We start from the raw sequence: 72,089 nt of genomic DNA, 5'->3' as shown, positions 1-72,089 counted from the left end.
TATTGGCAGGGTATTGCAGAGTATTGCAGAGTATTGGCACAGTATTGCAGAGTATTGATAGGGTATTGCAGAGTATTGGCAGGGTGTTGCAGAGTATTGGCAGGGTATGTATTGCAGAGTATTGGCAGGATATTGAAGAGTATTGGCAGAGTATTGAAGAGTATTGGCAGGGTATTGCAGAGTATTGGCAGGGTATGTATTGGCAGGGTATTGCAGAGTATTGGCAGGGTATTGCAGAGTATTGACAGAGTATTGCAGAGTATTGATAGGGTACTGCAGAGTATTGGCAGGGTATTGCAGAGTATTGGCAGGGTATGTATTGCAGAGTATTGGCGGGGTATTGCAGAGTATTGGCGGGGTATTGCAGAGTATTGGCGGGGTATTGCAGAGTATTGATAGGGTAGTGCAGAGTATTGATAGGGTATTGCAGAGTATTGGCAGGGTATTGCAGAGTATTGGCAGGGTATTGCAGAGTATTGATACTGATAGGGTATTGCAGAGTATTGGCAGGGTATTGCAGAGTATTGATAGGGTATTGCAGAGTATTGGCAGGGTATTGCAGAGTATTGATACTGATAGGGTATTGCAGAGTATTGATGAGTATTGGCAGGGTATTGCAGAGTATTGATGAGTATTGGCAGGGTATTGCAGAGTATTGATGAGTATTGGCAGGGTATTGCAGAATTCAACTAACTTACACACTAGTGACTGACCTCCTGGTATTCTCTTCCCTTCTGTTCTGGGGGAGAAGAAGTAAACTCGAAAAGTGCAGCGGCTGTGGCCCCAGGAGGCACTGGGTAGAGGGGAGCGGGAGGACAGTCCGGAACTCCGGAACCAAGCAGGCGCGCAGCGTGTGTCACACTGACTGACGGTCTCGTGCCAGTGCGTGCCCACGTGCACGGCCGAAGTCATGTGACCGGTTGCTAGATGCGGAGCGGCCCCTGCCTAGCAACCAGTCACTCGGGGGCTGAGGAGCGGCGCGGACTACGCGCTGCATAGCCTCAGCCCGGCTCAGACAGCTAATGGGAACGGCGTTCCCGCTGTGGGAATAGTACGGGAACGCCGTTCCCATGCGTTCCCGCAGCACTCGAGCCCTGATCTTATCCACGACCTCCCTGATAGGTGGAATATCTCCTCCTTCCCACCTGAGCTGTACCACATTCCTGGGTTTAATGGCGGAAGGTTCGTTAGGTGAAAGTCGGACAACTGGCTCCCTTCCACCACCAGCAGCATGACTTTGTCCCGACACAGCTTTAGCATAATTCCTGACTGGGACAGATGAAACATTAACTGGCTGCATAGGAACCTCTGAAATCTGGTTTGGTAAATTATCCACCACTTGATCTTCCCTCCTCCCCTCCAGCACAACAGCTCACCATAGTCCCAGAAGTACCACAGATACCAGCAGTCCCACCATCAAGTAAAGTCTTCTGTTTAGAAAAAACACCAGCGTTCAAACAGCCCTCCTGCTCTGCAGTTTCAATGTTCATGCAACATTCCTGCTCTGCACTGTTAGTGTCCATGTAGGGCTCCTCGCAGCCATCTCATCCTGCATTCCCTGCTGATTGCAAGGATCTGTTGGCAGGTGTAATCTCAGGAAAGTCCTCCACACATTAAGAGAGATTTTCAGCAAGCACTCCATTATCACAATCCTCATATGATGGGTTGGTGCTGCTCAAGGGAGATTTAATTTCTGTAATGGCCTGCAGCAATCCACCATTTTACTCCACCTCCTCCTGAGATGACCCAGGCTGCTGGGCAGGGAGGGGGGCAGATACTGACTCAGACGCAACAGATCCTGAGACAGGGGTAGTACTGGGACCACCATGTGAAGTCACTTCCTTACCCCCATCCATACTATCGTCGTTGCTGTGGTATCCACCCTCTGGTTGGCACAGGCACTTTCCTTCCTCTGTTGGAATCTCTCTTCATTCTCACATTTTTCTCTGAACACACCGCTGCTCTCCTTCAGAGAGGTGACCAACTTCTCCTGCTTTTTCAATGCCTCCTCCAGAGACTTCAGCTTAGAGACTTCCCTCTTACTGTTTCCAGACTTACTGTGCAGGGATTTCTTTTTCCTGATATCTGCTTTCATGACAGCAAGTTTCTGTTCCTCCTTAGCAATGTGGCGAAGTCTGTTCCCCACTTTATCCTGGAAGACTGGTAAAGTCTCCTCTTGAATAGGGACAGACCCAGGATCCATTGCAGCTTGAGCACATGGAGTAGGCCTCAGTGCCTCTGGAGAGCCTCCACCTTCGTTTCCCCCCACCCACTGCATGGTGGTTGGGGGAGAAGTCTGCAGGACAGGCCCAGGCTTGATGTTTCCTCCAACTGAGAGCAAAGCAGAGTGAGCCAACAGCACCTTGCAAAACAGCACCACCTAGCGGAGAAGCTCCTCTGATGCAAACACTGCTGCAAAGAGTTAAAGTGATTGTAAGGGTTTTTTTTTTTTTTTAAATAACAAAAACATATCATACTTTCCTCCACTGTGCAGTTTGTTCTGCACAGAGCGGCCCTGAACCTTGTCTTCTGGGGTCCCCCGGCGGCTCTCGTGGCTCCTCCCCACATCAGATAACCCCCAGGAGAAGCACTCTCCTGAGGGGGTTAGCTTGCAGGCGAGCTCCCAAGTCCAGCATTCGGCGTCCATAGCCGCCAAATGTATGACTCGGCCCCACCCCCCGGCACCCGCGTCATTGGATTTGATTATCAGCAGCGGGAGCCAATGGCTGTGCTGCTATCAATTTATCCAATCAAGAGCTGAGAACCCCGGGCAGAGAGACGGTGCATCCCCGCCGGGTCAAGTGGCTCAGGGCTCAGGTAAGTAAAACGGGGGGGGGGGGGGGGGGCGGACACTGCCAGGTGTTTTTTTACCTTAATGCATAGGATGTATGAAGGTTTACAACCCCTTTAAGTGTCCTCTGTACAGCACCGCGGTATATGTCAGAGCTTTCTGTACCTTTTCTCTTCTCAGAAGTAAAGCTGAATGAGAACAGCGCCACCTTCTGTTTGTCTCAGAAATGGCAGCATAGTGAGCAAACGTTCCCAGCCTATAGAAATTCTCTTCATACTGCGAATCGCTTTATATCTGGCAGATCTAACCAGCTAAAGGACCATCACTCTGTATTTCGCCTGTATCCTGACACTCTTTTATTGGATTGCTTTATTACTTAGCAAACATGAACAGAATCAGCCTGAAAGTGTATGTCTAGTCCACATGTTTTATTTCCTATTTGGAAAGGATTAGCCCCTCTGTCAGGTTTTTATTGCTGTCTGTGCCCCTGCTCTCTCTATGTGCCCTTGTGACCACTGGGCAATTATGAGGAATCCAAAATTTCACCAAAGCACAGACAGACGGGAAATCATCCAATGGGGACACTTTTCTTACTTTTGGTGAAATTTCCTCTCTTTCTATTGTATTTCCAGGGTAGGAAGTAAAGGGAATTTCCCCAACACAACCAGCACAAAAAAAACTGTCAGGGGCTCTAAACATACCTTACTCAATTCCAATTTTTTTTTAAACGGCTGTGAATACACTTTACCATTCATTAAATACTCTGTGTCTGTAGATGGTTAACTGCAACCAGACGGAAACTGTATAATTCACCAAACCTATAGTACAAGGACATTCCAACAGAGGCCCCTCCCATTCTAACAAAGGCCCCTCCCAATACAACAGAGGCCCCTCTCTATCCAACAGACACCCCTCCCGAACCAACAGAGACCCCTCCCAATCCAACAGAGGCCCCTCCCTATCCAACAGACACCCCTCCCAATCCAACATAGGCACCTCCCTATCTAACAGACACCCCTCCCAATCCAACAGAGGCCCCTCCCTATCTAACAGACACCCCTCCCAATCCAATAGAGGCCCCTCCCAATCCAACAGAGGCCCTTCCCTATCCAACAGACACCCCTCCTGAACCAACAGAGGCCCCTCCCAATCCAACAGAGGCCCCTCCCTATCCAACAGTCACCCCTCCCAATCATACAGAGGCCCCTCCCAATCCAACAGACACCCCTCCCAATCCAACAGAGGCCCCTCCCAATCCAACAGACACCCCTCTCTAACCAACAGAGGACACTCCCAATCCAATAGAGGCCCCTCCTAATCCAACAGAGGCCCCTCCCTATCCAACAGACACCCCTCCTGAACCAACAGAGGCCCCTCCCAATCCAACAGAGGCCCTTCCCTAGCCAACAGACACTCCTCCCAATCCAACATAGGCCCCTCCCAATCCAACAGACACCCCTCCTGAACCAACAGAGGCCCCTCCCAATCCAACAGAGGCCCTTCCCTAGCCAACAGAGGTCACACCCAATCCAATAGAGGCCCCTCCCAATCCAACAGAGGCCCCTCCCTATCCAACAGACACCCCTCCTGAACCAACAGAGGCCCCTCCCAATCCAACAGAGGCCCTTCCCTAGCCAACAGACACTCCTCCCAATCCAACATAGGCCCCTCCCAATCCAACAGACACCCCTCCCAATCCAACAGAGGCCCCTCCCAATCCAACAGACACCCCTCTCGAACCAACAGAGACCCCTCCCAATCCAATAGAGGCCCCTCCCAATCCAACAGACACCCCTCCTACATTTTAATAAGATGCTGATAGCTTTATAACTGTGAATTTTGAAGCTTTTACTACCATCTTCACATCATTAGACATTATATATGTTTTTGGTGTTTTATTTAATGCCGAGTTCTCCTTTAGGGTAAATAAGGACTTTGCCAAATTCCTTAGTTGTGGTCACGGACGGCTTCATCCCACACAAATATTTCCCGCACACAGAAAGGAGAAACGCTTATTGTTTTCTCCACTTCACTGGAAATTAACCCGTTCCTGACTCCATTCACACCTGCGCTTTTCCAAGTGACAAAACACATAGAAATGTACGATTTGCTGCGTGTTTCGAAACGCACTGCAATCGCAGGTCACGCTTGTGGCGCCTCATGCATCTCGCTGTGCGTTTTTCACGTGACAAAGTGCACTATAAACGCAGTGAAAAAAAATGCCTGATGCCCTATGATTGACAAGGTTCTAGAGCGACTTTGGGGGTTTTGTCATGTGTAGTGCATTCACGTGAGCAGGATGTCCTCGGTGCGACACACATTAACGCATGCAAAACGTGCTCAGGTGTGGGAGGGGCCTCAGAATAAGAACTGAGCAATGTTTGCAAAAACAAGAGATATGAATATTAAATACTTAAAGCGGAGCTACCCCCCAAAGTGGAAGTTCTGCTTTAAGGCCTCCTCCCCCACTCCTGTTCATGAAATGGCACTTTTGGCGAGGGGGGAGGAGGACATGTACCTGATTTCGACAGGTACCCGCTCCCACTTCCGTTCTGACCACTTAGGCAATCAGAACAGAAGTTCTCCTCCCTCCCGCACATCACAGGTCCCAGGAGACTGTGGGGCCATTCACAATGCACAATGGGCACCCGGCTGTAAAACTGCAAACTGTGGCACACAGCCTGGTGCCACAGTTAAGTTGTTGGCACCAGGGACAAAAGACAGAGATAAAAATGGCTGGACTGCCCTTCCTGCTGTCATATTGCTCCCCTGCTGTCATACTGCCCCCTACTGTCATACTGCCTCCCCTGCTGTCACACTTCCCAACCCCTGCTGTCATACTGCCTCCCCTACTATCACACTGCCCCCCCTGCTGTCATACTGCCCCCTGCTGTCATACTGCCTCCCCTGCTGTCACATTTCCCACCCCTGCTGTCATACTGACCCCTGCTGTCACACTGCCTCTCCTGCTTTCACACTTCTACCCCTGCTGTCATACTAACCCCTCAGCTGTCACGCTGCCCCCTCCACTGTCATACTGCTCCCTCTGCTGTCTTACTGCTCCCTTTGCTGTCACACTGCCCCCTGCTGTCACACTGCCCCCTTCTGTCACACTGCCCCCTTCTGTCACGCTGCCCTTTCTCCAGTCATACTGTCCCTCCTGTCACACTGCTCCCTCCTCCTGTCATACTGCCCCCTTTTGCTGTCACACTGCCCCCCTGCTGTCACACTGCCCCTCCTCCTGTCACACAATCCCCCTCCTGTCACACTTCCACCTTCACACTGCCCCCTCCTGTAACACTGTCCCATGTCCTCCTGTCACACAGAAGAACATTGGGATACATAGGAGAACATTGGGACACATAGGAGAACATTGGGATACATAGGAGAACATTGGGATACATAGGAGAACATTGGGGCACATAGGAGAACATTGGGATACATAGGAGAACATTGGGACACATAGGAGAACATTGGGATACATAGGAGAACATTGGGATACATAGGAGAACATTGGGATACATAGGAGAACATTGGGGCACATAGGAGAACATTGGGATACATAGGAGAACATTGGGACACATAGGAGAACATTGGGATACATAGGAGAACATTGGGATACATAGGAGAACATTGGGACTCATAGAAGAACATTGGGATACATAGAAGAGCATTGGGCTGCTTCTATAGGCAGAACACAAAACTCCTGCGTAGAAGAAATGTTTTTTGTGGCAGTGTGCATGGAGCCTAATAATTGGTAAGCTGCAATATAATTAATGTTTGCTTTTGGGTTTAATACTTTAAGTGGTTAGGTTTAGATATTTTTTAAACGTGATGAACTTGTGTCTTGTTTCTACTCCTCACTTATAGAAAAGTGTAGAACTGGCATGCAATAATGGATTCCAGACTCCTGCCATGTCTCTATACACCTTCCCTCTGGCACTGTCCTGACATGTGCCGACATCAATATTCTCCGGATCCAAGCAGTAGGAGCCGTGTTATCAATTACCATGAGAGCTGCTAATTCCTCGGAGGAGAAGAAGACGTGGGCACAGGAAACCTTTACTTAATGGAGGATTCAGATGGAAACCTCAGGTTCTCCAGGCTTTTGGGACACAATGGAGATTATTGTACCAGCTCCCTCCTCTGCACACAAACACCGGCTTATTTTTAGGGTATAATTTCATATTTGGCAGCGAGCGCGCATTGCGAGATGTCATTTGTGGCACTAAAATCACCACAATTGAGCAACAATAAATATTTAGCAAATTGCTCAAAGAGAGAGGGTCTGAGACACGAGCGGAGGCAGTTTACACAAAGTTATGGATGAGCGATTGGTCCTTGACACCTCGGTAAGACTTCACCACCGACAATCCAGCCCTGACAGTGCAGCGGTTTCATTGTTAACACACCAAAACTTACCGGCCAGGAACTCCGGCACCATAGACCAGAGACTTTACCTTGGAACACTCCCACATAATATGAGGGAAATTTGCCTGCCAATTGACATTTATGATAAATTGCAGAATCTCTCTTAAGCATACGAAATAGGCGTCCACTGTCTAGGTGTGTAGTACATCTGAAGTAAAAACCTCATCTGAATGATACTATTTGTTGAGGCGATAACAGTGGTGAGGTGAGGTGCTTGAGCACCTCCTTCCACATCTACTCTCCATGCAAAAACTACCCATCAGGGCCCTAGCTCATTCTATCAGGTTGGAGTCCCCGGGTCCCAAGGCCATATAATACCTGGAGATCCTCTTGGCAGGGTCGGGGGTCTAAAAAAACAACAAAGGTAAATTTAAGATCTACTAGAGCATTTTACATCACACATATACCCTCAACGATCAAAGGGTAGTAAGAATAGGGATTTTAATGTGCCCAAATTACATTACATTGCAAGTTTGTCCCAGGATCACCAGATTACCAACAAAAGACGGTGGGGTGGAAAGATACGTAGAGTAATCTGGATGAAGAAATGGAGCTCCAAGCAAGTGAGTTTAGCATCCTGTAGGCATCTGAAGGCTTAATTTTAGAAATTGTCCATAGCGTTTCTTCAAAGGCAACATGTTAGCATATAAATATGGGAACTTGCTCTGTCAACTTGTTTTGAAGGTACAGGATCTGCGACTGCCGTCCTTTCTTTATAACTTAAGGCCCATACACACGATTTGACTTTTTGAGAACAACGGTATCCATACCGTGTGTATGCTCCATGGGACTATTGTTTTCGGTTTTTCAAGGAACAAATGTGCATGCTCTCAAATTTCTGGCAAAAAATGTCCGATGGAGGGTAATCCAATCATGTGTACACAAGTCCATAGGACTGAAGTCCAAAGTACAAACACGCATGCTCAGAACCAATGCTAAGGATCAGACAACAATAGCAGAAGTTGCCTAAAGGGTGGCGGTAAAGAGCTGAAAAACCACGTGATTTGGTGAAAGTTGGCTGAAAATGTTCTGCCGTGTTTATGCAGAACAAGTTCACAGCCAACTCCCTTCGGACCAGAATCCAGAAGTCCGATGGAAGGCCGATCATGTGTATGAGGCTTTAGAGAGTCTTTCCTTCAACATGTACCAAAGTCGCTCATATTTTGATCTTGACTGGTCCCATTTATTGGGTTTTTGTGTAAAGTTAAAAAACTTCACTACAGAAATGTTACTGCTAGAATGTTCTAGAGCAGCTTTTCTGAACATGTTTACACCATTATTACACCAAATAATTTTCAGGTTTCAGGGTACCCTGCTAAGATCAGTTCCTTGGGGATTGTTAGAAAATGATCCCCCTTGATGATCGGTGAGAAGAATGCCCCCCACTTACAGTGGTGGTTAAACTGCCACCCTTACAGACAGCTAAAAAAGTTAATTAGGGTCATGCTACTGGCTCTTCCAAGGATTGATGAACCTGGAACTATGAAGGCACCATCAGATGGAAGATTAATCAGCCACAGCTCTAGGAACCCCTAGCAATCTCTGGAGGAACATTAGAGTTTTGCAGAAACATGGGTGAAAATGGCTGCTCTAGAGATATGAGAAACTGATGGGCAAATCCACTATTATGTCTCAACCCTATACTTGAATGTATCAGGGCTGGCTACCCTTTTTTCACTGATTATGGTATAACCTTTTGATTTCTTCTTCAGATATTCATAGCTTTATTATCTTGAATTTAGATATTAGAGCTGATTTGGGAAAATGCCAACTTTCTGTGTGACCAAGTATTTTTACCTGGCACAAGTGGGCACCAGTTCACCAAAAGGATATTTGGAACCAGAGAAAGTGCAGGGAAGGGCAACCAAACCGATAAGAGGTGTGGAGGAGCTCAGCTATGAGGAAATATTACCTATTGAGAAGAGGAGATTAAGGGGGGATATGATCACCATGTACAAATATATAAAGGGGGATAAGATCTCCATGTATAAATACATAAGGGGGATATGATCTCCATGTATAAATACATAAGTGATCCAAATAGTCAACTTGGTGTTGAGTTATTCACTTTAACTACTTAAAGTGGTTGTATACCCTTTTTTGTAACTTTTACCTACAGGAAAGCCTATAATAAGGCTTACCTGTAGGTAAAAAAAATATCTCCTAAACCTGTACGGTTTAGGAGATATTCCCCTCGGTATGCGCCGCTGACTGCAGCGGCGCATGCGCACGAGGGGATTCTCGGCCTGAAAAATCCATCAGTGGCCGGTGGCCGGAAAGAAATCTCCCGCGCGCATGCGCGGGAGTGACGATATCGCGGCTCCGGCCACTCACAGCGCCGGAGCCGCGATACCCGGAAGAAACGCCGAGGGAGCATGTCAGCTCCCTCGGAGTGGATCGTGCCAGATGTCGGGACCTCGTTCTAAGGTAAGTATTTCATAATGAGCTAGTATGCGGTGCATACTAGCTCATTATGCCTTTTGCTTTGCAGGTGTTAAAAAAAATAAAATAGCGGGTTTACTACCGCTTTAAGGACCAGATCTATTTTTCAAACTTGGTGTTTACAAGTTAAAATCAGTTTGTTTTTCTAGAAAATGACTTAGAACCCCCAAACATTTTATATATATATATATATATATATATATATATATATATATATATATATATATATATATATTTTTTTTTTTTTTCAGACACCCTCGTTGAAATACTTTATGTCACACTGTATTTGCGCAGCGGTTTTATAAGTGCTATTTTTTGGGAACAAATATAACTTTTTGAATGAAAAAAAGAAGACAACAGTAAAGTTAACCCATTTTTTTTATATTGTGAAAGATAATGTTACGCTTAGTAAACTGATACCCAACATGTCACGCTTCAAATTTGCACCCGCTCAAGGAATGGCAACAAATCTCCATAAGCAATTTTAAAAATTTCTACAGTTTATCAATTTTAAGTTACAGAGGAGATTTAGGGCTAGAATTATTGCTCTCGCTCTAATGACCATGAAGATACCACACATGTGTGGTTTTTTATATGCGGGCGCAACTTACGTACGCGTTTGGTTTTGGACGTGAGCTCAGCGGGACATAGCGCTTTAAGAAAAATAAAAATTCTTATTTATTTTACTTTTTATTTTTACACTGTCTTTTTACACTGTCTTTTAAAAAAAAAAATATGTGGATCACTTTTATTCCTATTACATTCCTATTACATGGAATGTAAACATCCCTTGTAATGGACAAAAAGACCTCAGATCTCACCTTTACACTTAAATGCAATAAAAATAAATAAATAAATGTCTTTTTTTTCCCAAAAAAATAAAAAATTCCCCTTTAAGATCATTGGGTAGAAGTGATGTTTGTCGTCGCTTCTGTCATCCAATGTTATGGAGCCGAGTGGGCGCGTCTTTCTCTCACTCGGCTCATTCAGGGGAGAGTACGTGATCATTTCCGCCACTACCGGCGGCTCCGGTAAGCAGCGGCACGGCGGGAGGGGGGCCTATCCCGCCCCGATAAAAGTGATCTCGCTGTGAATTTGCCACGGAGACCACTTTTATCAGAAAGAGGACTGTCCACCATGTAAGAATATACCTGGGTTATGGCAGCTATGGGTCCCCCCCCATGCAAATTGGATCCCGCTTTGCTTTGCTGGGGTTCTTTGCCTTCCTCTGGATCACCTGTGGGATTGTGTATTTTTGTTTTCTCCCTTTTTATTGGTTAAACTGGATGGACTTGTGTCTTTTTTGTGTTGTGTTGCCACTTTTTCATCGTGGTAGCCCACATTTTGATGCTCAGTTGGACTGGACTTAAAAATGTTGGATTTGTCATTATCTTGCTACCAATCAAATGAAATACGAATTCTGGGGACTGATGACCAATCCTGAAAGGTTACTTAGGATGCCAACCTGTTAGATGCCAACATTGGGTACCATGCCAAATGCGGAATATTCCATTGTTTTGTCTTTATTTTTTAATGCTATTTTTGTTTCTATTATTTGTAACAATCGTTCTTTCTTAAGTGACCGGAAAAATGCGCTTTCCTTTTACCCCCATAAACGAGACGTGTTAGCAGACAAATCTAGAAAAGCCCCCCCTACAATCTTGTTTGCCAGCTGCTGTTTGACTGCCCAAGACATCATATTTCTTTGACTGGCTGAGAAGAAACCCAAAAGTAGAATTTTATTGTAGGGTCATGTTGGTACAGACAATCAGTTGTAATACAGACATTGTTCAAAAGCCAAGAAAAGGGAAAAATGAGTGCGATTCTCTAATCCCAGTGAGCAGCGAGACAGTCAGAATCAGATGGATTCAACTAATCCTTGGTTGTTTATCAAGAATATTTGGAGCCATTCAAGGGTTGGAGATGTAAATATTTCATGAAATGTTTTGCTCTCGTGCCTCGAATGGATTCTGTTATCAGTACAACAAGCCTACAGCACCTCGCTCCGCAGCTCCATTCCGATACGTCTATCAATCTGCGTCATTGGCGGCCCAGGAAACATTATTACTTTCCAGTCTAGGAATCTTTTGAGTGCACAATGTATTCTTCAAAGGGATCATGAAAGCTCGAGAACATCTGAGTCAATCATCTGAAACGCAGAATCGCATGTTGTTTAAACATTTGTGAGTCTTTCGAATCTGAAAAACACGGAATGCGATTCATAGCGGCTGTTTGTGGAATGTTTGAACCTTTTATTATTTCGATTCGTGGTTCTGCGTCGGTTAGTCTGAAGAATTAAAATGTTCCTTTTTTTGGACCCGAGGGGTGCTCAACCATTTCTCAGATGTTCACTGATGAGGATATCAGGGGTCTCCAAACTTTTTAAACAAAGGGTCAGTTTGCTGTCCTTCAGACTTAAGGGGCAACTGGACTGTGGCCATTGGGAGTAGAAAAGGTCCTGGCATTAAACAATGCCCCTTCTTTGGTGTCAGTGGTGGAATTCTGCCCCTTCTTGGGTGTCAGTGGTAGAATTCTGCCCCTTCTTTGGTGTCAGTGGTGGAATTCTGCCCCTTCAGTGGTGTCATTGGGAGGAATTCTGCCCCTTCAGTGGTGTCAGTGGTGGAATTCTGCCCCTTCAGTGGTGTCAGTGGTGGAATTCTGCCCCTTCAGTGGTGTCAGTGGTGGAATTCTGCCCCTTTAGTGGTGTCAGTGGTGGAACTCTGCCCCTTCTTTGGTGTCATTGGGAGAAATTCTGCCCCTTCAGTGGTGGAATTCTGCCCCTTCATTGGTGTCAGTGGTGGAATTCTGCCCCTTCAGTGGTGTCAGTGGTGGAACTCTGCCCCTTCTTTGGTGTCATTGGGAGGAATTCTGCCCCTTCAGTGGTGTCAGTGGTGGAACACTGCCCCTTCAGTGGTGTCAGTGGTGGAACGCTGCCCCTTCAGTGGTGTCATTGGGAGGAATTCTGCCCCTTCAGTGGTGTCAGTGGTGGAATTCTGCCCCTTCTTTGGTGTCAGTGGTGGAATTCTGGCCCTTCAGTGGTGTCAGTGGTGGGATTCCGCCCCTTCTTTGGTGTCAGTGTGTGGGATTCTGCCCCTTCTTTGGTGTCAGTGGTGGAATTCTGCCCCTTCAGTGGTGTCAGTGGTGGGATTCTGCCCCTTCTTTGGTGTCAGTGGTGGAATTCTTTTTAAACAAAGGGTCAGTTTGCTGTCCTTCAGACTTAAGGGGCAACTGGACTGTGGCCATTGGGAGTAGAAAAGGTCCTGGCATTAAACAATGCCCCTTCTTTGGTGTCAGTGGTGGAATTCTGCCCCTTCTTGGGTGTCAGTGGTGGAATTCTGCCCCTTCTTGGGTGTCAGTGGTGGAATTCTGCCCCTTCAGTGGTGTCATTGGGAGGAATTCTGCCCCTTCAGTGGTGTCAGTGGTGGAATTCTGCCCCTTCAGTGGTGTCAGTGGTGGAATTCTGCCCCTTCAGTGGTGTCATTGGGAGGAATTCTGCCCCTTCAGTGGTGTCAGTGGTGGAATTCTGCCCCTTCAGTGGTGTCAGTGGTGGAATTATGCCCCTTTAGTGGTGTCAGTGGTGGAACTCTGCCCCTTCTTTGGTGTCATTGGGAGAAATTCTGCCCCTTCAGTGGTGTCAGTGGTGGAATTCTGCCCCTTCATTGGTGTCAGTGGTGGAATTCTGCCCCTTCAGTGGTGTCAGTGGTGGAACTCTGCCCCTTCTTTGGTGTCATTGGGAGGAATTCTGCCCCTTCAGTGGTGTCAGTGGTGGAACACTGCCCCTTCAGTGGTGTCAGTGGTGGAACGCTGCCCCTTCAGTGGTGTCATTGGGAGGAATTCTGCTCCTTCAGTGGTGTCAGTGGTGGAATTCTGCCCCTTCTTTGGTGTCAGTGGTGGAATTCTGGCCCTTCAGTGGTGTCAGTGGTGGGATTCCGCCCCTTCTTTGGTGTCAGTGTGTGGGATTCTGCCCCTTCTTTGGTGTCAGTGGTGGAATTCTGCCCCTTCAGTGGTGTCAGTGGTGGGATTCTGCCCCTTCTTTGGTGTCAGTGGTGGAATTCTGCCCCTTCTTTGGTGTCAGTGGTGGGATTCTGCCCTTTCTTTGGTGTCAGTGGTGGAATTCTGCCCCTTCAGTGGTGTCAGTGGTGGAATTCTGTCCCTTCAGTGGTGTCAGTGGTGGGATTCTACCCCTTCTTTGGTGTCAGTGGTGGAATTCTACCCCTTCAGTGGTGTCAGTGGTGGGATTCTACCCCTTCAGTGGTGTCAGTGGTGGGATTCTGCCCCTTCTTTGGTGTCAGTGGTGGGATTCTGGCCCTTCTTTGGTGTCAGTGGTGGGATTCTGCCCCTTCTTTGGTGTCAGTGGTGGAATTCTGCCCCTTCTTTGGTGTCAGTGGTGGGATTCTGCCCTTTCTTTGGTGTCAGTGGTGGAATTCTGCCCCTTCAGTGGTGTCAGTGGTGGAATTCTGTCCCTTCAGTGGTGTCAGTGGTGGGATTCTACCCCTTCTTTGGTGTCAGTGGTGGAATTCTACCCCTTCAGTGGTGTCAGTGGTGGGATTCTACCCCTTCAGTGGTGTCAGTGGTGGGATTCTGCCCCTTCTTTGGTGTCAGTGGTGGGATTCTGGCCCTTCTTTGGTGTCAGTGGTGGAATTCTGCCCCTTCTTTGGTGTCAGTGGTGGGATTCTGCCCCTTCTTTAGTGTCAGTGGTGGGATTCTGCCCTTTCAGTGGTGTCAGTGGGGGAATTCTGCCCCTTCAGTGGTGTCAGTGGTGGGATTCTGCCCCTTCTTTGGTGTCAGTGGTGGAATTCTGCCCCTTCTTTGGTGTCAGTGGTGGAATTCTGCCCCTTCAGTGGTGTCAGTGGTGAAATTCTGCCCCTTCAGTGGTGTCATTGGTGGAATTATGAAACATTGTTGGTATTAGTGGATGAAAATAGTGTTCCAAGGGACAGAAAAAAGCAAGCTAAGGGTTTGTAGACCACTGATATAGATAATTGAACAGTTTCTTTTGTTTTTTTTCTCACACAGATCTTCTTTTTGATGGGGGATCAATAAACTTGTTGGCCAAGGGAGGACTGCGTTGAGTAGTCATTTGCCCCATGGGATATTTCTCATATTGTGGGCTGGTGGTCAGGGCCATCTTTAACGCAAGGCAAACGGGGCATCTGCCCAGGGCCCTGCCATTGTTGGGGGCCCAAGGCAGCTGCCTCTGGAGCCCGTGCTGCCCGCTCCACCTCAATGATCACCCCTCAATTCTGCATGCCATACACAGATCACCCCGAAATCCTGCACTCCATACACAGATCACCCCGAAATCCTGCACTCCATACACAGATCACCCCTAAACCCTGCACTCCATACACAGATCACCCCTCAATTCTGCACGCCATACACAGATCACCCCTAAACCTTGCAATCCATACACAGGTCACCCCTAAACCTTGCACTCCATACACAGATCACCCCTAAATCCTGCACTCCATACAAAGATCACCCCTAAATCCTGCACTCCATGCACAGGTCACCCCTAAACCCTGCACTCCATACACAGATCACCCCTAAACCCTGCACTCCTTACACAGGTCACCCCTAAACCCTGCACTGCTTACACAGGTCACCCCTAAACCCTGCACTCCATACACAGATCACCCCTAAACCCTGCACTCCATACATAGATCACCCCTAAACCCTGCACTCCATACACAGATCACCCCTAAACCCTGCACTCCATACACAGATCACCCCTAAACACTTCACTCCATACATAGATCACCCCTAAACCCTGCACTCCATACACAGATCACCCCTAAACCCTGCACTGCATACACAGATCACCCCTCAATTCTGTACTCCATACACAGATCACCCCTAAACCCTGTACTCCATACACAGATCACCCCTAAACCCTGCACTCCATACACAGATCACCCCTAAACACTGCACTCCATACACAGATCACCCCTAAACCCTGCACTCCATACACAGCTCATCCCTAAACACTGCACTCCATACACAGATCACCCCTCAATCCTGCACTCCATACACAGATCACCCCTAAACCCTGCACTCCATACCAGATCACCCCTAAACCCTGCACTCCATACACAGATCAGCCCTAAACGCTGCACTCCATACACAGATCACCCCTAAACTCTGCACTCCATACACAGATCACCCCTAAACCCTGCACTCCTTACAAAGATCACCCCTAAACTCTGCACTCCATACACAGATCACCCCTAAACCCTGCACTCCATACACAGATCACCCCTAAACCCTGCACTCCATACATAGATCACCCCTAAACCCTGCACTCCATACACAGATCACCCCTAAACTCTGCACTCCATACACAGATCACCCCTAAACACTTCACTCCATACATAGATCACCCCTAAACCCTGCACTCCATACACAGATCACCCCTAAACCCTGCACTGCATACACAGATCACCCCTCAATTCTGTACTCCATACACAGATCACCCCTAAACCCTGCACTCCATACACAGATCACCCCTAAACCCTGCACTCCATACACAGCTCATCCCTAAACACTGCACTCCATACACAGATCACCCCTCAATCCTGCACTCCATACACAGATCACCCCTAAACCCTGCACTCCATACCAGATCACCCCTAAACCCTGCACTCCATACACAGCTCACCCCTAAACACTGCACTCCATACACAGATCACCCCTAAACCCTGCACTCTGTACGCAGCTCACCCCTAAACACTGCACTCCATACACAGCGCACCCCTAAACACAGAACTCCTACAACACAGCACCCCCTCGTCTCTTTCTCCCCTGGTCTCTGAATTCAGCAGACTCCAGCCCTCATCTGGTCCTCCTCCAGACCCTGCCCTTTCTCCTTCCCAGCGCCCTTCCAGCAGCTACACAAGGGGGGTGCACTGTGATGTAAGGGAGAGAGAGTTTCCCCCCATCCAATTTAGATAGCAGGATATTGTGACTGACTCTCTATGGAGCCGGTTCACATATCTCCGCAGCGGATCCGGTGGGATTTGCATAGGGGTCCTGTGCCTCTTTTGGTCCGTTTCAGGTCTGAATTTAGCCCAAAATTTGGGCTGAAATCAGACCTGAATCTGTGACTGGAGACACACCGGACTCCTGCTGTGAGCCTCTGTGTGTTATTGTATGAACCGGACCGTAAAGGTAGATGATAGAAACTCCAGTTATCTCCATTCTATTCATTGTGTTGTTTTTTTAGCATCTAATAACCCAACCAAGATGTCCAAACCGAATCATTCTCCTAGATTAGTGTTTATGAAAAGGTGTCTTGTCCATGGATGAAAAGCTTTGCACCTGCATTCAGATAACCCGTCCCAAGGTTTGAGGAACAGCAGAAATGTCTCTGATGCTTTTTGTAAGTAGAACAAGACTGGAGCAAATCCAAATCCTAAATGCTCCGCAGCGCAGAGCGCCGGTCATGCAGAACATTCACTCAAAAGAAATTCTGGATGACACAATTCTTACCCAACAAACATGAAATCACGGAAATGTAGTCTTCAATTTACATCCACTTAATTGTTTATATAAGATTGCACATTTTTTACTGAAAACAACACTTTTCTATATTTAAACTTTTTACAGTGTGGGAAATTGTTGTGCTTTGTCCAAATGAAATGAGTCTACCGCTGACTCTCTGGGGAAAGATATTTAGAAACACTAATAACATTTGACATAATTGGACCAGTTTGAAATTTATAGATTATACCAGAAGTATTGGGCAAGTGTTCGGCATGAGCAGCTTCCCCCCGCGGCCCTTTTTGATGACTATTATAATTAGTACAAGACGGCGTGTGAGTCGCAGTCTGTATTCCATCCCTTTTATTAGGGGGAGCGAAAACGTAACTATGAACACAATAATGCGTCTAAAGCTATTGAGATTGACTTACATGAGGTTGGAAGTTAATCATAGCTCCACTTTAAGTTGACTCCTAGTTTTGTATGGTTGCTGGTGAACTGGATCACATGTTGTCTCCTAATAACTTATATAGGAATATAGGGTTGTGGATTGCCGGGTCTCTTGATTAAATTAGGAGTCACAACTGGGAGTCTCGTCTAGTATAAGAGTTTTTAAACGCAGCTCAACAGAGAACAGGATATTGGTTTAGGACTTGACTCACTACAGCTAAATGTATGAGGAGAAGGTCCTACTAATTGTTATGGTCCAGATGCTTTATTATTGATATTCAATACAAAGCCAACAGTTCTATGTGAGACCTGAGTAGGTTCCAGACCTATGCTCCTAGGTTGGCTTTCCTCACCTATGACCCCTTGTAACCCCCATACCAACTGTATTATGCCTTTCTTTGATAGTATGATCCTGGGGAGACCCAGAGCTGGTGTTATAATTGGGGTTTGGGGAGATATAAACATCTTGTGATTCCAAGTATCTGGTTACCTATCTCTGCCATAGGCCTTATATGACTTGCTGTTGTTTTTTTTAAATAGTTTAAATAAAGATTTTACAAAAAAAAAAAAGCCAACACAGTTCAGGGTTTAAAGGGGTCCCACACAACTGGGAGTCTCGTCTAGTATAAGGGTTTTTAGGGAAACTCAACAGAGAACAGGATATTGGTTTAGCACTTATCCCATTCTCTATACAGTTAAGTGTGTGAGGAGAGGGTCCTACTAACTGTTAATGTCCATTATCATCCCAGCGTGACTCAGAGCTGGTGTTACAACTGGGGCGGGGGGGAAATACTGTAAATATCTTCTGATTCCATGTATCTGGTTACCTATCTCTCTTGTAGGTTTTTAGGTTGTAGGTGACTTGATGTTATTTTATGGAAAATTGTGTAAATAAAGATCTTGCAAAAAAAATAAAAAATACAAAGCCAACAACATTTAGGGATAAAAGGGGCCGTTAATTAGGGTTTAAGGAAGCCTGAAAGGATGTGATGTGGACAGTGTAGCTTAGATTGTCCTTTTGCTCCCAAACCAGTGGCTGGAGTAGGTGTTATGAGTATTCTACAAGCTATTGCATGTGACCCTCTAATCTCCTCCATCCAGATTATATCATTTCCAGCATCCTTACGCCCTCATGAAGGGAACCCCCTTAGGATCTCCAGAAGAAATGCGGCAACTAATCAATAACTAATTGTTTCTCCTACCTTTATTCTAATACATTTTATAGGTTCCACCCAACTGCTATAGCCATGATGAAATCAGATTATGTAGTCCCCTCCCCACTATGGATCCTCCATAATCTAGAATGTCTAAATGTCAGGAGAATTCAGATACAAAAGAGTGGCACCTTGAAAAAAGTCTGGAGGCACCGGTTACTGGGGGGAAGGTTTGTCTCTGATGTCTTCAGTGGTCAGGGATATGTTATTCAACATTCTTCCCCTTTCGCTTATGAGGCTGGCTTAGCTTACCATTCCCAACCACCAATGCAAACAGTTGGTGTGCCTAACTCCATCTGTCAGGGCCTGGACCTGAACCCATGACTTCTGCTGTGTCTGGCAGTAACTCTTCTCACTGAGCCCGATGAGATGCTGTGCAGTTCCCTGTCTGATTGCTTAGACAACCTTGCCTTATGTCTTGCCTCTCATGACCCTTGAACTCTTTGCTCCTCTCATGAACATCCTCTTTTAAGCCATGTCTCTGCACTTCCTGTTTGCCAGATTATTGTCTCACTCTTGTCACTCCTGCTGACATCCATATCTTTACTACCACTCGTAATCGACCTTTGGCCTGTTCCTCGACTATGCTTCTGCTTGATTCCAACCTGAAACCACTCTGTACTCCCCTTTGGCTTGTTGCTGACTATGTTTCTGCTTGATCGCTACCTGCTATATCTGCCACTGGATCATGACTTGCTCACCTCCTGGTGGAGCAATCCTGAGGATCAGGACCTGGTACTAACATGCAGCGAAACCAATCTCCATCATCAGGAGCTCTGGTGAACATCGGTTAATACTTCGACCCCACACCTCAGGTGAGTCCACGTCATCCGCCAGGGTAACCTACTTGTTCACTTATCCAACTAGTCGGGTGGAGGCTCTCTACTGCTATAGCTACTGATCTCCAAGACAGACCCCTGACCATGACTCCACCGACTTGGTTGAGATCTTGGTAATGTTGGTCGATCTCTTGCCAAAGATGCAGTAGGACACCGATGGCAAAGGTTTCTTTGATATTGTTGGCTTCATAGCTGCACTGTGTGATCAAAAGCCCAAATGTTTCATCCATAATTGTAGCTTTCTTATACAAGTTTGGCTTTGATTTCATCCAAAAGCAAAATTGCCTTCAACTGCTAGACCTGCTTTCACAGTGATGTAATTCTATTGGCTGTGTGATAAAATCATTATATTTGTTAAAAAATATGCCCAATTACATATTCTACTAAATGCCATTTGCAGCAATATGGACAGAAAAGAGAATTTTGGTCAGGGGGACTCTGAATGAGGCCAATCACTATATAGAATGAGCACATAGGATATAAAGCACAGTATTTCTTGCATGAGTTTATTATAATATCTGACAAAAAGGTTTTTTTTTTAGGACTTTGATTGAGAGAGATGTATACCAGAAAACAGTCATTGCAAAGAACATTTCACTGTACCTTGTGAGATCATATACAGCATACTCTATGACAAAAAATGCATACACAAAATCTCATAAATGCAAGGCATGCTAAAAACCACATATACATATTAATGCCATGGTGCTTGGACATATCATGGGATGAAGACAAGTCCTACACAACATAGGCCACTGGAAGGGCTGGATGGTATTTAAAATTCTTAATCTCTATGGACATCATGCATCTATGGAGGCCCAACGCATTTCATTGGGGTATACCAACTTTTCAGGGGCAAATGCAATGGTGATATCAACTGCATCGATGTGAATAGAGGATCGGAGCTGCTCGAGATGTCTGGCATGAGAGCTGAGGGAAAGACAAGTGGACAAGCAGGGAGCACTGTGGGTTCCCCAAAGAAAATGTGCAAGTATAGGTGACAGTGAGCCAACACTTCTGTGGAATAAAATCAGTAGTATATATTAAATGTATAATATTATGGATGAGAAATGTCTTTTTGTAGCAATATGGGACCTCCCAAGAAGTGATTACATAGAATACAGAGCAAAGCTCTGCCCACTGGAAAACTTCCAATCATCTGGGAAATGAAGCGATGTCACTTCTTCTGACCTCTGTGCTCTCTGGTACCTGGTTTCCTCAACAGTCAAAGTCTTGGGATTTCTTCTCCAGAATCAGAAAGGCTCAACTGAATTTACAGCTATTTTCCTAAAGCATAACTAGACCTCCCTATCCTTTTCAGCCAAGGAAGCCGCCATCTTGGTCTCTGTTTCATCTGCATGGTGCCGCACATGTGATCAGGCCATTTGATGGTTTGACGGTTTGGTTGAGGACACAAGCAATGTGACACTTAGCATGCCAGGAATGTTAGTTTTAGTTTGTAGTTCTTTTACATTGTTGGGTTTAGTTCCACTTTAACTGGTTGAAATTCTAAATTCAAAGCCTCTTTAGGCATTCTTCATCAATATTCCTAAAACTTCTGTCTTAACGGTCCTTCTGAGTAGCATTGTTGCAGACCACCCAAACATTTTGATTACAATACCATTCCAATAATTTTGTTTGTATACAACCAAAGATCATCTTCAGTGATGACACTTGAGAATGACCTAGACATGACTTTATTAAATGTTGATTATCTATTGGACCAACTGACTACATTCAGGCCCAATGCACAGAATTTTACTTTTTTTTGTTAGTTTCAGCATCATCTTTATTATTCGCTTCTAACTTGTTTGTGTTATTTGTGTTTATTATCTTCTATAAAACCAGACATATTTCCAAGTAAACTCATAAAAGTTCTAAGAATACATGGGACGTTAATAAAATTGTTATCATTGAATTGTATATGAAAAGATATTCTGACGTAGAAATGAAGACCCATCACGGCATTTTGTTAATATGTTAAGTCTGTGCTTCAGTTTAATGGGCGCAATCAGAAAAGACCTAAAAAATGTTCAACCGCGTGACTAAATCCTAAGGCTCAGGTTTATTCCATTTCATTCAGATGCAGATTTTCCTGCTTTCCCCTGTTTTCTGGAGATTTCCAGCATATAATAGGTGGGAGAGTCTAATAGCCACAATATTTATGCAGCCCCAGCCAATGCCTGGAAAGGTGTGTCCAGATGATGACTGAGGAGTGTATAAATAGTCTGGAACCCCAGAGGCCAGGGTTCTTCTTTCCCTGGAGACGAGGTTCCCATTCAAGGAGGATGACCTTCCTTCCTGGGCCATCCAACTTGGAGGTCCACCCTGCTCATCAGGATCCCATCACTATAAACCCTGTGCAGAATGCACAAGGCTTGCCTGGCCTAGGACATCGTTAAAGGTGCCCCATTGCTATCCTCATATTGTCCCATATTGTCCCATTGCTTAAGGGACTCTTCTGCACTACAAGGAAGAGTGTCCTCATTGTTCCTGGTAGTAATGTGGAGTATCCCACAGCTCCCTGAATCCAATCCAAGTTATTGCTGCAATAAACATTAAAAAGGCAACCCTTCTAGTCTATGTTTCCTGGATTTAGAGGTATCGAGTTACTGTTTGCCTGGGTGCTGCAATGGTGGGAATAGAACCTGGGACTTGAAAACTACGGCCCCAGTAAAGGGTAGTGCTACACTTGTTATATAAATTCTCTGAACTCTTCTTCAATGGTCTCCTTCCCTCGCAGTAAGAACTCCTTTCCACCCTAGTACTGAAGGAGTGACAATGCTGCCTTTACATGCACTGTGTGAAGCAGCAGCGTTGTCACCCTTCATTGCATGCTCCTCCTCCACTGAGCAAAAGCATTTTGGGAGTGTAGAGGATTTCTGACACTTTGAAAGATAAGGAGTCTTTTGGGGTTGGGGGAGTGGGGCATAGCAAATGCTTAGGTTGTTGGATGAGGGGTTTAGATTTAAACTAAATAAATACACATTTCATTGACATGCCTGCACTTGCCTTTTATTTATCACTAAACTAATAGTAGTGTCTATTACATCCAAAGGACGACTGTCCAGTTCACTCTGAAGCTGAGTAACAAAGGCCCCGCCAAGGGGAGCACACCTTCCAAAAGGGGCCACTGGCTCTCCAGCCCCATGGGAGCTCAAATTTAAGACCCCTGATGCTATTGAGACATTCCGTTTATGACAAGCACTATTGTCACAGTCAGGGGTCAGGCTCAGGGACCAGTAGATATAGCAATAGAGAGGCTCCCAACCGTCTAGCAGGATAGGTATATAAGCAGGTCACCCTGGCAGATGACAAGGGCCCACCTGAGGTGCGGGGTCTATGTACTAACCGGAAATCACTAGAGCTCCTGATGGTGGAGCAGATATAGCATGCAGGGATCATGCAGAAGCGTAGTCAGTAAACAAGCCAAAGGACAGTAACAAGTAGTTGCATTTTGGAATCAAGCACAAGCGTAGCCAAGGAACAAGCCAAAGGTCAGTAAAAAACAGTAGCAAAGATACAGATGGCAGCAGGAGTGACAAGAGCGTGATATTGGCTGGATAGAGCACAATAATCTGGCAAACAAGAAGTGCAAAGGCATGGTTTAAATAGGAAGTTCATGGGAGGAGCAAAGCGTCCAAAGTTTACAAGAAGCAAGACACAAAGCAAAGTTGTCTAAGGGATCAGGCAAGAAGCTGTCCAGCATTCAGCTTTCAGACACATCAGAAGCTGCGGGTTCAGATCTGGGTCCTCACAGCTATCCTACTAATGAAGATGAGTATCTGATCAGTGAAGTCACGTAGGGAATGCCCCGGGATAGGGTGGTCTTCCTGTCTGGGATGGCTTACTGCACATTCTTCAAGCCAGGTTTAGGATTTGCGTATCTATCAGCATTTCAGTCCTGGTCCAAGGGACATAGTTAACCCAGCCCCCTGTCCCACTCAGACCTGCCCAATGACAGGGCCCAGATCTCCCCCCTTTACTGTCCCAAACAATCCCTACTTCTAATAATGGTGGCACTGCCAACTCACTGCCCTGACCACCATAATGTATGCCTTACTGAGCTGATGTGCTTGTGCAATAAGGAAAAAAACGGTGACCCTGTGATCCCGAGACATTGCCCAGGACACGGCATCATCGGGACTGAGGTTCCTAAATGTGCCACCGGCCTGACAAATCCAGGATAGTTGGCCTCTATGTATTTAGTGCACACAGCGTTTGGGTTTTTTTTTTGTCTTTTTTCGGGGGGGGGGGGGGGTGTATTTTGGATAGCTTTATTTATTTAATATATTGTTCTTTGTACTTGAATGGGCTTTTAATTTTTTTTTCTGCATACACTGTATTTCCAAAAGTATTGGGACGCCTGCCTTTACACACACATGAACATTAATGACGTCCCAGTCTTAGTCCGGAGGGTTCAATATTGAGTTGGCCCTTTGCCGCTATAACAGCTTCACCTCTTCTGGGAAGGCCATCCACAAGGTTTAGGAGGGTGTCTATGGGAATGTTTGACCATTCTTCCAGAAGAGCATTTGTGAGGTCAGGCACTGATTTTGGACGAGAAGGCCTGGCTCACAGTCTCCATGCTAACTCATACCAAAGGTGTTCTATTGGGTTGAGGTCAGGACTGTGTGCAGGCCAGTCACATTCCTTCACCCCAAACTTGCTCATCCTTGTCTTTATGGACCTTGCTTTGTGCACTGGTCCAAATCTTTTGGTTGAGGGGGATTATGGTGTAGGGGGAGGGGGGATTATGGTGTAGGGGGGATTATGGTGTGGGGGGAGAGAACTCTTAAGGTGTCAGCATACCAAGACATTTTGGACAATTTCATGTTCCCAACTTTGTGGGAACAGTTTGGGGACGGCCCCTTCCTGTTCCAACATGACTGCCCACCAGTGCACAAAGCAAGGTCCATAAAGAAATGGATGAGCAAGTTTGGGGTGGAGGAACATAACTGGCCTGCACAGAGTCCTGACCTCAACTGACAGAACACCTTTGGGATGAATTAGAACACAGACTGCGAGCCAGGCCTTCTCATCCAACATCAGTGCCTGACCTCAGAAATGTTCTTCTGGAAAAATGGTCAAACATTCCCATAGACACCCTCCTAAACCTTGTGGACGGCCTTCCCAGAAGAGGTGAAGTTGTTATAGCTGCAAAGGGCCAACTCAGTATTGAACCCTCTGGACTAAGACTGGGAGGTCATTAAAGGTCAGGTGTGTAAAGGCAGGCGTCCCAATACTTTTGGGAATATAGTGTGTATATATTTACCTAGAAAAATGGTGACATGTTCAATACTTATTTTACCCGCAGTATACCAGATGAAGCAAAGGTGAACCTTGTACTTCTAATGGACATTTTTTTGGCAGTTCCTTGCGATCTCTGAGTCCGGAGCGTTTCTCGGTTCTCATACATCATATCGTTCCATCAGGTGTTTTCCGCGATCCCATAATACCGCCGGTCTCATTGTGCGATTTTACTTCAAATAGAAAAGGCCATTGTGTCTTCATATGTGATTTTCACTCGCTGCCAAGTGAGACAAGGAGGGGGAAGAAGCACTTTGTGAAACATCTGAATCACATAAATCTAGAAATGTTGGCGGAATCCCAATTTACTACACTATTTATCCACAGAACATTTCATTTTCTTCCGTGGCTCGTGTGTCTCGCAGCAAAAGACGCATTCTGCCAAAAGCCGCACACGTATTGACTAACCCTTGAAAAATGCTTTTTTAATTACATCATACATGAAATACTAAATATTTTTGTCTGGGTGAAAAAAAAAATCCAATACTAAATTTTTTCATAATTCTCTTTTACTTTTTTCTTTTTCTAACATCCCTGATTGGTCAGGAGGAAAGATACTAAACATGGAGATCATCACATTCCAGATGTGTCGTCTTCTCACAAGATGACAAGAGCTGCGACATTTCTCATGGATATTTAAATTGCACCGTCAGTAACAAGTCTGCCGGAATAAATTCCTGGCAGGTCACAAAACGCAGAAACAATATCATTTTCTGGAGAAGCTCCGCCCTTTATCATGAAAACTTTGTGCCAACAAGTCATGGATCCACTGTAGAGAAAAGGCAGAAACTCGGCGCTCCTCCTATTGATCTTTATTAGCTACATAGAATGGATACAATACACAAATGCTAACGTGTTTCGGCTAGACATGTGCAATGCTTTTCATAGCAAATCGAAATTCAAAATTTTGCATCTTTCGGATATTTTCGGATGCATCCGAATGTCCGAATAAACAAATAACAAATTTCAATGAATAGGAAAGAAATTATAGCAGATATAACAAATAAATTCAACATGATTCTGTAATTCGTTAAAGATCTAATGAAACAAAAGGTCAACTCAAAGTAAATCTTACAGTCCAATCAGCTGATTAATTTTGTATTGGAGGTTGGATTACCGGAAAAGTGCATTCCTGAGAAGTGAGGGAGAAGGGTGATGTGTTGTATGTGAGATATTGTCATTGTGTGTTGTATGTAAGATATCGTCATTGTGTGTGGTATGTGAGATATCGTCATTGTGTGTGGTATGTGAGATATCGTCATTGTGTGTGGTATGTGAGATATCGTCATTGTGTGTTGTATGTGAGATATCGTCATTGTGTGTTGTATGTGAGATATCGTCATTGTGTGTGGTATGTGAGATATCGTCATTGTGTGTTGTATGTGAGATATCGTCATTGTGTGTTGTATGTGAGATATCGTCATTGTGTGTGGTATGTGAGATATCATCATTGTGTGTTGTATGTGAGATATCGTCATTGTGTGTTGTATGTGAGATATCGTCATTGTGTGTTGTATGTGAGATATCGTCATTGTGTGTTGTATGTGAGATATCGTCATTGTGTGTTGTATGTGAGATATCGTCATTGTGTGTTGTATGTGAGATATCGTCATTGTGTGTGGTATGTGAGATATCGTCATTGTGTGTTGTATGTGAGATATCGTCATTGTGTGTTGTATGTGAGATATCATCATTGTGTGTTGTATGTGAGATATCGTCATTGTGTGTTGTATGTGATATATCGTCATTGTGTGTGGTATGTGAGATATCGTCATTGTGTGTTGTATGTGAGATATCGTCATTGTGTGTCGAGGAGAAGAGAGGTTGTCATTGTGTGTTGTATGTGAGATATCGTCATTGTGTGTTGTATGTGAGATATCGTCATTGTGTGTTGTATGTGAGATATCGTCATTGTGTGTTGTATGTGAGATATCGTCATTGTGTGTGGTATGTGAGATATCATCACTGTGTGTTGTATCTGAGATATCGTCATTGTGTGTTGTATCTGAGGTATCGTCATTGTGTGTTGTATGTGAGATATCGTCATTGTGTGTGGTATGTGAGATATCGTCATTGTGTGTGGTATGTGAGATATCATCATTGTGTGTTGTATGTGAGATATCGTCATTGTGTGTTGTATGTGAGATATCGTCATTGTGTGTTGTATGTGAGATATCGTCATTGTGTGTTGTATGTGAGATATCGTCATTGTGTGTTGTATGTGAGATATCGTCATTGTGTGTTGTATGTGAGATATCGTCATTGTGTGTGGTATGTGAGATATCGTCATTGTGTGTTGTATGTGAGATATCGTCATTGTGTGTTGTATGTGATATATCGTCATTGTGTGTGGTATGTGAGATATCGTCATTGTGTGTTGTATGTGAGATATCGTCATTGTGTGTGGTATGTGAGATATCGTCATTGTGTGTTGTATGTGAGATATCGTCATTGTGTGTTGTATGTGATATATCGTCATTGTGTGTTGTATGTGAGATATCGTCATTGTGTGTTGTATGTGAGATATCATCATTGTGTGTTGTATGTGAGATATCGTCATTGTGTGTTGTATGTGATATATCGTCATTGTGTGTGGTATGTGAGATATCGTCATTGTGTGTTGTATGTGAGGTATCGTCATTGTGTGTGGTATGTGAGATATCATCACTGTGTGTTGTATCTGAGATATCGTCATCGTGTGTCGAGGAGAAGAGAGGTTGTCATTGTGTGTTGTATGTGAGATATTGTCATTGTGTGTTGTATGTGAGATATCGTCATTGTGTGTTGTATGTGAGATATCGTCATTGTGTGTTGTATGTGAGATATCGTCATTGTGTGTTGTATGTGAGGTATCGTCATTGTGTGTGGTATGTGAGATATCATCACTGTGTGTTGTATGTGAGATATCGTCATTGTGTGTGGTATGTGAGATATCGTCATTGTGTGTGGTATGTGAGATATCATCACTGTGTGTTGTATGTGAGATATCGTCATTGTGTGTGGTATGTGAGATATCGTCATTGTGTGTTGTATGTGAGATATCGTCATTGTGTGTGGTATGTGAGATATCATCATTGTGTGTGGTATGTGAGATATCGTCATTGTGTGTTGTATGTGAGATATCGTCATTGTGTGTTGTATCTGAGATATCGTCATTGTGTGTGGTATGTGAGATATCGTCATTGTGTGTTGTATGTGAGATATCGTCATTGTGTGTTGTATGTGAGATATCGTCATTGTGTGTGGTATGTGAGATATCGTCATTGTGTGTTGTATGTGAGATATCGTCATTGTGTGTTGTATGTGAGATATCGTCATTGTGTGTGGTATGTGAGATATCATCATTGTGTGTGGTATGTGAGATATCATCATTGTGTGTTGTATGTGAGATATCGTCATTGTGTGTTGTATGTGAGATATCATCACTGTGTGTGGTATGTGAGATATCGTCATTGTGTGTTGTATGTAAGATATCGTCATTGTGTGTTGTATCTGAGATATCGTCATTGTGTGTTGTATGTAAGATATCGTCATTGTGTGTTGTATGTGAGATATCATCATTGTGTGTTGTATGTGAGATATCGTCATTGTGTGTGGTATGTGAGATATCGTCATTGTGTGTTGTATGTGAGATATCGTCATTGTGTGTGGTATGTGAGATATCGTCATTGTGTGTCGAGGAGAAGAGACGTCGTCATTGTGTGTGGTATGTGAGATAATGCATTGTGTGTTGTATCTGAGATATCGTCATTGTGTGTTGTATGTGAGATATCATCATTGTGTGTGGTATGTGAGATATCATCATTGTGTGTTGTATGTGAGATATCGTCATTGTGTGTTGTATGTGAGATATCATCACTGTGTGTGGTATGTGAGATATCGTCATTGTGTGTTGTATGTAAGATATCGTCATTGTGTGTTGTATCTGAGATATCGTCATTGTGTGTTGTATGTAAGATATCGTCATTGTGTGTTGTATGTGAGATATCATCATTGTGTGTTGTATGTGAGATATCGTCATTGTGTGTGGTATGTGAGATATCGTCATTGTGTGTTGTATGTGAGATATCGTCATTGTGTGTGGTATGTGAGATATCGTAATTGTGTGTCGAGGAGAAGAGACGTCGTCATTGTGTGTGGTATGTGAGATAATGCATTGTGTGTTGTATCTGAGATATCATCATTGTGTGTGGTATGTGAGATAATGCATTGTGTGTTGTATCTGAGATATCGTCATTGTGTGTTGTATGTGAGATATCGTCATTGTGTGTTGTATGTGAGATATCGTCATTGTGTGTGGTATGTGAGATAATGCATTGTGTGTTGTATCTGAGATATCGTCATTGTGTGTGGTATGTGAGATATCGTCATTGTGTGTTGTATCTGAGATATCGTCATTGTGTGTTGTATGTGAGATATCGTCATTGTGTGTTGTATCTGAGATATTGTCATTGTATGTGGTATGTGAGATATCGTCATTGTGTGTTGTATGTGAGATATCGTCATTGTGTGTTGTATGTGAGATATCGTCATTGTGTGTGGTATGTGAAATATCGTCATTGTGTGTTGTATGTGAGATATCGTCATTGTGTGTTGTATGTGAGATATCGTCATTGTGTGTTGTATGTGAGATATCGTCATTGTGTGTGGTATGTGAGATATCGTCATTGTGTGTTGTATGTGAGATATCGTCATTGTGTGTGGTATGTGAGATATCGTCATTGTGTGTTGTATCTGAGATATCGTCATTGTGTGTGGTATGTGAGATATCGTCATTGTGTGTGATATGTGAGATATCGTCATTGTGTGTTGTATGTGAGATATCGTCATTGTATGTGGTATGTGAGATATCGTCATTGTGTGTTGTATGTGAGATATCGTCATTGTGTGTTGTATCTGAGATATCGTCATTGTGTGTGGTATGTGAGATATCATCACTGTGTGTTGTATGTGAGATATCGTCATTGTGTGTTGTATGTGAGATATCGTCATTGTATGTGGTATGTGAGATATCGTCATTGTGTGTTGTATGTGAGATATCGTCATTGTGTGTTGTATGTGAGATATTGTCATTGTGTGTTGTATGTAAGATATCGTCATTGTGTGTTGTATGTGAGATATCATCATTGTGTGTTGTATGTGAGATATCGTCATTGTGTGTTGTATGTGAGATATTGTCATTGTGTGTTGTATGTAAGATATCGTCATTGTGTGTTGTATGTGAGATATCATCATTGTGTGTGGTATGTGAGATATCGTCATTGTGTGTTGTATCTGAGATATCGTCATTGTGTGTGATATGTGAGATATCGTCATTGTGTGTTGTATGTGAGATATCGTCATTGTGTGTTGTATGTGAGATATCGTCATTGTGTGTTGTATGTGAGATATCGTCATTGTGTGTTGTATGTGAGATATCGTCATTGTGTGTTGTATGTGAGATATCGTCATTGTGTGTTGTATGTGAGATATCGTCATTGTGTGTTGTATGTGAGATATCGTCATTGTGTGTTGTATGTGAGATATCGTCATTGTGTGTCGAAGAGAAGAGACGTCGTCATTGTGTGTGGTAAAAGATTCAATAAACAAACGACTTTCCAAACTACGAATCGTTATCACCAATATATATACATACATAAATATCGAATTTTAATGAATACCAACAAAATTAAAGCGGATATAACAAATGAATTCGACATGATTCGAGATTCAGTATAACAAATATCGACACTCTACAGAAATAACAAATTATCCAAAAACAAATTAACATAATGAATATAACAGAATGAAATTATGTATTTTACGAATGAAAACAAACCAAAACAAAAATCGCTGCCTTCCCATCCGTCTCCTGCAGGAGGGGGGATCGCTGCCTTCCCATCCGTCTCCTGCAGGAGGGGGGATCGCTGCCTTCCCATCCGTCTCCTGCAGGAGGGGGGATCGCTGCCTTCCCATCCGTCTCCTGCAGGAGGGGGGATCGCTGCCTTCCCATCCGTCTCCTGCAGGAGGGGGGGGGGGAACGCTGTCTTCCCGCCTGTCTCCTGCAAGAGGGGGGATCGCTGTCTTCCCGCCTGTCTCCTGCAGGGGGGGGGGGGCGCTGTCTTCCTGTCTGTCTCCTATGGGGGGGGGGATCGGTATCTTCCTGTCTGTCTCCTGCAGGGGGGGATAGCTGTCTTCCCTTCTTTCTCCTGGGGGGGATCACTGTCTTCTTGTCTGTCTCCTGTGGGGGGGATCGCTGTCTTCCTGTCCGTCTCTTGAGGGGGGGAATCGCTATCTTCCCGTCCATCTCCTGGGGGGGATAGCTGTCTTCCCATCTGTCTCCTGCAGGGGGGGATCGCTGTCTTCCTGTCCTTCTCCTGGGGGGGAATCACTGTCTTCTTGTCTGTCTCCTGTGGGGGGGGGGGTCGCTGTCTTCCCGTCTGTCTCTTGAGGGGGGGGTCGCTATTTTCCCGTCTGTCTCCTGAGGGGGGTTATCCCTGTCTTCCCATCTGTCTCCTGTGGGGGGGGGGGTCGCTACCTTCCCGTCTGTCTCCCACGGGGGGATTATTTGGCGTTGGTTTGCTGCCCCCTCCTCCCCACAAAATAAAATATTGAGCACCAGCCGCCACTGCCTGGAGGTGAGCCTGCCTGCCTGCCCCTGGCCTCCGGGGGTGCTATCCTGCCTTCGGGGTGTCAGAGGGGTGCTACATTAATAAGGTTTCCAAGTAGTATATTATTTTTTTCCAAACTTTCACAGCTTTTGTGTCTGGTTCCCTTCTTACTCTTTACATCTAAAGTTTGGAAAATTCATTAAGGTTTTGTATTTGTAAAACAATACATTTGTACGATGCGGGAGAGCTAATGCCTCGCTACTTAAGACATTCTTGTTTTTATTACTCCGAAAAGTAATGGAGATTTTTTTTCTTTTTACGTAATGGGCCAGAGTCCCCTATTAATGTAAGGGATCCTGTGGATGGAATGATTTTGGTGTTTAGGTTTTCCAATGTACACGAATCGCATACATAATTTACAAAGTGCTTTTTCAATAAACAGTCCGGAAAGCCATTAATTTGTAACATTAGGAATTGTTATTGGCGAGGAATGTCACGACATCCAAACAGGTGTCTTTTTTCCTCGAAAATATCCAGTTCTATATATATTGTGAATGTCTTCGTGGCTCTGGACTGAAATTATTTATACCTTAAGTGAGGTCTCTGTTTTTGTTTCGCCGGAGAAGCTGATTTTTCAGATGGGAGATGAGACTTCATTTGGCTTTAAGTCTTGGTTTTAAAAGTTGAAGTTAACCTAAACTTTTGTATTTATACAACCCAGACATAATAAACTCAGGAGGCCGAGCTGCCCGGAAAAGTCCCTGCCTGCGTTTTTTAGCAAGACAAACCCGTCAGATTTGGGTTCCTTTCTTTTTTTTTCGATATTTTTCTTGCAAAAAAGTATTTCGGCAATCCACACAAAAGCCGACTTCATTAAATATTCCCACAGAACTAATATGAAATTTAAACTGAGGCTTTCATTAAGTTTACAAGTCAGCGTGAACACATTTCTTATATATCACAATATACAAGAACGGTGTAACTTTTCAAAAAAGCTCCACCACAGGGACCAGGGTGTCATCTCTCAGGCCAAGAAAATGGTGCCCATCCACACAAAGAGCTGGCACGCTGTAAGCCTACTGGTAAAGTGTAAATGGCTTCAGCTTTCCGATGGGAGAATATCCTAACGTGTTTCATCCACGTGGAGCTTAATCATAGAGGCCTCTACAATTAAGCCCCACATAGGTGAAACTCGTTACTGGTTTCTGCCATGAGTGGGAAAAGAGAAAATGGCACCCATCCACACTCAGAACTGCCACGCTGTAAGCCTATTGGTAAATACAAAATTTTGTGTATATGGCTTCAGCTAATTTTCCCCACTCATGGGAGAAACCACTAATGAGTTTTGCCTATGTAAGGCCTCATTAAGCTCCACATGGGTGAAATGTGTTAGAATATTTTACAGCAGGGCAGCTGAAGCCATTTACACTTATTTTTATATTACCAGTAGGCTCACAGCGTGCCAGTTCAGAGTATGGATGGACGCCATTTTCCCTTTCCTTACTCATGGGAGAAACCACTAATGGGTTTCGTTTATGTGGGGCTTCATTGTAGAGGCCTCTATGATTAAGCTCCACATGGGTGAAACACGTTAGGATATTCTCCCATGGGAAAGCTGAAGCCATTTACACTTTACCAGTAGGCTTACAGTGTGCCAGTTCTTTGTGCGGTTGGGCGCCATTTTCTTGGACTGAGAGATGACACAATGATCCCTGTGGTGGAGCTTTTTTGAAAAGTTACACCGTTCTTGTATATTGTGATATGTTAGCATGAGTGTATAGGGCAGTGATGGCGAACCTTGGCACCCAAGATGTTTTGGAACTACATTTCCCGTGATGCTCATCTACACTACAGAGTGCATGAGCATCATGGGAAATCTAGTTCCAAAACATCTGAGGTGCCAAGGTTTGCCATCGCTGGTATAGGGCTTCAGCTCTCTTTCCACATCCATGGGAGACTCCACCAATGAGTTTTTATGTAAGGCTCGATTGTAGAGATTGTAGAGACCTTGATGAGTAAACGCCACATGGGTGAAATGTGTTTGAATATTTTCTAATGGGACAGCAGAAGCAATGTGCACTCATTTCTGGATTTACTAATAGGCTCACAGTGTGCCAGTTCTGAGTGCGGATGGGCACCGTTTACTACACAGAGCCTGAGAAGCCAGCATCCATACCCACCATCAGCACCAGTTTTCAATGCAACCAGCTTGGTGAGGACATTATTTACTGAGACATCTGAGCAGTACCATTTTCTTTATTTTTTAGTCATTTGGCATGAAGTAGACAGTGACCCTGGATGTTGTCTTAACTAAGGCTGGTTCCCCCCCCTTATGGAGAGAAAAGCAAATGAGGGCATTGTCAGAGGGAGAACTGGGATCTTTGTGAGGGGTAATAATAAATACCCAGATGAGACAAATGGGGGCAGGAGGTGTAGCCACCCCAGATACAGCACTTTCATGGTGGAGGGGGGAGCCACATGGCGAGCCTTGCTACCCTCACTGCATGCAAGCTCCAGATCAGTGATTGGCAACCAGCTTATTGTCTTCTCTGATAACTGCTGTCACACCATTTCCCAAAACACCCAATCTCTGCCCCAGCTGCCATGCAAAACACACCACGCATGTGCAATCACCTCCCAGTTGGAAAGCAAGCAATAGGCCACCCATCCACAGTGCACAGTCTATGCCAACCATAGGTCGCTGGAGCAAGGGGGCAGAAAGCAGCGTCAGGGTGATTTACCAATTCTACGTCATGCATTGGCAATGAGGAAGGCGGCGCAGTTCTCCCCCTGTGTGCTGGACAAACTCATCTCATTACTAAAGGCACTTAACCTGGAAGCGTACATCTGTTGACAGGAACATTTTAATAACCCGGTGATCCAAAGATGAAGCTTGGAAGTCCCAGTTGTGGTCCCGGTCTGTAGATTGTGTCCCTACAGCCCTTAAGCGCAAAATCACGTACATGTAAGTGATTCCTAGGATCGGCTCTGGGGCGTGCGGGGCCGGCCACCCACGATCGTTCCCAGGAGAGTCAGACCGCTGTTCTGTCAGAAAGGATGAGAGAGATCTTGTCTTCCCGCTAATCAGGAACACAGATCTCTCTCTTCCTCCAGTCAGTCCATCCCCATACAGTTAGGCCGCGTACACACGGGCGGACTGTATGGCCTACTTAGTCCGTCAAAACACATTTCAGCGGACAGTCCGCTCGTGTGTGGGCTTCAGCGGACTTTTTCAGCGTGCAGTCTGGCGTACTAAGTATTTCGGATTTTTCGAAAATTCTGTCCGTCATACTTTGGTTTCAGCGGACAATCCACTCGTCAGTAGGCTAGTTCGACGGACTAAGAATGGCGCATGCTCAGAAAGGATTTACACGGTGGAAGGTTGCATTGCTGTGTATTGGACTTCCTATTTCTAGTCCCGTCGTACGTGCCGTACACGTCATCGTGCAAACTTTCAACGGACTGTTTGTGCATCCGTGTGTGGTCAAGTCCGTTCATTCGAAAGTATGACGGACTGTCCGTCGGATTGTATGACGGACTAAGTAGGCCATACAGTCCGCCCGTGTGTACGCGGCCTTAGAAAGCACACCCTCAGAGAAAACTTAACCCTTTGATTGCCCTTGATTTTAACCCCTTCCCTGCCAGTGTTATTTATACAGTGACAGTGCATGTCTACTGTAGGAGATCACTGTGGTAGCCGTGTCTACTGTAGGAGATCACTGCAGTAGCCGTGTCTACTGTAGGAGATCACTGTGGTAGCCATGTGACTACTGTAGGAGATCACTGTAGTAGCCGTGTCTACTGTAGGAGATCACTGTGGTAGCCATGTGACTACTGTAGGAGATCACTGTAGTAGCCATGTCTACTGTAGGAGATCACTGTGGTAGCAATGTCTACTGTCGGAGATCACTGAATGAATGAATGAAATACTTGTATAGCGCACTGAATCACCTCTAGGCCTGTAGTAGCCATGTCTACTGTAGGAGATCACTGTAGTAGTGGAGGTGTGTCTAATGTAGGAGATCAATGTAGTAGCCGTGTCTACTGTAGGAGATCACTCTGGTAGCCATGTCTACTGTAGAAGATCACTGTAGTAGTGGAGGTGTGTCTACTGTAGGAGGTCACTGTAGTAGTTGAGGTGTGTCTAATGTAGGAGATCACTGTAGTAGTTGAGGTGTGTCTACTGTAGAAGATCACTGTAGTAGTGGAGGTGTGTCTACTGTAGGAGGTCACTGTAGTAGTTGAGGTGTGTCTACTGTAGAAGATCACTGTAGTAGTTGAGGTGTGTCTACTGTAGAAGGTCACTGTAGTAGTTGAGGTGTGTCTACTGTAGGAGATCACTCTGGTAGCCATGTCTAATGTAGAAGGTCACTGTAGTAGTTGAGGTGTGTCTAATGTAGGAGATCACTGTAGTAGTTGAGGTGTGTCTAATGTAGGAGATCACTGTAGTAGCCCTGATCCAGCTTCCAAGATGGACCAACGTGACTTAGGGTTAGAATTGCCCTACCTGCAATTCAGCTCTGAGCTGGCCATTCACCAGTAGAATTTCCTTCAAACTTTGGTATAAAAATTCTGAAAATCATTCGCCAGAACCATGTATTTTGTCATCGTTGGGTCAGCTCATTCCTGTACTTAGAAAAGCCTCAGGAGATCATTCCCTCCTCGGTATTTCAGACACCATTATCACTACTTATCGAACATCTTCCCCATTAGACTCGGCAAGTGTGGCCTTCACACATCTTGTTAAAATGATAATTGTTGGTGGCAGTGAGAGGGAGACAACGCTTCCTGGGTGCGGGCCAACATTCAAAGCATTGATTAAAACCATGATTTTCATATAAAAGCCTGTGAGGAATGGCTGCCAGCCCTTGTTTAAAGATGTTTTTAATAAAATGATGGATTTAATGAATGCCGACTCTCCATAGTATTGTCTGTGGGATTCTTCATTGCCACCAGGCCTCCTATGCCCGAGATATGGCCAGCGAATGGAACGGACTTATTATTCCCGGAATGAGAGATGTGTGAAGATAACCAAACAAGCAAATAATGTTCAACAGAAAATGTTCTAAATGTTTCCTCATAAAATGCATTTTGTGTTTACAAAGCGGAGATCAGGAGACAAATGTTCCTCCTTAGGAAGAAATTCCCTTTACCAATAGAACAAATAATTGTACAGCCAGAATTCACTTTATTGTATGTAAAGCTTTATTTCCTACGATCGTGAGCGCCATCAGGGGGCCATAAAGAGGTATTTTTTATGATTGAAGTATATTGCCAAAAGTATTGGGACGCCTGCCTTCTCACACACTATATCACTAAAAGTATTGGGACACCTGCCTTCACACACTATATCCCCAAAAGTATTGGGACACCTGCCTTCACACACTATATCCCCAAAAGTATTGGGACACCTGCCTTCACACACTATATCCCCAAAAGTATTGGGACACCTGCCTTCACACACTATATCCCCAAATGTATTGGGACACCTGCCTTCACACACTATATCACCAAAAGTATTGGGACGCCTGCCTTTACACACACATGAACTTTAATGGCATCCCAGTCTTAGTCCGGAGGGTTCAATATTGAGTTGGCCCTTTGCAGATATAACAGCTTCACCTCTTCTGGGAAGGCCGTCCACAAGGTTTAGGAGGGTGTCTATGGGAAGGTTTGACCATTCTTCCAGAAGAGCATTTGTGAGGTCAGGCCCTGATGTTGGACGAGAAGGCCTGGCTCGCAGTCTCCACTCTAATTCATCCCAAAGGTGTTCTATGGGGTTGAGGTCAGTCACATTCCTCCACCCCAAACTCATTCAAATTGAAATTTCATCTGGAATTTAGTCATTTTGGATTTGTTTAAATTTGCTACGATTGTAATTCGAATAACGAAAAATTTGTCTGAATTTCAATTTGTAACAAAACGAATCGCACATGTCTAGACCCTTCCCTAATTGTCTCCACGCTTCATCCACTCCAAAGACGTCTGAGAGAAAAGCAGCTGGAAAAATGCGATAAAAGCTGCGTTTCTGTTTGCGCATTTTGCATTAATGTATTCTATTGGCCAGAATATTCATTCCTTCTGGACATTAGTACTTATTAACATGCGATTCGGACCGCATTTCTACAAACGTGGGAAAAACGCTCAGCCAGTCATTGTTTGTTAATAATTATTATTATTTGCACCCCAAACGGGTAGCGGCAGTTTTACCGCATTTTCCCACACGATAAAGCGCACATGTGTGAAATTTGCTACATGAGCTTCTTCTAGGCTGCAAAATTGTGTGTTTACCACGCGTTTCGGAAACGCACTGCAATCGCGGATTGTTTTTGCAAAGCCATTAATTGTTAACGGCACCCGAAGCGCGTGTATCAGACGCGTGATTTGCTGCACATTTGTCATGCAAAGAACACGCTACAAAACACGCTACAAAACACGCTACAAAACATGTTTAAGATTATATAGGGGATCAGTCGGGTTCACATTGACTGGATCTGACAGCGCTGTGACATCACCGACCGCGCATTGCGCATTTTTCGGCGAGCGCGTCAGTCACAGTTTTTCAGCTCCGCAGATCATTTGTTTCCCAATTTCAGGCAGAAAGTTTATTTTTGGGTCTCCGATGCATCAGGTTCCGATTAAGGCCCAAAACACAAATACGGCGAGCAGTGCCAAGCGCCGCGCTAAAATTAGAACTTTATATGATGGCAATGTTGGAATCATTACGCCCGCGCCGCACCGGATAATTTGTTACGTTGTTTGTTGTGTTCACCATTCAGTGCAAAACTATTTTGTTTATCTGGAGTCTGTTGGGAGGAATCGGCACATGTGAGAGGAGAGAGCGGAGAGCTGGCACCGCGCCGCACCTGCAGATCATAAGGGGCGGGACGGATCGCGATAGACGGAGCGAAACATCCCACAATAAACACCTTGTCTACATATTGTGGATACAAAGAATTCTCCTCCGTCTTCCAGACCAGAACCAGTTCTGACGCCTCCGCCCAGTTCATGTGAAACAGATCTACAGGAATGGCTGAATCCGATTCCACCGCACACTGTGAGCGGCTCACAATGTGCATTAGAAGCTGAAGCATGTTAGATAGAGATCCGCCTCATTTTCTGTCTGGTGGACGTCCAGCATCATTTATCACTTTCCCCCCCAGACTGACTGCCCCTGGCCCATCCCTTTCATCGATTGGATTTCAGTTCTTTCCATCGTGGAGGCCTCAGCGTCACCTGGGGGGGGGGGGGGGGGGGTCTGCATGAAAAGACAGCCTGCCTAGGAACTCCCACTACTCCAGAAGGACATCCACCAATCAAGGCATTGTGATATTTGCATAACTCCTCCCAAAAACCACAATCAATGAGAGGCTCCTCCCACCAGCCATGGTCTGCCTGCCTTACATAGAGAAGCACAGAGACCCGGTGATGACAGTTGTACTTCGCTTGCAGTGTATCTCCCCAGATCTGTGCCGTCATCCAGTGTGAGACTTCCTGTGATGAAGACCGCCCACTGCTGATCTCTCTCCTTGTGCAGGGCGACTGGTCTTGTCTCCGCCCCCTGCTATAGTTTTCTGTAGTGGGTGGAGCCATTTGGGCCCCTCCCAAAGCTCTGCTATCTTTCCTTGTGCAGGGGGACTGGTCTTGTCTCTGCCCCTTCCTGTAGTTTTCTGTAGTGGGTGGAGCCCACGGGACCCCTCCCACAGCTCTGCTCTCTGCACAGGTTATGTACAGCCCAGATGATGTCATTACTACTTTAATAAGGTAATATCTGGCTTTGCAAAGACATTTGGTGAGCACCTTGTGGATTTATATCCTTTGATTATTGGGGAATATATTTAAAGTGGGGTGCCCCCTTAAAAAAAATGTAAAAGTCAGCAGCTACAAATACTGCAGCTGCCGATTTTTAATAATCGGACACTTACCTGTCCCAGGGTCCAGCGATGCGGGGGAACGAAGCCCCCCCTCGTTCCCCGCTCCGCTCGCGGCGCCGGCATTCTTACTGTGGGCACCCGGCTGTGGCTTCACAGCCGGGCATCCGCTGCGCATGCGCGAGTGGCGCAGGGCACCGTGATACGCCGTCATCTGGGACACGTGACAAGTCCCAGATGACTGTGCGGTGAGGAAGTGATGTCACCAGCACGGGCATTGAAAAAGGCAGACTACGAGGGACCCCCTAGCAACAGGCATTTAGAGGTTAGTAAAACATTTTTTTTTCCAATTATTTTTTTTTTTAATGAATTTTAAGCTATTTTTTTTTTTTTGGTGGCAACACCACTTTAGGTAAAAGTTTTTGAGTTCAGCTTCAACCACACCCCAACCACACTCGCCAAATGACGGCTACAGCGCGGCCGGCGTCGTATAACACCCTACTGTGATCGTGGGTGGTGTGCTCTGCGATCGATGTGTCCTTAGGACACACCTCACCACAGATCGGGGTAAAGGGCCAATCACAGCGGCCCTTTATCACATGATCAACTGTGTCCAATCACAGCTAAACATGATGTAATCACACGCCGTTTATCAGCTTCCCTTTCCTAACGCTGAACCGCTAACCGGCGTGTGAAGAGGACAAGTACACTGATTATCAATGCAGCCCCAACAGTGCCCACCAGTGCCACCTATCAGTGCCCACCAGTGCCACCTATCATTGCCCACCAGTGCCACCTATCAGTACCCACCAGTGCCACCTATCAGTACCCACCAGTGCCACCTATCAGTGCCCACCAGTGCCACCTATCAGTACCCACCAGTGCCGACCTATCACGGCCCACCAGTGCCACCTATCAGTGCCCACCAGTGCCACCTATCAGTACCCACCAGTGTCGCCTATCACTGCCCACCAGTGCCACCTATCAGTGCCCACCAGTGCCACCTATCAGTACCCACCAGTGTCGCCTATCACTGCCCACCAGTGCCACCTATCAGTGCCCACCAGTGCCACCTATCAGTACCCACCAGTGCCGCCTATCACTGCCCACCATTGCCACCTATCAGTGCCCATCAGTGCCACCTATCAGTGGCCATCAGTGAAGGAGAAAATTTTTATAACAAACTATGAAAAACTTTTTTTTTTTGTTAAGCAAAAAATGATAAAAGTTTGGTATGTGTACATTATTACATGACTGCGTAATTGTCATTCAAAGTGTAACAGCGCTGAGAACGGAAAATTGGGGGGGAGTGCGTGGCATTGGGGGGCGGGGGAGGGGGAGTGCCCAGTATTGGGGAGGCATGAAGGGGGAGGGGAGTGCCCGGTTTTGGGGGGGTAGGAAGGGGGAAAGGGAATGCCCGGTATTGGGGGGAGGGAGTGCCCAGTATTGGGTGGTAGGAAGTGGGAGGGGGAGTGCCCGGTATTGGGGAGGCATGAAGGGGGAGGGGAGTGCCTGGTATTGGGGGGAAGGAAGCGGGGGAGGGGAGTGCCCGGTATTGGGGGGGAAGCAAGCGGGGGAGGGGAGTGGCAGGTATTGGGGGGAGGGAGTGCCCGGTATTGGGGGGTAGGAAGGGGGAGGGGGGGTGCCCGGTATTGGGGAGTGCCCGGTATTGGGGAGGCATGAAGGGGGAGGGGAGTGCCCGGTTTTGGGGGGGGTGGGAAGGGGGAGGGGAGTGCCCGGTATTGGGAGGTGGATGGTAAATCCCTCTCTGGAGTCTCGGTATATAATAGTGACCAAATACGTTTTGTTCTCATAATAATTTTTATAGAGGCGGAGCTGCCATTATCCCGACCAATAAACATCAATCGCCTTACATCTCTGCCTCCAGATCCCCAAATACGCTCCAAATATAAAAAATATTAAAAAGAAAGGAATTGTCCCGGAGAGGGGCAGGCGGTGATTGTCGCAGTGAGAAGAAAAGCGGCGGTGCGTCCATCTGGGCGAGGAACGCGCTCCAAAACATCTGACTTGCCTCAAATCATCATCCGCCAAGTGACCGAGAATCCCCCTCCCCCCGCCCCGAAACCACTTCACCCCCGGAGGACCGAACGATTCGGCACTAAAGTGGACCACCGAGTCTGCATGAATAAATCACCGACAACAGTCCCCAGCATCGATCTACCTTCACTTCCTGATAGGCAGCACGGATAGGCAGCACTGATAGGCTTCACTGATAGGCGGCACTGATAGGCTGCACTGATAGGTGGCACTGATAGGCTGCACTGATAGCTGGCACTGATAGGCAGCACTGATAGGTGGCACTGATAGGCTGCACTGATAGGCGGCACTAATAGGCTGCACTGATGGACAGCAGTGATATGCTGCACTGATAGGCGACACTGATAGGCAGCACTGATAGGCAGCACTGATAGGCTGCACTGATAGGGGGCACTGATAGGCTGCACTGATAGGTGGCACTGATGGACAGCAGTGATAGGCTGCACTGATAGGCGGCACTGATAGGCTGCACTGATAGGCGGCACTGATGGACAGCACTGATAGGCTGCACTGATGGACAGCAGTGATAGGCTGCACTGATGGACAGCACTGATGGGCGGCACTAATGGACAGCACTGATGGGCGGCACTGATGGACAGCACTGACAGGCGGCACTGATGATCGGTGTCCTGATTATTGGTGTGGATGTCCTCTGTCAGAATTGCCAGTTACCCGTTCTCCTCTCCTCTCCTCTCCTCTCCTCACGTTGTGAATTGCGATAACCGGCAATTCTCTTTACACTGTGATCAGCTGTGATTGGCCCTTTACCATAAATTGTGAGGGTGAGCAATCACAGAGCGCACCAGATGCGTGCCCGCTGTGGGCATGCGAGGGGCGTGGTTCACAGAGCGTATGGTGACACTCAACTGCATTGCTGTCATTTCACACAAAAAAAGTGACAAAAAATTACAACTTCAAAAAACTCGCCATCCCTTTTACTAAATACCTCAGGCTGTCTACTTTCCAAACAGGGGTTATTTGGGGGGGGGGGGGTATTTGTACTGAGGGGTGATTTGGGGGGTATTTGTACTGGGGTGTGTTTTGGGGGGTATTTGTCCTAAGGGCTGATTTGGGGGGTATTTGTACTGAGGGGTGATTTGGGGGGTATTTGTCCTGAGGGGTGTTTTGGGGGGTATTTGTACTGGGGATGATTTGGGGGGTATTTGTACTGGGGGGGTATTTGGGGGTATTTGTACTGTCCTGGTGTTTTCGGGCCTCAAGAAATGAGATCGGCTGGCAGTACATCAGGATCGATTTACTGACTTTCTTATCACCAAAGAATTGGAGCAGAAAACATTTTGACTACATTTATGAAGAAAAATTATTTATTTGCAAAATTTTATAACAGAAACTAAGAAAAATTGGGTTTTTTCCCCCAAGTTTTCCATTTATATTACAAAAAATAAACCCCCCAGAGGTGACCAAATACTGAGAAAGCTCCTATTCTGTGCACAAGACGATATCCATTTTATCGGGGTACGTCGCTGCATGACCGCGCAGTGCTGGATGTCACGAAGTCCCCCGCTCATGAAGGGGGTAAAACTTTACCAAGAGGTCTTATGATCTAGAAAACAAATAAACAATTTACCTCAAACTAATATAATTTGCCTCTAAACTCCCCGGAAAGGACACGCAGCCTCCCCCTGCCAGACTCCGTCACACCGAAGCTGCGAAGGCGTTTGATATCTTTAGAGTTGCTCCTTGTCCAAATCCCGCGGTGCTCCAGTGATTTGGGATTGTGGATTGGACTCACACCATGTGTACACAGCGAAGGATTTCACGGCAATCAGGCAGTTGGCCGTAGGTGTGCTGCCCGTCTCGGCTCAGCCCGGTGGCCAAACAGAGAGCGAATGTGTAATGGAAAACACGGCTCCACGCGCTTTGTCAGAAACTTTGATTGCCAGATTTTGATGGCCTCCTCTGAACTGACATCAAGTCAGACTGAAAGAAACACAAATACATAAATGAAAAAGGACTTGGCTTACCAGAAATATGCTCTCTACGGCCAATCAGAAGGAACGCTTGCTGAGGTATTTAGTGTTGTGTTCATACAATTCATTAAGACGTTTCTGAAAGTGACTTCAAGCTTCGATCATCAGAATTTTCACTAATTCTGGAGTCATGTGAACATAAAAAGTCCTTCAAGATGTTCTTAACATTGGTGATCAGTGAGAAGAATGTTCCTTTCATTGATGTTCATTGAGAAGAATGTTCCTTACATTAGTGATCAGTGAGAAGAATGTTCCTTACATTGGTGATCAGTGAGAAGAATGTTCCTTACATTGGTGATCAGTGAGAAGAATGTTCCTTACATTGGTGATCAGTGGGAAGAATGTTCCTTACATTGGTGATCAGTGAGAAGAATGTTCCTTACATTGGTGATCAGTGAGAAGAATGTTCCTTACATTGGTGATCAGTGAGAAGAACGTTCCTTACATTGGTGATCAGTGAGGAGAATGTCCCTTACATTGGTGATCAGTGGGAAGAATGTTCCTTACATTGGTGATCAGTGGGAAGAATGTTCCTTACATTGGTGTTCATTGAGAAGAATGTTCCTTACATTGGTGATCAGTGGGAAGAATGTTCCTTACATTGGTGATCAGTGGGAAGAATGTCCCTTACATTGGTGATCAGTGAGAAGAATGTTCCTTACATTGGTGATCAGTGAGAAGAATGTTCCTTACATTGGTGATCAGTGGGAAGAATGTTCCTTACATTGGTGATCAGTGAGAAGAATGTTCCTTACATTGGTGATCAGTGAGAAGAATGTTCCTTACATTGGTGTTCATTGAGAAGAATGTTCCTTACATTGGTGATCAGTGGGAAGAATGTTCCTTACATTGGTGATCAGTGGGAAGAATGTCCCTTACATTGGTGATCAGTGAGAAGAATGTTCCTTACATTGGTGATCAGTGAGAAGAATGTTCCTTACATTGGTGATCAGTGGGAAGAATGTTCCTTACATTGGTGTTCATTGAGAAGAATGTTCCTTACATTGGTGATCAGTGAGAAGAATGTTCCTTACATTGGTGGTCAGTGAGAAGAATGTTCCTTACATTGGTGATCAGTGAGAAGAATGTTCCTTACATTGGTGATCAGTGAGAAGAATGTTCCTTACATTGGCGATCAGTGAGAAGAATGTTCCTTACATTGGTGATCAGTGAGAAGAATGTTCCTTACATTGGTGATCGGTGAGAAGAATGTTCCTTACATTGGTGATCAGTGAGAAGAATGTTCCTTACATTGGTGATCAGTGAGAAGAATGTTCCTTACATTGGTGATCAGTGAGAAGAATGTTCCTTACATTGGTGATCAGTGGGAAGAATGTTCCTTACATTGGTGATCAGTGAGAATAATGCTCCTTTCATTGGTGGTCATTGGGAAGAATGTTCCTTTCATTGGTGGTCATTGGGAAGAATGTTCCTTTCATTGGTGGTCATTGGGAAGAATGTTCCTTACATTGGTGATCAGTGAGAAGAATGTTCCTTACATTGGTGATCAGTGAGAAGAATGTTCCTTACATTGGTGTTCATTGAGAAGAATGTTCCTTACATTGGTGATCAGTGAGAAGAATGTTCCTTACATTGGTGGTCAGTGAGAAGAATGTTCCTTACATTGGTGATCAGTGAGAAGAATGTTCCTTACATTGGTGATCGGTGAGAAGAATGTTCCTTACATTGGTGATCAGTGAGAAGAATGTTCCTTACATTGGTGATCAGTGGGAAGAATGTTCCTTACATTGGTGATCAGTGAGAATAATGCTCCTTTCATTGGTGGTCATTGGGAAGAATGTTCCTTTCATTGGTGGTCATTGGGAAGAATGTTCCTTTCATTGGTGGTCATTGGGAAGAATGTTCCTTACATTGGTGGTCATTGGGAAGAATGTTCCTTACATTGGTGATCAGTGGGAAGAATTACCCCCTTACAGATGATAGCTAAAAAGATCAATGGTGTCAGTTGAAACTTATCAGAGAGGCAGAAATTGCTCATTGTTCCCGAGCAACTTCTGCAGGAACCCTGGTAGAGAAACCCTGATATACACCCACAGGGTTCCAACTCCCAGTCCGGTATGGTGCCCTCATTCATTCTACAAGCCCAGATGAAGCAGAAGCGTTGAGCCCCTGAAATGTGTTGGAGAATAAAATCTTTTGCGGACTGTAGCGTGATGCTCTCATCTTTCAATACCAGGGGCGGCACTGCTCGAGGGCCCCATGCCACTAGGGGGCCCTATCAGGGTTGCCCGCCTCAATAAAACCAGGGACAGTATGTACAAAACTGTGTTTTTTTTTAAATCCCAAGATTATAGCTGTCCGCTATGTGTGTATGTGTATTCTGTGTGTATACTGTGTGTCTGTGTGTGTATACAGTATGTGTGTGTGTGTGTGTATACTGTGTGTGTATACTGTGTGGCCCCATAATCTCCTATTGCCCGGGGGCCCCATAATCTCCTATTGCCCGGGGGCCCCATTATCTTCTATTGCCCGGGGGACCCATAATCTCCTATTGCCCGGGGGCCCCATAATCTCCTATTGCCCGGAGGCCCCATGAGTTGTCAGTCCGCCCCTGTTCAATACTTTAGCAAACTCCTCCGAGGGTCCAGCTAAAAAGATCAATGTTGTCAGTGGAAACTTATCTGAAAAGTAGAAATTGTCAAGGAACACCTAACAAGCTCTGGAACCCTGGAACCCTGCTCTAGAGACAGGCTTGGGAGCCCCCAGGAGAAGTGGTTTAGGATTGAAACTATTGGGCTTGTTCATCCATCGGGAGTGTTCTCGTATTTCAGGGTCCTACACTAGTTGCTCATCATCTCTTAGATTGCCCTCCAGGAAGTCATTAATACGTCACCAAAAATCACAAAAATATCTGATCTCCCCTGGAGCCTGCATTCACTATATCTGATCTCCCCAGGAGCCTGCATTCACTATATCTGATCTCCCCAGGAGCCTGCATTCACTATATCTGATCTCCCCAGGAGCCTGCATTCACTATATCTGATCTCCCCAGGAGCCTGCATTCACTATATCTGATCTCCCCAGGAGCCTGCATTCACTATATCTGATCTCCCCAGGAGCCTGCATTCACTATATCTGATCTCCCCAGGAGCCTGCACTCACTATATCTGATCTCCCCAGGACCCTGCATTCACTATATCTGATCTCCCCAGGAGCCTGCATTCACTATATCTGATCTCCCCTGGAGCCTGCATTCACTATATCTGCTCTCCCCTGGAGCCTGCATTCACTATATCTGATCTCCCCAGGAGTCTGCATTCACTATATCTGATCTCCCCAGGAGCCTGCATTCACTATATCTGATCTCCCCAGGAGCCTGCATTCACTATATCTGATCTCCTCAGGAGCCTGCATTCACTATATCTGATCTCCCCTGGAGCCTGCATTCACTATATCTGCTCTCCCCTGGAGCCTGCATTCACTATATCTGATCTCCCCAGGAGTCTGCATTCACTATATCTGATCTCCCCAGGAGCCTGCATTCACTATATCTGATCTCCCCAGGAGCCTGCACTCACTATATCTGATCTCCCCCAGGAGCCTGCACTCACTATATCTGATCTCCCCCAGGAGCCTGCATTCACTATATCTGATCTCCCCAGGAGCCTGCATTCACTATATCTGATCTCCCCAGGAGCCTGCATTCACTATATCTGATCTCCCCAGGAGCCTGCATTCACTATATCTGATCTCCCCTGGAGCCTGCATTCACTATATCTGCTCTCCCCTGGAGCCTGCATTCACTATATCTGATCACCCCAGGAGCCTGCATTCACTATATCTGATCTCCCCTGGAGCCTGCATTCACTATATCTGATCTCCCCAGGAGCCTGCACTCACTATATCTGATCTCCCCAGGAGCCTACACTCACTATATCTGATCTCCCCAGGAGCCTGCACTCACTATATCTGATCTCCCCAGGAGCCTGCACTCACTATATCTGCTCCCCCCAGGAGCCTGCACTCACTATATCTGCTCCCCCCAGGAGCCTACACTCACTATATCTGATCACCCCAGGAGCCTGCACTCACTATATCTGATCTCCCCAGGAGCCTGCACTCACTATATCTGATCTCCCCAGGAGCCTGCACTCACTATATCTGATCTCCCCAGGAGCCTGCACTCACTATATCTGATCTCCCCAGGAGCCTACACTCACTATATCTGATCTCCCCAGGAGCCTGCGCTCACTATATCTGATCTCCCCAGGAGCCTACACTCACTATATCTGATCTCCCCAGGAGCCTGCACTCACTATATCTGCTCCTCCCAGGAGCCTACACTCACTATATCTGATAGTTGCTCATCATCTCTTAGATTGCCCTCCAGGAAGTCATTAATACGTCACCAAAAATCCCAAAAATATCTGATCTCCCCTGGAGCCTGCATTCACTATATCTGCTCTCCCCTGGAGCCTGCATTGACTATATCTGCTCTCCCCTGGAGCCTGCATTCACTATATCTGATCTCCCCAGGAGTCTGCATTCACTATATCTGCTCTCCCCAGGAGCCTGCATTCACTATATCTGATCTCCCCTGGAGCCTGCACTCACTATAACTGCTCTCCCCTGGAGCCTGCATTCACTATATCTGCTCTCCCCTGGAGCCTGCATTCACTATATCTGATCTCCCCAGGAGTCTGCATTCACTATATCTGATCTCCCCTGGAGCCTGCACTCACTATAACTGCTCTCCCCTGGAGCCTGCATTCACTATATCTGCTCTCCCCTGGAGCCTGCATTCACTATATCTGATCTCCCCAGGAGTCTGCATTCACTATATCTGATCTCCCCAGGAGCCTGCATTCACTATATCAGATCTCCCCAGGAGCCTGCATTCACTATATCTGATCTCCCCTGGAGCCTGCATTCACTATAACTGCTCTCCCCTGGAGCCTGCATTCACTATATCTGATCACCCCAGGAGCCTGCACTCACTATGTCTGCTCTACTCAGGAGCCTGCATTCACTATATCTGATCACCCCAGGAGCCTGCACTCACTATGTCTGCTCTACTCAGGAGCCTGCATTCACTATATCTGAACTCCCCAGGAGTCTGCATTCACTATATCAGATCTCCCCAGGAGCCTGCACTCACTATATCTGATCTCCCCTGGAGCCTGCATTCACTATAACTGCTCTCCCCTGGAGCCTGCATTCACTATATCTGATCACCCCAGGAGCCTGCACTCACTATATCTGATCCCCCCAGGAGCCTGCATTCACTATATCTGATCCCCCCAGGAGCCTGCACTCACTATATCTGATCCCCCCAGGAGCCTGCACTCACTATATCTGATCTCCCCAGGAGCCTGCATTCACTATATCTGCTCTCCCCAGGAGCCTGCACTCACTATATCTGATCACTCCAGGAGCCTGCACTCACTATATCTGATCTCCCCAGGACTCTGCACTCACTATATCTGATCTCCCCAGGAGCCTGCATTCACTATATCTGATCACCCCAGGAGCCTGCACTCACTATGTCTGATCTCCCCAGGACTCTGCATTCACTATATCTGCTCTCCCCTGGAGCCTGCATTCACTATATCTGAACTCCCCAGGAGTCTGCATTCACTATATCAGATCTCCCCAGGAGCCTGCACTCACTATATCTGATCTCCCCTGGAGCCTGCATTCACTATAACTGCTCTCCCCTGGAGCCTGCATTCACTATATCTGATCACCCCAGGAGCCTGCACTCACTATATCTGATCCCCCCAGGAGCCTGCATTCACTATATCTGATCCCCCCAGGAGCCTGCACTCACTATATCTGATCCCCCCAGGAGCCTGCACTCACTATATCTGATCTCCCCAGGAGCCTGCATTCACTATATCTGCTCTCCCCAGGAGCCTGCACTCACTATATCTGATCACTCCAGGAGCCTGCACTCACTATATCTGATCTCCCCAGGACTCTGCACTCACTATATCTGATCTCCCCAGGAGCCTGCATTCACTATATCTGATCACCCCAGGAGCCTGCACTCACTATGTCTGCTCTACTCAGGAGCCTGCATTCACTATATCTGATCTCCCCAGGAGCCTGCACTCACTATATCTGCTCCCCCCAGGAGCCTGCATTCACTATAACTGCGCTCCCCTGGAGCCTGCATTCACTATATCTGATCACCCCAGGAGCCTGCACTCACTATGTCTGCTCTACTCAGGAGCCTGCACTCACTATATCTGATCTCCCACAGTACACAGAACATGGAAACGTAATTATTTTAGTAAATATAAACTGCTAAATACATTTTCTGATCAGCAGTATATAGAAGTCTTGTGATGTCTATCAGTGTCTGGACAGTGCTGATTGGCCCTTTTCCCGATCACATGCACTCTCCCAAGAGCAATTAAAAACCCCCTAGCAATACACACCAAACTGAGCATTGTGCAATGTGCCCCCGAGGCTCTGTTCTATCAGGAGATATATTGGGGACAGTGGAAGAAGGGGAGGGTCAGAGAAGACAGGATCAAAAAACATTTTTACACAATGCAGAGGATTAACCTCTTAGGTTCCACAGTGAGTATAAGAAGCATGGTGGGGGGGGGGGGGGGGGGGCACTTTTTTAACGTTTTGGCAATAAAGCCTTCTATATTCTATTGTATTCTATTTTTTCTATTCTTTTTGTATTCTATTCTGTATTTGTTTATTCTAATCTATTATATCCTATTTTATTCTTGCTCTATTCTATTCTTTTTCTATTCTATTCTATCCTTAGAGAACTTCTAAGGTGAAATGCATCAAATGGGAAGATCCCAGGCAAAGCTTCCAGCATGGGCATTTGGAGTTTGATTAAGACTCCGACATGCTCAATGTGCAGCCGGTCCTCTATGGGGTGCGCAGACCAGCCCTGACCTACCTACAAAGGCTCTCCCCGGACATGTTATGTAAGTGTGCAGAAGGCTGGGGGGGGGGGGGAGGGGGGGTCTTTTTTCTGTCTTCAAATGAGCAAAACTAAGATTTTCATTTTGATGACATTTTGGCTGAACATGTTGTAGCCAATCAGGAAGGCAAAATGAAGGAAATGTTTAAAGCTGCAATGGACTTAAAATACTTCTTGAGGATTATGGAAACTCACCTATCTGAGAATTATTCTTTATTAAACATGCCTGATTATTTATGGATTTTTTTCCAAATAAAGAGAATGCAAAAGCCAAAAGAGTAGAATTATTCATGTAAAGTAACAGTCCAAAAATAGGGAAATGATACAGTGCTGAATAAAGTATTCATACCCCTTGAAATTCCCCACATTTTGTTACAACCAAAAACATAAATGTATTTTATTGGGATTTTATGTGATGGACCAACACAAAGTGTCACATAATTGTGAAGTGGAAGGAAAATGATAAATGATACAAATAAATATGTGAAAAGTGTGGGGGAGGGGCATTTGTATTCAGCCCCCTTTACTCTGATACCCCTAACTAAAATCTAGAGGAAACAATTGCCTTCAGAAGTCACCTAATTAGTAAATAGAGTCCACCTGTGTGTCATTTACTCTCAGTATAAATACAGCTGTTCTGTGAAGCCCTCAGAGGTTTGTTAGAGAACCTTAGTGAACAAACAGCATCATGAAGGCCAAGGAACACACCAGACAGGTCAGGGATGAAGTTGTGGAGAAGTATAAAGCAGGGTTTGGTTATAATAAAATCTTCCAAGCTTTGACCATCTCACGGAGCTCTGTTCAATCCATCATCGGAAAATGGAAAGAGTATGGCACAACCGCAAACCTACCAAGACATGGCCGTCCACCTAAACTGACCGGGCCGGGCAAGGAGAGCATTCATCAGAGAAGAGCCAAGAGGTCCATGGTAACTCTGGAGGAGCTGCAGAGATCCACAGCTCAGGGGGGAGAATCTGTCCACAGGACAACTATTAGTCGTCTCTCCACAAATCTGCCCTTTATGGAAGAGTGACAAGAAGAAAGACATTGGGGAAAGAAAGTCATAAGAAGTCCTGTTTGTAGTTTGTGAGAAGCCATGTGGGGGAGGGGGCAGCAAACATGTGGAAGAAGGTGATCTGGTCAGAGGAGACCAAAATTCAACTTTGTGGCCTAAAAGCAAAACGCTATGTGTGGGGGAAACTAACACCGCCCATCCCCCGAACACACCATCTCCACCGTGAGACATGGTGGTGGCAGTATCATGTGGTGGGGATGGTTTTCTTCAGCAGGGAGAGGGAAGCTGGTCAGAGGTGATGGGAAGATGGATGGAGACAAATACAGGACAATCTTAGAAGAAAACCTGTTATGACGCGTACACGTGACCGGACTTTCCGTCAGAATAAAATCTGACGGTCTTTCCGACGGAGTTTCGACCGAACGGACTTGCCTACACGCGATCACACAGTCCGTTCATTTTGAACGCGATGATGTACAACGGGACTAGAAAAGTAAGTTCGATAGCCAATAGCTGCTCTTGTGTCGTATTTTGTCCATTGGACTAGCATACAGACGAACGCTTTTCCCGATTCCCCACATAACAAAATGTGGGGAATTTCAAGGGGTATGAATACTTTTTCAAGGCACTGTAAATACTAAAAACGAAGTTGCCATAAATTGCTCCCAAAACGCGCCGTGGCTTAGAGATTAGCTCAGTGGTCCTCTCACTCGGTGCCACGGGAGATTTGCAGATGTGCCATGGAAGTTTTGATGAATATGTAAAATTTCTCGCATTTTGAAACCTTAAACATATCAAAAAAGGGAAATCGTAAATCAATGTCGCCATAAAGTATAAAAGTAACAGATATAGAAATCTCTGTCAGTCGGTGATTTTTTGTAATGCGAGATCTCAGGAGAATAATAATAGATAATAATAGAGATCGTTCCATTCCAACTTTGATTCATATAAATAAAGTTTGTTGATTGTTTAGCGATGGAGAAATAATCACGTCTGTAACTCTGAGAGGGAAAGTGAGGAAGCGAACGTTCAAAGATTACAATCGCTCTGGAAAGCACGTCCTTCACATGGAACTGAAAATGAAATATATTTGTAAAAATAAATTAATCACCACAAAAACTGTAAAATCTTTTCAGGTGCTGTGAAAATGTTTAGATCTTTTTGGTGCCACAAGACATAAAAGTTGGAGAAGCGCAGGGTTCGCACTTTCACCCTAAAAATAAAAAATCTAATTTTCTTTTTTTATGAAAACTCCACCGCTTGGTAAATCTTTCATTTTGTGGCAAAATGAATTTCGGAGGAATCAATCCTAATGCCCCATACACACGATCGGAATTTTGGTCGGAAAAAACTCTGATTGTTTTTCCGACGGAATTCCGCTCAAGCTTGTCTTGCATACACACAATCACACAAAAGTTCGCTGAGCTTTCGACGGCCAAGAACGCGGTGAAGTCCAACACTATGATGAGCCGAGAAAATGCAGTTCAATGTTTCCGAGCATGCGTAGGAATTTTGTGCGTCGGAATTTTCCGACCAAAAGCTCTCATGGGACTTTTGCTGGCCGAATTTCCGATCGTGTGTATGCGATTTAACTGTCATTCCTAACTGCAAACAGTTTCCCGCCACACATAGTCCGATCGTCACATGGTTGCGTCTCCAGATTCACATAGTCCGATCGTCACTTGGTTGTGTCTCCAGATTCACATAGTCCGATCGTCACGTGGTTGTGTCTCCAGATTCACATAGTCCGATCGTCACTTGGTTGTGTCTCCAGATTCACATAGTCCAATCGTCACGGTGTTGTGTCTCCAGATTCACATAGTCCGATCGTCACGGTGTTGTGTCTCCAGATTCACATAGTCCGATCGTCACGTGGTTGTGTCTCCAGATTCGCATAGTCCAATCGTCACGGTGTTGTGTCTCCAGATTCACATAGTCCGATAGTCACGTGGTTGCGTCTCCAGATTCACATAGTCCAATCGTCACGTGGTTGCGTCTCCAGATTCACATAGTCCGATCGTCACTTGGTTGGGTCTCCAGATTCACATAGTCCGATCGTCACTTGGTTCTGTCTCCAGATTCACATAGTCCAATCGTCACTTGGTTGTGTCTCCAGATTCACATAGTCCAATCGTCACTTGGTTGTGTCTCCAGATTCACATAGTCCGATAGTCACGTGGTTGTGTCTCCAGATTCACATAGTCCAATCGTCACGTGGTTGTGTCTCCAGATTCACATAGTCCGATCGTCACTTGGTTGTGTCTCCAGATTCACATAGTCCGATCGTCACTTGGTTGTGTCTCCAGATTCACATAGTCCAATCGTCACTTGGTTGTGTCTCCAGATTCACACGGTCATGAAGAAGACAGGACACATCCAGTTTTCTTGCTTTTTCCATCACCTTATAAAAGAAATGAAACTTTTATGTTGTTATCAAAATCTACGAAATATTCCAACATTCTTGTGCTTTCTTCTCTGCCAGCGAGACGCTGGAGGTTGCCCAAATATTCCAACCATCTTATGGGAAAGGCCTGGAGCCTCTCACCCAACATGGAGCCATCGCCGGCCCCCAACAGGTTGATGTTCCCGGGACGATCTTGGCCTCAGATCACCGAGATTCCACATGGACGGAACGGGAATGTAAAGAGAGCGATTTCCACGCCGTGGGCAGCCTGGCTTCATTATGGAATCCATCGGGGAGTCTCTGGGCTGACTGGCTTCCCATTAAGACCAATTTATTTAAAGAGTTTTTATTTTTCTGGACTCGGATCCAAGTGGAAAAAAGAGACAAAGAGTTGGTGTTGGAAAATGCCTTTAGAAGATTACGGCTCAAACAGCAATGGGGGGGGGGGGGCTTTGAGGTGCAGAAAAGGTCTGAAGAGATAGACAGTTCTTAAGCTGGGCATACACACATAGATTTTTTTCTGTTCACCCCGCTGGGGCTATTTTGACAGCCGATTTCTAGGCAGGTGCAATTAGCTACTTTGCCACTAGGTGGCCCTGTACCAGAACAGTGTCTGCTTACCATGTGGGGTCTTCAGGTGTTAGGCCCCTTTAGGTAGAGCTCTCATGCTAAATGGGGGTGCATACAGACACTTGGGGCATGTGAGATAATCACCCCACACCGGTGGAAGCTGCTGCTCAATATTTTGGGGGGCAAACCAATGCCAACCCCCCCGCATGCAAAAAGATGGACAGGAATTAGGCGACCCCCCCCCCCCCACGTGGAAGACAGATGGGAATGCAGCGATTCCCCCCCCCCCACGTGGAAGATGGATGGTAATGCAGCGACCCCTCCCCACGTGAAAGATGGATGGAAATGTGGCGATCCCCCCCCCCCCCCCCACCTGGAAGACGGACAAAAATGTGGCTATCCCCCCCACCACGTGAGCTAAGCTGTAGAGGGGGCGGGGAGTGGATTGCTGAGAGGTTGAGCTGTGGAGGGGACGGGAGCGGGGGACGGCTCGCTGAGAGGCTGAGCTGTGGAGGGGGCAGGGAGCGGGGGCGGCTCGCTAAGAGGTTGAGCTGTGGAGGGGCGGGGAGTGGCTTGCTGAGGGGCTGAGCTGTGGAGGGGGCAGGGAGCGGGGGCGGCTCGCTAAGAGGTTGAGCTGTGGAGGGGCGGGGGGCGGCTCACTGAGAGGTTGAGCTGTGGAGGGGCAGGGAGCGGGGGCGGCTCGCTAAGAGGTTGAGCTGTGGAGGGGCGGGGGGCGGCTCGCTGAGAGGTTGAGCTGTGGAGGGGCGGGGAGTGGCTTGCTGAGGGGCTGAGCTGTGGAGGGGGCAGGGAGCGGGGGCGGCTCGCTAAAAGGTTGAGCTGTGGAGGGGCGGGGGGCGGCTCGCTGAGAGGTTGAGCTGTGGAGGGGCGGGGAGTGGCTTGCTGAGAGGTTGAGCTGTGGAGGGGCGGGGAGCGGCTCGCTGAAAGGTTGAGCTGTGGAGGGGCGGGGAGCGGCTCGCTGAGAGGTTGAGCTGTGGAGGGGCGGGGAGCGGCTCGCTGAGAGGTTGAGCTGTGGAGGGGCGGGGAGTGGCTTGCTGAGGGGCTGAGCTGTGGAGGGGGCAGGGAGCGGGGGCGGCTCGCTAAGAGGTTGAGCTGTGGAGGGGCGGGGGGCGGCTCACTGAGAGGTTGAGCTGTGGAGGGGCAGGGAGCGGGGGCGGCTCGCTAAGAGGTTGAGCTGTGGAGGGGCGGGGGGCGGCTCGCTGAGAGGTTGAGCTGTGGAGGGGCGGGGAGTGGCTTGCTGAGGGGCTGAGCTGTGGAGGGGGCAGGGAGCGGGGGCGGCTCGCTAAAAGGTTGAGCTGTGGAGGGGCGGGGGGCGGCTCGCTGAGAGGTTGAGCTGTGGAGGGGCGGGGAGTGGCTTGCTGAGAGGTTGAGCTGTGGAGGGGCGGGGAGCGGCTCGCTGAAAGGTTGAGCTGTGGAGGGGCGGGGAGCGGCTCGCTGAGAGGTTGAGCTGTGGAGGGGCGGGGAGCGGCTCGCTGAGAGGTTGAGCTGTGGAGCGGCGGGGAGTGGCTTGCTGAGGGGCTGAGCTGTGCAGGGGGTGGGGAGCGGAGGACGGGGAGCAGGGAGCGGGAAGCTGAGGGGCTGAGCTGTGAAGGGGGCGGGGAGCGGAGGACGGGGAGCAGGGAGCGGGAAGCTGAGGGGCTGAGCTGTGAAGGGGGCGGGGGCATTTACTCCAATTGGCTCTCATTAACTCCTTGTTCTCCTTCTCAATTTCATTTATTCAGTTCCAGCTGTTTTTTTTGTTCACTTATTTTTAATAAACTATTAATAATTAAAACTTTTTTTTGTTTGCTTTGTTCATTAATATTTGTACACCTTTAACATTTACATGTTTCACATTGAAAAAAAGCGCAAAATAAAATAAATAAATAAATCATTTAATTTGTAAATCACTTTTTAATGCTTAGCATGGGAAGGACACATATGAGGGGAGGTAGTAGTGCTGCACCCCGAGTGGTACAAACTTTGTAATGCTTTCACCTGACAGCTGAACAGTTGCGGTAGATATCGGTAATTGGTATCAGCAAGTACAAAGTAAAAAAAAATAAAAATATTGGTACTCAAAAAAATGATATTGGTGCATTTCTAATAATAGTAATAATAGAACAGAATCTAGTAGAATAGATAAGAATAGAAATAAATAGAATAGAACAAATCTGGCGAAATTCTATATTTGAATTTCAAATCGATTTGAAGATAACGAATATAGGAAATGAATCCAAATATACAAAATTTATTCTGAAAATGAATCATTCTAACATAACGAATATCACAAATTTGAAATGAATAACTTAATGAATAAGTCCAAATATTCCAAATAATTTTTTCTGTCTTGCACATCTCTAGTTGGAAGGAGAGGAAAGCAGCTTTAAGTCTAGTTAGCTCCAGGCTGGACTTCTACCTAAAACTGGAAAATAAATCAGATGGTCGGTCCACTTTACACGTAGATGATCCCGGTTCTGGACATTGAGCACCGGCGCCTACCACGCCATCGGCCATCGCCCTAAAGAGCGAGGACAGCCAATTTCTCCGGGATTGTCCGTCTTCAGGTCTTGGTTTGCATTACACTGGATATTGTTAGTAATGACAGCCAGGCGGATCCTCCCACTTCTATAATGAACTCCAGCACAGGCCCGGGCTCGTCGTGGTGAGGAAGATATTAGGAACACGCGTTCGGCGTTCGGCGAGCCAACCCACTGTGGTGTCAGCAGGTGCCAGAATACACGCCGAGCAAAGTGCCGACCAACCACCGCCGTCTGATGTGTCCCTCACACAGCACAACCTCTCATTACAGAAGCTTACATTGCTGCAACCACATAATAATATCCTGTCTGCAGAGATCCCAGGAAACGCTTCCACCGGGAAGTGATATGATGATGAATGGTTACATTATAGTCACTTAGTCAGGCTTAGGAGTATCTGGGGTTCCTATCGCATCCAAGTGTCATCTGAATATGCGTTGTTTTGTATGTTTTCATGCCACACACACAGGGCAGCCCTACATGCCACAAATGCTCCAAAAAAGCTCACTTGCCTAAATGAGGGTGGAGCTTTGTGCGTTCTTTTAATTGGGCATCTGTTGTCCATCTTGATGTGCAGGAAAATCCATGTCTGCCGGCTGCGTTTGGGGTGCCATTAACAATGGCAATGAAAATAGAAAAAAATAACTTTTTCTCCTTCACTGATGGGCATTAATAGGTGGCACTGATGGGCACTAATAGGTGGCACTGATGGGTAGACATGTGCAACTCATTTCATTCTTATTTTTTTGTCAAAATTCAGCATATTTTTTCCTTCGGAAACATCCAAATGAACAAAAGACTAAGGGTTTAATTGGATAGTGGGCATGGAGGAGGGGGAGGGGGGAGCGGTCATTTACCACTGTGTATACACCCACATGTGTGACTCTATAGTCACATGGGCTTCTCCGATGTCATAGGGAGGAAATGCTCAGCATAGAAACGCACTGAAAACTGAGCATGTGCAGAGTTGGGGAATCACATCGAAAGGGACACAGACCCTGCCACTTTCCCAATTAGAACGCTGCAAGAGCAGCAGCTGATTGATAAAGTCACTCCCATTCACAGTCACTCTGCTCATGGACACAGACAATCAAACAGCTATTTCTTCAGAATAACAAAAGTTAGGAATCTGCAACAAAGTTTGTTAAACTCCTTGCAATGTACAGAGATCACCCAGAGGGTGGAGCTCCTCTTTAAGGTTTTATGCATTTTAAGCTTTTAAGTCAGCGGTCCAAATTGCAAGAACACTCGGCTTTTACATTTTTTGATTAGGAACGTCTGAGACGGAATTCTGGCTCACCTGTGTGAACACAATCCCTCACCCCCGATCATCCAATATAGAGAAACACGCCACTAAATCTTCCCTAGAAACAACTAATTGACATTAATGAACAACTCCTCTCCGAAGGCCAGCGAGGAAAGCCACGCTTTTCTCTTCTCTTTCTTCCTCCAGAAATAAGAAAAAAGGAATGTTGTTGGAGATAAATGACATCATTTCCCATAAAGTTGACAAAAGCTATTTTTCAAAATGATCTGTTGAGCATCGCTCCAAAAAAATGCTGCAAGGTGAAATTCGGGCCTCGGCCTAAATAAGGACAAAGCAGGACGGCAACGCGTTACAAATGACAATAAAACGGGCCGCCGCCGCCGCAGAGCTGAAGAGATGCGGTGTGACGTTACTGCAATTGTTCCTCCATCCCCCTATCCTCACCTTCTCCATGTAAAACATTTCATTAAGACTATAATGTGCTTCCAGACATTTATTATAGTATATATGTTGAGGTGATGTCATTTTATTAGTTTTCTGTTCCATATTTTCACTATTGTAGACTTACCAAGATAAGATCCAGGACAGAATAAAATAAGTATTTTGTAGCTTAATTGTGCAGCTTGATACATAGCTGAACATTTTTTATTGGCAGAATGGATACTTCAAGAACCTGTAGAAGAACTATTGGGATGCAATGGGGAGGTGAGAAATGATTTTACCAAAACTGATTTGGCAACAAAAATCCCAATTTTGCCTTTGCAGCGCTTTTGACTAAATTGTCCCCTAATATTTCACCATGCTTAGGAAAACAATTTCTGAAAAAAACATTAATAATGAATGGCCATTGGTTATGTAAATTTCTTAAAATTGCCAATAAAATGTTAGAATTATAAAAAAAATATAAAAAAAATAATAATAATGAATGGCCATGTCACAATGATCACATGGCTTTGTAGGTAAACAAAGTCATGGGTCAGGAATTAGCCGCAGGGATGGCCAAATCTGCGTAGCTACACTCAAGAAACTGGCACCGAGCTGTGTATACTTTAAGTGAGATTTATTTAGGCCTTGTTCACACTGATGCAGTTCTGCGTTTGCTTTGCACGCGCGGGCTGCCGTACTTCCTGAAATGCAGGGGTGATGTTCCTGCACCATTTTTAGAATCACAGGAACCGCAATCACCCAAACAGGTGGGAATCTAGCCTTATAATACACCAAAATCCATCCAAACACCAGGACACAGCAAACCTAAAACTATAAGTGAACCAAAAGCCCAGTGACAGAATACCTACCTAATCAACCCTCCCAGCAGCCAGCAAATCCCAATAATCAGTTTTCACCTGATGCTGGCTGCTGGGAGGGTATTTAGGTCCTCCCCTACAAGTGCCTCTCATGCCAGTGTTTTTCTGCTGCCAGATTCTGTTTGCCATTGATCCTGATTTTGCTCCTACCCTGTACCCTGCTGCCTTGTACCTGCTCCTGTATGTACCTCAGTACCTGTATGCCTCAAATAACCCTTTTGGACTTTTTGAAGTGCTATTTGAACTCTATTGGTGTTTGCTCTTTCTCCTAACCACCCTTCCTCCTTTGGCTTCCTTTCTAATTTCAAGGAAGGAGCTGTCACGCTTATCCCTAACGCAGGGGGTCAGACACTATAGCTGGCTTCTGTGTTCTTTGCCTATAGCAGCCCCCTTTCCCATAAGGCCAACAGGCCTACCAGTACTTGGTTGCCCCCAGGACTTATACATAATGCTATAGTACCTGGCTACCAATCCAGGGCATGTGGGAACTGAGCAAAGCAAACAGGTACTTGTGGTTAGCAGACAGGCAGAGTGGTTCAATGACAGTTCAGGTACAAGGCAGGCAGAGTTTTGAGAATAATAAGAGCTCCTATCCGAGGTCGTAAACAACAGAGCAGGACAAACATGGAGCTTGGAGCACTTTTTATAAACGCAATATCCTAAGCATGAGACTGCTGGTTTGGTCCCCACCCAGAGATTGACCACAGCAATCACCTTGCAGCTGGACAGGCAGATAAGGAGAATAAATCACAGCCAAAATCAGGATGCTGGAATGAGACCAGTAGCTATCAAGTAGCAGAGATATGAGAACCTTCACGTACTGGTGTGCACAGAATGAGAGCCTTGGGTGGCTCTCACCTTTAAGTTATCAAACAACAGAAATATTTCCCTGTCTTCATATGTCAATGGTCAGCACAGTTTTTAGTGAAGGCCGAAACCTTTATGCCCTCAAGAGGACAATTTTCCTAATACTTCCAATGTCTTATGGCATTATTATCTGGAAAGTAATTGGTAACAACAAGAGTCTGGGCTACAACAGTCCCCCCACCCCACAGTCTATCAAGCGGGTAGCAATCTGGAAGCAATACCAACCTGCTGAGAGTTTGTCTCCAATAACCCTTTGGGTTATTTGAAGAGTTATTTGAACCTGGTTAGTGTGTTTCTTCTTCTCCTAACCACACTTTTTTCTAGTCTTCCTTTCTAATATCCAAAGGACAAAGAGAAAGCAGAGATATGAGAGCCTTTCCCACTGGGGTCCATGGAATGAGAGCCTTGGGTGGACCTCACCTTTACGTGATTAAATTACAGAAATATTTCCCTGTCTTCATATGTCAATGGACAGCACAGTTTTTAATGAAGGTCAAAATCTTCATGTCCTCAAGAGAGTCATTTTCCTAATATCTACAATGTCTTGTGGCATCATTACCTCTTTTGTCCCTTTACTAAAGATTCAAATCCCCAGAACTAAAAGCAGATTTCATACCGCTATCAGAATGTGGATTAGGCAGAGGCTGTGGTTCCTCACTAACATTTAGAACCATAATTTAGACTCTAGGACACAACGATGGCTGGGGGAGGTTTAGGACTGTGACCAATTTTTGTCCCCTGAAATGCAAGAGTAAATATGGAGCGATTACAGATCTGCCTTGGAACCAATTATGCACAAAACAATATATTTGTGTCCTCGTTCCAAGTAGGAAAATAACTCAAAGTACTTATGTCTCCTAAGGCAGCACGATACCGCATTGGAAACAATTATCTTACCTCACAAAGCAAAACGAAAAGCAAGCACAATCACGGATGATGGAAACAGAGTATGGGGTCTGAAAGCAGTCCAAGATTTCAAAAATGTACTGATTCCAAAGTCATCGCTTATTACAGATTAATTGCTTAATAATACTGCAGAAGCGAATATACTGATTTGGTATCTGAACAAAAATGATGACCTTGAAGTGGATCTAAACCATAAAATAATATGAAATGCAATGATGGCCCTTCACCTGTTTCAATCTCTGTCTAGTGAGGCCCGGAGTGAGTGGAAAGTAATGGCAGAGGGCCGGCATGACAGGAGTGAGAAGGGGACAACAAGGGGTTAAGGATAACAGGGTAAAAGTGGGGAAAGGTGGATTGGAAGAAAGGGAAAGAGGGGAGGGGTTTAGTTTATTTATTGGATAGGGGGTTCCCTGGGCAGCATTGCAGGGAGAAGTCTAGATAGACTTTCAGGCAGTGCAAGGACATGTCATGGCAGCAATGGAGTTGGCGGTGGTGGTCTTTGATGGTGGCAAGATAACCTACGAGATGGAAGTGTGAGGGACTCATCGGTGGTATGGGCCCTCTGTGTATTTCAGCTACCATGGTAATGGTTGCACTGCGAGTAATGGATTTTCTCTGAGCTGGTGTTACACGGCTGGAGCCCCAGTACAGAGAAAGGCCCACAGTGTAGAAGTGGAACAGAGCTAAGCTGAGAAGTGCCATCAAAGACCACCGGGGGGAGCAACTGATTGTTGGAGTTTTGTTATGTAAAAAGATTGTAATGTATTTTATATTTTTGAATAAAAAGGAAGCTATAGCCAGTTATACTCCAGTGGAGTTTAAGGGTGGAGTATAGAATGGTTGGCAGTCACAAGAAAGGGGAACATCTTATCTACCCTGGTCATGCTTTCCCCTATATTGACCTGGTGATCTCCTTAATCCAGGCTGTATGGGCACTTCCTGCATTAGGCTTCATGTGAAAACAAAAAAGTGCATTTGTAAAAAAAAAAGTATCTTGTGAAACCGCATATACATTCATTCTGTACAAATAGGAGTCACAACAAATATTTATTTCCTATGATCATCATTTCCATCTAGTGGCAACATGGCAGTATTTTTTGATTCACCCTACTCTGAAGAATAACATTCAACCTGCAGAGAAGCCTAATAACATTTGCTTTAGCAGTTTCACAGGACAAGTAGCTCTGCCAACTTTATATTAATTCATCCCTAAGTGAAATAAAATAAACTATTATAGATCCCAAAAAGAAGAATCCAAATAAAGGTAAAAAAGCCACTCGATTAGCAAAATTCCGAGTTTTCACTTAAGCAGAAGTGGAGAAAGCTGCAGCAAAATTGTTGATGTGGCCATCAACTGACCCTAAAATCACCCCACTCATCCTTCCTTCGGACCATAGTTTGTCCTTCAATCTTCTGGCCAGGTACTACTGCCTTCTCTACTCCAAATACTTCCCTTCCCTACTGCAAATACTTCCTTCCCTTCCCTACTCCAAATACTTCCTTCCCTTCCCTACTCCAAATACTGCCTTCCCTACTCCAAATACTTCCCTTCCCTACTCCAAATACTTCCCTTCCCTACTCCAAATACTGCCTTCCCTACTCCAAATACTTCCTTCCCTACTCCAAATACTTCCCTTCCCTACTCCAAATACTTCCTTCCCTACTCCAATACTGCCTTTCCTACTGCAAATACTTCCTTTCCTACTCCAAATACTGCCTTCCCTTCCCTACTCCAAATACTGCCTTCCCTACTCCAAATACTTCCTTCCCTACTCCAAATACTTCCTTCCATACTCCGAATACTGCCTTCCCTAGTGCAAATACTGCCTTCCCTTCCCTACTCCAAATACTGCCTTCCCTTCCCTACTCCAAATACTGCCTTCCCTACTCCAAATACTTCCTTCCCTACTCCAAATACTTCCTTCCATACTCCGAATACTGCCTTCCCTAGTGCAAATACTGCCTTCCCTTCCCTACTCCAAATACTGCCTTCCCTACTGCAAATATTTCCTTTCCTACTCCAAATACTGCCTTCCCTATTCCAAATACTTCCTTCCCTACTCCAAATACTGCCTTCCCTACTCCAAATAATGCCTTCCCTACTGCAAATACGCCCTTCCCTTCCCTTCCCTGCTCCAAATACTTCCTTCCCTTCCCTACTCCAAATACTTCCCTTGCCTACTCCAAATACTGCCTTCCCTACTCCAAATACTTCCTTCCCTTCCCTACTCCAAATACTTCCCTTGCCTACTCCAAATACTTCCTTCCCTACTCCAAATACTTCCCTTCCCTACTACAAATATTTCCTTCCCTACTCCAAATACTTCCTTCCCTTCCCTACTCCAAATACTTCCTTCCCTATTCCAAATACTCCCTTCCCTACTCCAAATACTTCCCTTCCCTACTCCAAATATTTCCTTCCCTACTCCAAATATTTCCTTCCCTACGCCATGTCTACACAGGGTTCCCGGGGTCATATAAACAGAAGGTGGTTTGTTATAGTCCACTTAGCACGTAATAGGTACATGGCAATCTCAAACGTCTGTAAAGACGGAATGGTGCTCAGCATTCTCCGTGAAGATGAGGTAGGGGGATTGTTTTGGAAGGCTTTTGAATGGAAAAGAAGGAATAGAATATTCTACATTAAAGAGACACCAAACAATATCTCCAAAAATAATCCATACACATCCACTAATTAATAATTAGTTTTACTGTAATCTATTTTTTATAAAATCATTTCCTACTGTGTTATTCTGCGTCTTTGTATTGTTCTCCTTGAGTTCCTCTTCCCCCTCACTTTCATTTGTTTGGAATGAGCAGTGCAAGTTAGTTGCAGTCATGAGCACTGCTCTATGCATGCTTCAAATCCTATAGTCCATAGTCTATATCTCATAGTCCAGAGTCCTAGCCCACAGTCCACAGTTCATAGCTCATAGTCCACAGTCAATAGCCCATAGTCCAGTGTCCATAGCCCATAGTCCACAGTCCATAGTCCACAGCCCATAGTCCACAGTCCATAGCCCACAGTGCAGTGTCCATAGCCCATAGTCACAGTCCATAGTCCACAGCCCATAGTCCACAGTTCATAGCCCATAGTCCACACTCCATAGCCCATAGTCCACAGTCCATAGCCCATAGTCCATAGCCCATAGTCCACAGTCCATAGCCCATAGGCCACAGTCCATACCCCATAGTCCACAATCCATGGCTCATAGTCCACACTCTAACTCTAGTCCACAGTCCAATTGGAGAGAGAGAGAAACAGTACACTTCCTGTCTTGTTGGCTATTCTCTGAGGATGGCAGCCACCTCTAATTTAGTTTGTTGGATTTTTCCTCCGCCCTCTCCTTTATATGATATCATTGTTGTGTTACCTGATTGAAGTCTATTTGTCTAAGTCCGGTTGATTTATGTGTCCACAGATTTGACTTGGCACTATTAATAGGGCTATTTAATAGTAATATAGTAATATATATAATGTATGGTCTTTCCAAAGTTTTTTTTACAAAGTCTACAGTCCATAGCCCCTAATCCAGAGCCCATAGATCATAGCCCAAAGTCCACAGTCCATAGTCCCTAATCCACAGTCCATAGTCCACAGTCCATCTCAAGAGCGAGCAAGGTTCTTCTAACAGGAGGTTGGATTACAGCAGCAAAAAAAATAAAAATTATTGGATATCTGGAGGAGGCCGAGAGCAATAGAAGTTAGGAACACACGCTTGAATTCAATTTTTTATTTTTTTTAAAACAAAGTTTAATGTCACTTAAAGGCCTTTATGTTTTCTATTTCGATTCCCATTTCTCTTCCCAAAATTTTGGCAGAGTGATAGACATACGTACTACGTAATTAAAAAGAGAAGGAGTAGACCTTGCCTCAATTTTCTCCAACACACCAACATGAAAACCATTTGTTTTCTAAACGTATAAAGTATAGGTCTACAACGAGTTTCAAAGAGGGATTTAAAATTAATATTCATGCAGAACGCGAACACTGTTATCATCGGCTTCCCATCTTGATGGCAGCGATATCGTAATCTGCTTGTAAGCCAAAAACATGTTCTCCCGCTAGTTCCACGGTCCCCCGAACATTTGCTTTGTGTTTGGGATTTATTAAACCTAAATGCTCTGTTTATTTGTGATGACGGAGCCGATAAAGAGAAAATACCAGGTGAAGCCTTCTTAATTACATTGGCTGACTTTAGGAGGGCTAGATGAAGAAAACAGAGAAGAGGAACGGGGGTGGGGGGTTGGGAGTTCAGTACCTGTTCTAAGAGCTTGAAAGGGGATCACATTAATCTTGGAAAAAATAGAAGGGAAATGTATATTGGTACTAATAAAAGAAGGGGCCTGCACAGGGGCATCCAGGCCCGGGTCTATAGGGGATACATTTAAAGGAGGAAAATTGCTTTTGTTTTATAATCTTCTGGAGTGTTTTTTCTATATAAGCCCATCGAAATCCAAATATAAGAAATTTTATTTATATATATTTATATTTATAGTAGAAAGTAATTGCACTTTTGTTGTGAAAAAACCCCAATCCCCTCTGAACATTGTAGTAGATTCCTACGTTTTGTTGCTCTGAAGAATTAGCTGTTAGTCTTATTGTAGGCTAAATCTGCATGGGTGGGTCTGGTTCATTATAATCACCCGGTACACTCTCAGTGTTTTAATGAGAAAACTGCAGGCTCTGCATGCCTTTACAGTGCCTTGAAAAAGTATTCATACCCCTTGAAATTACCCACATTTTGTTACAACCAAAAACATAAATGTATTTTATTGGGATTTTATGTGATAGACCAACACAAAGTGTCACATAATTGTGAAGTGGAGGGAAAATGATAAATGATACAAATAAATATGTGAAAAGTGTGGGGGAGGGGCATTTGAATGGTGCCCCATTTTACTCTGATGCCCCTAACTAAAATCTAGGGAAACCAATTGCCTTCAGATGTCACCTAATTATAGTGTCCACTTGTGTGTCATTTAATCTCAGTATAAATGCAGCTCTTCTGTGAAGCCCTCAGAGGTTTGTTAGAGAACCTTAGTGAACAAAACAGCATCATGAAGGCCAAGGAACACACCAGACAGGTCAGGGATAAAGTTGTGGAGAAGTATAAAGCAGGGTTGGGTTATATAAAAAATCTCCCAAGCTTTGAACATCTCACAGAGCTCTGTTCAATCCATCATCGGAAAATGGAAAGAGTATGGCACAACCGCAAACCTACCAAGACATGGCCGTCCACCTAAACTGACCGGGCCGGGCAACGAGGTCATTCATCAGAGAAGAGCCAAGAGGCCCATGGTAACTCTGGAGGAGCTGCAGAGATCCACAGCTCAGGGGGGAGAATCTGTCCACAGGACAACTATTAGTCGTCTCTCCACAAATCTGCCCTTTATGGAAGAGTGACAAGAAGAAAGACATTGGAGAAAGAAAGTCATAAGAAGTCCTGTTTGTAGTTTGTGAGAAGCCATGTGGGGGAGGGGGCAGCAAACATGTGGAAGAAGGTGATCTGGTCCCCAAAATTCAACTTTTTGGCCTAAAAGCAAAATGTTATGTGTGGGGGAAAAACTAACACCGCCCATCCCCCCGAACACACCATCCCCACCGTGAGACATGGTGGTGGCAGCATCATGTGGTGGGGATGGTTTTCTTCAGCAGGGAGAGGGAAGCTGGTCAGAGGTGATGGGAAGATGGATGGAGACAAATACAGGACAATCTTAGAAGAAAACCTGTTATAACGCGTACACGTGACCGGACTTTCCGTCAGAATAAAATCTGACGGTCTTTCCGACGGAGTTTCGACCGACTTGCCTACACGCGATCACACAGTCCGTTCATTTTGAACGCGATGACGTACAACGGGACTAGAAAAGTAAGTTTGATAGCCAATAGCTGCTCTTGTGTCGTATTTGGTCCATCGGGCTAGCATACAGACGAACGCTTTTCCCGATAGGAATTGATTCCGTCTGAAAAATTGAAAACATTTCTATTTCTAGGTCCGTCAGACTTTTTGAAAAAAAGTCAGTTGAAGCCCACAGATGATCAGAATATCCAATAGAATGATTCCGTCTGACCTTTTCGCCAGAAAGTCCAGTCGTGTGTACGAGGCATTAGAGTCTGCAAAAGACTTGAGATCGGGACGGAGGTTCACCTTCCAGCAGGACAACGACCCGAAAAAAAAAGCCAAAGCTACAGTGGAATGGTTTAGATCAAAGCATATTCATGTGTTAAAATGGCCCAGTCACAGTCCAGACCTAAATCCCATTGAGAATCTGTGGCAAGACTTGAAAATTGCTGATCACAGACGCTCTCCATCCAATCTGACAGAGCTTGAGATATTTTACAAAGAAGAATGGGCAGAAATGTCCTCTCTAGATGGGCAAAGCTGGTAGAGACACCCCCAAAAAGACTTGTAGAGAAAGGGGGTTCTACAAAGTATTGACTCCGGGGGGCGCCATACAAATACCCCTCCCCCACACTTTTCACATATTTATTTGTATCATTTATCATTTTCCTTCCACTTCACAATTATGTGACACTTTGTGTTGGTCTATCAAATAAAATCCCAATAAAATACATTTATGTTTTTGGTTGTAACAAAATTTCAAGGGGTATGAATACTTTTATTAAGGCACTGTACTCTATCTAAATTTCCAAATATTTGGCCAGAGAACCCGGTCTCTTTTGGGTTGTGTTGGTAAATTTTTTATATTTCCATTTTAAATTTCTCAAGTTGTTTAATTTTTCTTTACAGAATATAAACACGGCCTTACCCTTTCTAGGTATGATAAGAGAAATAATTCTGTATTATCCGTGTCCTTCAGAGAAGGTTCATTTGTTTGGTATCTTACAAAACACAGGTGTAAAATCTGTCCATTGAATATTTAAAATGTAAAATCCTCATCTCCAGCTTAGCCCTCATATACAGCATGTCCTGTGTTTATCTTATATAACAGACTAATCTCCAAGCCAATCTGGTAAATAAAAAATTGTCTTACAATTCCCCCTGGATAAAAATGAAAGGCCCCATATTTCAGCTTAATTGGTTTAACCGCTTAGGTTGGTCGTACTGTTTGGCATTTTGGATGTCGTTGATATATCTCACATGTTACGTTGGATGATCTGTCGCAGAGAACGCTTCCCATAAAACTCTTACTATAATCCTCCCTAAATGTAACATGCCATATTTGCAGGTTGCGGAAGACTGCAATATATGATGTGTGGGAGGAATTAAATTAAATATATTTATATATGTATACATTGTTAAGCTGACCTACGGTACATTCAATTAAGAAGACACAGGGTTGAGGGAATGTTTATCATATTTGAAATTGGAGTAATCTAAATAGGTTTAAAGGGAACCAGTGAGACTACAGGAAAAAATAAAAAGTGAAACTCCCATGTTAAAAAAATATATAGATATATATATCATTATATGTTTTTTTAAATAAATATAAATAGATATATACACTTTTCTTTAATATACATTATACTATACCATATCATTTTCTGTTACATTTTTTTTAATTTAAACTTTTGTCTTTGTTGTCTCCTTTAGAATTTGGCTATAATTAATATAAGCGATAATGATTGATTTTCTGTTTGAATAATATATCCTGAAAGTTACATTAATTATAGAAACCCTAATGTATTTAATTTCTGTATAAGATAGAATTTCAGGTTGTTTGATTAAATTCAGGTTTTATTTTTTTTAGTCTTTGGTAAATTCCCTGATTGTCGCTGCTCCTCTTGAGCTCCTTATTTGGAGGAACTGGGCGCATTTTCCTCAGACGCTCCAATTATTCTCACCTGATTATTTTTTTGACTAGACTAACACACACAGAAAATTGAATTAAATGTTTCCAAAATACTAATTGTGGTTTGGACTGATGTTGCACTGAAATCATTTTTTTTTCTAATGTGCGTCCCAAAAACCGCAAAAAATAAAATTGCATGCTGTGTTAGATAATTGGAGCTCCATTCTCAGCATAGCTCGTTTTTGTTCTCGGAGCTATGAGCGTAATATGGAGCGCCCTTTGTCAAGGCGCATTTCTCCTCTAATCGACCACAATAAGAGCACGGAGTGGGGACATGGCAGTTCACAAGGTTTTATTGAATTTAGCGAATTGTTTAATATTGGTAATACAAGCCAAGTTCAGAGGAGGTCGGACCACATGGAGACTAGCCTAGAGGTTGGTCTACAGCAGTGTTCTTCCAGCGGTGGCCTGGGGGATCAAGTGTGGCCTTCTGACTTGCAAAATTATTTAATGGGCACTTTATATGCAAAGGCCCAGAAGGCCTGGAAAGGGGGTTAATGAGTTATTTTCACCAGAAAGAAGGATTTACTCTATCATTCTATCCCCAAATTTTGCTTATCAAAAAAAAAAAAAGGAAGACAGTATCTTAACTTATAATGAGAACTTTCTCATATAATATAAGCCAAGTTCAGAGAAAGTTGGACCACATGAAGACTAGTCTAGTGGTTGGTCTACAGCAGTGTTCTACCAGTGGTGGTCTTGGTGGTCAAGTGTGGCCTTTAGATTTCGCCTCTTAGACATCCTGGTTTGCTCCTGTGACCTGGGGCATCAGTAAGGTTTGTCAAAAGTATTTAATGGGCACCTTATCTGCAAGGCCCAGGAGGTGCAAAGGCCTGGGGGGGGGGGGGGCAGTGAATCAATTTCACCCAGATAAAGAAGAATTCACTTATGCCATCTTATTATTTATATCCCAAATGTTACTTAGCCAAAAAAAATGAAGACAGTTTCTCAACTTATAATGAGAATTTTATTTGAAATGTAAGGGTACAAATAGTCAAATTCATCCAAGATAACAACAAAAAATAGGGCACAATTTAAATCATACACAACATATGCAAATCAAAACACTCAAATCTCAAATAAGCATTAATATTTTAATTTAATATCAACGTCATGCAAAAATATTGGACTTGTTAATTGTCCTATACAGTATAATCTGATGTTGATATGAATGGTCTGGTGATAGAGTCTCTTTAAAGAAAGTAATGCTTTAATACAATGTTAGGATGTGTCAATGGATTAGTCATTGACTTGCAACTATTGTTTCAGTTACTACCTTGGAGCATCAATTTCTCTCTGAGAAGTTTAGTCTGTCAATAGGATTGTTTTCTCTGAGGACACTGGTAGATTATTCTTCAGCTCCCCCAATAATGTTAGTGTCATGTACCAGTCTTCACCAGCAGAGAATATGAATCAATCAGGTCTGGAATGTATAATTATTACATCTATCGGGAGGGGGCCCTGTCTGTACTGAGTTTAGAATGTGTACCATCCTGGAAAAGCAAGTCAGCAGAAAACATATACAAAAGTCTCTATCTTAAATAATCTTAAATATGACAAAAAGTTGAGGAGTTAATTTTAAGATTTCCGTATCGAAGGCATTTTCCTTTAAGGGAATCCGCTAAATTCTGATCTGACCTTCTAACACAATAACACAACCACAAAATCTTTTGGATGGTGAAGGAGAGAGGGGTGGTTGATGAAGGTGAATGGAAGATAAAGAACTGAGGAGGTGGTTGGCGGTGGCCGATGAATGTGGGTGGATGAAGAAGAAGAGAGTGGGTGTACAGTGGTGTCTGATGAAGGTGAGTGAATAATGAAGAATGAGGAGGCTGATTGGTGATCATTGATGAAGGGGGGGGGATAATGAAGAAGAGAGGAGGTGGTTGGCGGAGGCTGATGAATGTGGGTGGATTATAAAGAATGGGGCGGCTGATTGGTGGTGGTTGATGAGGGAGGTGGATAATGAAGAGAGGGGGTAGCAGTTGTGGCTGATGAATGTGGGTGGATGATGTAGAAGAGAGGGGGTGGTCATGGTGAATGAAGTAGTATAGAGGGGGTGGACAGTGGTGTCTGATGAAGGTGGGTAAGTGATGAAGAAGAGAGGGGTGGTCAGTGTTGGATGATGAAGAGAGTGGGTGTACAGTGGCGTCTGATGAAGGTGAGTGAATAATGAAGAATGAGGAGGCTGATTGGTGGTGGTTGATGAAGGGAGATGGATAATGAAAAAGAGAGGGAGTGGTCAGTGGTGGTCAATGAATGTGGGTGGATGATGAAGAAGGGAGGGGCTCTTTAATGGTGGATGATGAAGAAGAGAGCGGGTGGACAGTGAGGGCTGATGAAGGGCGGTGGATAATGAAGAAGAGAGGGGGTGGTCAGGGGTGGCTGATAAATGTGGGTGGGTGAAGAAGAAGGAAAGGGGTGATCGGTGATAGATGATGAAGTAGACAGGAGGTTGTCTTTTAGTGGTCGATGAAGGTGGGTGGCTGATGAAAATGAGCGGTTGGTGGTGGACAAAGAAGGTGAATGAATGATCAAAAACAGGGGGGTAGTCAGTGGTTGCCGATGAAGGTGGGTAAATACTACAAAAGAAAGGGAGTTTTTGGTGGTGGCGATGAAGGTAGGTGGATGATGAAGAAGAGAGGGGCTTGACGGTGGTTTCTGATGAAGGTGGGTGGATGATGAAGAAGAGGAGGGGTGGTCAGTGGTAGCTAGTAAAGGTAGGTAGATGATGAGTAGGAGGGGAGTGGCCAACAAAGGTGGGTGGATAATGAAGAAAAGAGGGATTGATCAGTGGTGGTCATTGAAGGTGGGTGGATGATGAGGTAGAGGGGGATATGGTCAGTGGTGGTCATTGAAGGTGGGTGGATGGTGAGGTAGAGGGGGATGTGGACAGTGGTGGTCATTGAAGGTGGGTGGATGGTGAGGTAGAGGGGGAATGTGGTCACTGTGGTAGTCATTGAAGGTGGTTGGGTGATGCGGTAGAGGGGGATGTGGTCAGTGGTGGTCATTGAAGGTGGAT

The sequence above is a fragment of the Lithobates pipiens genome, unplaced genomic scaffold (genome assembly GCF_037356315.1).
Source record: "Lithobates pipiens isolate NorthernLeopardFrog02 unplaced genomic scaffold, aLitPip1_a1.2 Scaffold_28, whole genome shotgun sequence".
NCBI classification, from domain to species: domain Eukaryota; kingdom Metazoa; phylum Chordata; class Amphibia; order Anura; family Ranidae; genus Lithobates; species Lithobates pipiens.
This window is presented reverse-complemented; position numbering follows the sequence as displayed.